Consider the following 72,089-nt stretch of genomic DNA (forward strand, 5'->3'; position numbering starts at 1 on the left):
CAATGTTCGACCTGAGAACGAACGCAAAGTTCGTTAAAAAATGAACGCAGAGTTCAACCTGAGAACGAACGCAAAGTTCGTTAAAATTGAACGCAGAGTTCATCCTTGAGTACGAACGCAATGTTCGACCTGAGAACGAACGCAAAGTTCGTTAAAAATGAACGCAGAGTTCAACCTGAGAACGAACGCAAAGTTCGTTAAAAAATGAACGCAGAGTTCAACCTGAGTACGAACGCAATGTTCGACCTGAGAACGAACGCAAAGTTCGTTAAAAATGAACGCAGAGTTCAACCTGAGTACGAACGCAATGTTCGACCTGAGAACGAACGCAAAGTTCGTTAAAAATGAACGCAGAGTTCAACCTGAGTACGAACGCAATGTTCGACCTGAGAACGAACGCAAAGTTCGTTAAAAAATGAACGCAGAGTTCAACCTGAGTACGAACGCAATGTTCGACCTGAGAACGAACGCAAAGTTCGTTAAAAAATGAACGCAGAGTTCAACCTGAGAACGAACGCAAAGTTCGTTAAAAATGAACGCAGAGTTCAACCTGAGAACGAACGCCAAGTTCGTTAAAAAATGAACGCAGAGTTCAACCTGAGTACGAACGCAAAGTTCGTTAAAAAATGAACGCAGAGTTCAACCTGAGAACGAACGCAAAGTTCGTTAAAAAATGAACGCAGAGTTCAACCTGAGAACGAACGCAAAGTTCGACCTGAGAACGAACGCAAAGTTCGTTAAAAAATGAACGCAGAGTTCAACCTGAGAACGAACGCAAAGTTCGTTAAAAATGAACGCAGAGTTCAACCTGAGTACGAACGCAATGTTCGACCTGAGAACGAACGCAAGGTTCGTTTAAAAAATGAACGCAGAGTTCAACCTGAGTACGAATGCAATGTTCGACCTGAGAACGAACGCAAAGTTCGTTAAAAAATGAACGCAGAGTTCAACCTGAGAACGAACGCAAAGTTCGTTAAAATTGAACGCAGAGTTCATCCTTGAGTGCGAACGCAAAGTTCGTTAAAAAATCGAACGCAAAGTTCGTTAAAAAATGAACGCAGAGTTCAACCTGAGAACGAACGCAAAGTTCGTTAAAAATGAACGCAGAGTTCAACCTGAGTACGAACGCAAAGTTCGACCTGAGAACGAACGCAAAGTTCGTTTGAGGTAACCACCTCCTCAATTTTCGCCATGAACCCTTAGGGTTTCAAACTGAAACCGCCGCCGTCAAACCCAAAAATCTTTGATTTTTATTTTCAAAACAGATCCAGAATTGGAAAAAATTGAAGAAAAAATCAAAGAAAAATCCAAAAAATTCCAAAAAATTACTGTTCACCGGCGATTTTTTCGGTTACTGTTCATCTGAAAAAAACTTTACTTTTCACCCGAAAAAAATTTTCGTTACTGTTCACCGAACATTACTGTTCATCCGAACCCAAAAATTGAATCTTTAACCAGAGATTTAAGATCAAAAACCCAATAAAACTTAAATCCCTAAGAATTAATCAAGGTGGTTCTGATACCACTTGTTAGATCTGAATCATAAAACTTGAGATCTAAAACCATATAGCCATGATTAATTCAAAGAGATTAACAAACATCTCAAAGAGCGGAAGCTTATACCTGAATCCATTGCTTGGTCTTGATTTTTTGGTTTTGGATCTTCTAACCTTAGGGTTTTTCTCTTTAACCGAATTTCTCTTTTAGATGGGGGTGAAGAGAATTAGAGAATGTAGTAACCCTAGATTAGGGACCATAACCCCTTATTTATAGATGTTGTACTTTTGTAATTTAGCCCCTCAATAAATTACAATTACAACCTGGTATCTGCACATATAACCCCATGACTTATTTAAATACCAAATTAACCCAAACTTAATTGATCACTTTAGTGGGTTATCCTGAAAGATAGCAATACACATTGATTAATCATATGTGCCCACAAATAGATTTATTAGATTAAATCCAACATGTGTTTGTTCCGCCGTGCACAACAGTTATGATGAGGATCGATGATTATATGTTTATATTAATTCTAACAAAATATAAAGATTTAAATTTTTTTTTTTCAAATTACCAACGAATTGCCAGACTACAGAGTAAATGTGTAAAACATCCACCCTTCGGACAGCCGAGCAAGCGTACGTTTCATGAGCCAACACAGCTCTGGAGTCGTCAGTACCACCACCAAAGCTACGTTGTCCCTCACCGCCCAATCCTCACTTTTCAAGCCTCAACACCCCCAAACTTTTCCCACCGAGTGGCTCATCCTCAGACCCAATGCACAGCCTGACGTGGCACGCTCGTTTGTCAAATCCCTCCAAAAGTTCATGCGCTCCAAAGTTGTGTCCTTTTTAACTTTAGGAAAGGAACTGAGAGACTCCTTCCTCCATGGGGATTTTTTATTTTTTTTATTTTGCCGTAAACAACCCTCAATGGAAAAAGTGCAAGGAGAAGATCTGGCTCACTGTCAATTTTACATCGGTACAAACGGCATACAAATAGTAAAAATAAGAAGCGTCGACAGTTGAATATTAGTGATAACAGATGGTTGAATCGGTTCAGACATACAAAAACCAGTCCAAGCAACAACTTTACAATCCATCCGTTCAACAACACTAAATTATCTCTTAAAACTCCAGCAACCCAAATACCATCTAACAGAATCTCACATTTCTATATGATTTCCCATTAAGGTGTCCTCTATATAAAAATTTGGAGAATTTTCGAAAAAGGGCCCTTTCTGAAAAGTAATTAGTAAAATCGACCGTTTTGTAAAATTTTAGCAAAATCGATGTTTTTTTTAAAGTCGACTTTGTAGAAATTCAGCTTTAAAATACATAGGACTAGTAGACCCGTGTATTTAGTTCTCATTAATTAAACCTTAAGCATTTCAACACAAAGTATACGAGTAAATCATTTCAAATTAATCATAATTAGCGATTATTAATTACACGTGACTACTGGTGCCATATATTTTAAAGTCAGTATTTTGCAAAATCAACCTCATTTTGACCACTTGACTGAAAAACGGTCGATTTTGCTAATATGTTCATAAGAGGATCGGTTTTGCTTATTGTTTTTTTAAGAATAATGTTTTTTTTTAAAAAAATTGTCCTAAACAAGCCAGCATGGAATCAAAGGAAAGCCATATTCACAGGTAGAACAAGATGTCCTCTCACTCACTCACTCACTTCAACAGCACTGCGCTCCCAAAAGCAATCCATCCAACCAATTGCAACCCAGCTATGAAACAACCCCATGCAAAAGCAAAGACCATAGAGACATCCTCAGCCAATTCAATTGCCTTTTCTATTTCTCTTTGCTAGCCTCACGTCCTTCACTTGCCTTGTTATGGGGTTTTCTCTCATGTCACTTGCGTGAGATCGTACAAATTTAAGAAAAGAGGAGGAAAAGCTTTGGGGAGGGAGTAGGAGCTCTTTTTTTTTGTTTCTTTCTTTTGAGTGGTGAGTGGCATGTGGCTAAGTTTTTGAGAGGGTGAGGCTACATTAGGATTCATTTCTTCTCCTTTAGCCTTTATAGGTAATGGAATATGCATCGTCAAATGATTTTGCTTAAAGTTTATTTATGATCTATAGGCGGAAGGGAAAATTATAACAAAGATAATTTTGGGACGATTATCTTGAAAATCACCAACTTCAGAACTATTATTTCGATAGTGGAAATTCTATATGACTTTACCATCTAATAGTAAAGATTTTCATGGTAACTTTTAGTCAAGAGTTAATTTAAAAAAAAAAAAAGAAAGAAACATTCCCTCTAGGGAATTATGCACAAGCAGCTTGGCAAAAATCAGCAAAAAGCTGATTTTTTTTTCTTCTTCTTCTTGTTTTTCTAGAAAGAAGCCTTCTGTATTTTATTGCGAAAGCAACGCTCACGAACAACCTCTAAAATAGATACATAGTCAAACTAGCTAAGAATATATAATCCCTATCTAGGCTTGAATGAGCATAACAAGGGTTGGTATCTGCCGCTTTCAATACATTTGTAGTGGGCCCCACTCGCATTGAAAAGCGGTACTAATCAAATACCTACGCGTAAGTGATAGGCCCATGGATTAAAGAAGAAAATGACCGCTCCACCCTAGTCTCTTTCCTCAGACTCTATTAAAAAAGACCCGCGGAGGACCGTAAGCGGAGAAATACTACTAGCTAGCAATTTCAGCTTCACACACTCTTTTCTTGCTCCTTAGAGACAACATAACACATTAAACGCTAAATAAGATCATTTTTCTTTAGTATCAGTAACTTAATTAACTACATGTGCACATATCAGGAACTAAACCATATGCGCACCAATTTTAACTATAACAAAGGGCAAGTTGAGACATCAATATATTGCTGAAACTAACTATATTGTTGAAAAGCAATACAAGATGTGCATCTAAAAAGCTTAATACTCCTTAATAGTTGGTTAAAACCTGTTATTGCAAAATCATGTGATGTATGGGTTGAACATCTGCTTTCAGAGTTTTGCTATCACTGAAACTGTTAGTATTTATGGACGCTATACTATATAGTTTCAGTAAGAACTATTAAACACGTACATCGCTATATTCAACGGAACCAACAAAATAATAGTCTTAATTTGTATCCCCGGGGATGCACGTGATCAGCCGCTAGCGTTGTTGTATTATCCTCAACTTGTCCGAACTATAGCTGTTCACAATCCTCAGCAATTTTGTTGTACGTTTTGTGGCCAAAATTTTGATGGGGGGGTTATTTCGGCCGGAGCCGCACACTCGACTGCAAATTGTTTTAGCTTGTATCGTGCAGATGTCTGGATGATGACATGACGTAACGGAAAGGGCTCCTTTTCTCGTCATATTCGGTGCTTTGAGAATTTTACAATTGTTGTCTGCTCTACTTGTGCACTAGCCAAACACCCGTTTGCAGTTAATTGAGTTCGAGAGATTGAGTTGATGCTTTCTTTTAATGCTAGGATTTGACTCAAATGATAAAATAAAAGTGAGATACAGAAGATCTCCTATCATAATAGGAAAGAGGAACTAATAAGAAAAGCAGCAGGAACTCCCGAAGGAATAAAACTAACCCACAAGAACCATTACGTCCATAAAATGTGATCGTTGTCTTAACATCATTAAGTGGAGATTAAAAAAAAAATCATTTAATGCAATATAAAAAAAATATTATAGCTAATATATCATTAAAACAATAATACTATTAGCCAACAAAATATTATCGTTGTCTTATCATCATTATGTAGAGATTTAAAAAAAAAAATCATTTAGTGAAATATATTGTACAGTAACTAGTAACCATCCAAATATCCAACTTTATCTTATTTATCATTCTTTTTTCAAGTTAGCTTGCTGATACATTCTAACGCAGAAAATCATTTTATAGGATCTTATTTTGCCAAATTGGTACCCCATATCTTTCATATTTCGAAATTAGCACCCCCAATCTTCATATTTTAAAACTAGCCCCCCAAATCTTCATATTTTGAAACTATTCCTCGAGTTTTAAAATCATTTGTGTTAAATATTGTTAACATGCATGCTTGTACTCTTCTTTTTAGTCCCATTGTCTGCTAGGATACTACACCCCATGCTCTCACACTTGTGTATATAAACACCTTGATTTAATGAAGACCATCGTCCCTTTTTCTCTCAAAAAAACTCCATTCTTATCAATTTGAAGTTGGTGCCTCAAGCTAGAGAATTGACTACAAGATTTGGAGGACTAAAATCAAAATATATATTAATCAGATTTTAGGGACTAATTTCAAAATATGAAGATTTGAGGGATTAGTTTCAAAATATGACGATCTGGACGCTAATTTTAAAATATGAAAGAGTTGGGGGACTAATACAATAAATAAATAAATAAATAAAAACCTCTCTTTTATGAAACATTTCATGTATAACATCTGGTTGGGGTTTTCAAGTTTGAGAAAATGTATCCTTGACTCTCAAAAAAACCTTGATATTACAATTCATGCCTATGTCACTGCTCACAGGTGAAGAGAATTATCTATAGGTTTAACTGTGAATAGGCTCCCATTTAGTATCACCCAATGGCGAATAGACTTCTTGTAGTTCTATGTGCGCGAATACATGCCCTAATGAACTTTTCAACTCTTTTAAAAGTAAAAAGTAAAATAAAATAACATACACACGTACACACAACTGGGAGTTTATTCTCACGAATAGAACTATATAGTATATCCAACTCAAAACGTTTTTAACGATTTTAATAGGAAAAAAAAATCACTCAAGGGGTCTATTTGCACAGCCAGAACTACCAAGGTTCTATTCGCAATTAACCCTTATCAATACTCATCGATACCCCTGAAGGAAGAAAATTCCTTATCAATCTAAGTTAGTCTTTTAACAGGGCATCATGCACAGATCATAACAAGGGCCCACGAATAACTATTCCTATCTTTCCTGAAGACAAATGTACTTATTCCATATAGCTTGAGTCCATGTTCAAAATTAAATTTCTGTACAGTTCCATATAGCTACGACTGGTCACAGACACAGTGGATCGATATCATGTCAAGCTAATACAATTCAATGCATGATTTGACCTACATAATCGCCAGCCACAGAACAAAGTTTCCGATAACTACTGTTTCATCTATTAATTGCCCTGAGAATTAAATATACCTACTAAGCATACAAGTAGTAGTACTTAGTCTGAATGCCCCCTCTAAAATTCAAAAAAAAAGTAATAGTATTTACTAATATCAAATAATACAAAGCCTGGTTAATGAACTCTAATCTAGTGAAAACAAGGTTTAGGAGAATCCCAGCTTAAATTTACCTACTTACAAGTTAAAAATAATTAATAACTCTTAACAAACATGATCTTGACACCTTATCAGTAAAAAGATAATTATAAGTGAAAATAAGTATGTTGCCAAAAATGCTCTAAGTAATGCATAAAAAACATGAAATATTTGCTAAAGAAAAAAGATTATAAGCTTTTATATCACAGTAGGAAAGAGACTTATTATTAACAAAAACAGCATCATATTCCTGAAGAAATAAAACTAACTCACAGGTTAAGAGAATTATTAATAGGTTTAATTGCTAATGGCCCCTCTATATATACAATCCCTCAATTCTCAATAGACCCCATATAGTTTTATTTGTGTGAATACGCCTCATTAATGAACTTTTTCAACTCTTTTAGAAGTGGGGGAAAAAATGTAACTGGAATCTATCCTCACAAATAAAAAACTATAGGTGTCTATCCACCTCCTCAACCTTTTTAACTATTTTAAGCATAAGAACGAATTCACCCACCCAAGGGTCTATTCACACAAGTGGAACGCATAAGGTCTATTCGCAATTATCCTTGTCAATACTCATCAATACTCCTAAATGAAGAAAATAACTTATCAATCTATGTTGGTCTTTTAACAGGGCATCGTGCACATATATTATAACAAATGTCTACAAAATTACTATTCCTATATTTCCTGGAGACAAATGTACTTGTCCCATGTAGCTTGAGTCCATGTTCAGAATTAAATTTCTGTACAGTTCCATAAGCTACGAGTGACCACAGACAACTAATACAATTCAATGCGTGGTTCGACCGACATTATCGCCAGCCAAAGATCAAAGTTTCCGATAACCACTGTTTCATCTATTAATTACCCTAAAAACAAAATATACCTACTCAATACTGATAGGAAAAACCCTACTCAATATACAAGTACTAGTATTTAGTGATATCAAATCATTAATAACACTAATCCTGGTTAATGTACCCTCATCTAGTGAAACAAGGTTTAGATTCTAGAATAAAATGACAGTGACAACAATAGAGTACAAAATGTAGCAAGTGCACGTCAACTTTAATAAGGAACTAGATCTAAAGAGGGAGAAGGGGAAGTGGGCCTAACCAATATCACTTGGGAGCCCACAAAGAGGAAGCAGCATCTACAGATCACCATCCAATCCCAAAAAGCAGCAAACAGGGGCCGGAGCTTTTCCACGCCCTCTCTGGACTCACTCTCATAAAGTCATAATACACTGTGGGCCCAACCAAACACAATCCTATATAGGCCCATTGCTTTCAGGCCCATTGAGGACCCAACTTCCACCTCAGATGCAAAGTCCAAGGAGGAAAACGCCGAGGCCAACAGAGACAGAAGCATTGGGGGGACCAAAGATTCTGCAGCAGAGTGAAACTCAGGAGTTACAATCGTTGATGATGAAAGTTAAAAAGTAGAAGCCCAAAAGGAAACAAAGCGGAGATCAAATTATCTATGAGTACTCCCAAAAACATCAATTGTTATCGAAGTTAAATGTCGGGACGGTCCCATCTACTGATATTGCAGCCTGCACATTTTATCTTTTCCTTCATAGTTATTTATTTACATCTTATTCCCCTCTCCACGGCGGATATTATGGGTGGTGCCCACAATTTTGCAACCAACAGCAGAAAACAGTTGAGAGAACTTTAATAAAATGTATGAATAAATAAACAGATAACAGGGGTGAATACAGATAAATCGATCGTGATTATGCAATGTTACGGCATGCTATTTCTACTCCAATCCAGTAAACTCTGAATCTCTGATATATTAAAGGGTTTCTAGTGCTGCTTCTTTGATCATGCTTATGTTATGTCTCTGATACACAACCTAAGCTTAAAACACCACAAGCATTCAGAAATAGTAGACAATGTTAGAAGGACGCAGAAAAGAGGAGGGAACTGAAACAACAGACAAAGTAAAGAAACTTGCACACTTGGTAGATGCAGTGCTTTTGATGAAAAACTCAAGCAGGTCTGGAACATATATATTAAAATAAAAGTAAAGAGCTAAGCTCATTATTAAGAAAGAAAGCAGGGGCATTTAGATTCAAAGAAGACAAAGATTGATGTACAACCAATTTATTGGCCTCTACACCTGATGCTTATCCACTAACGTGAGCAAGTAAATGGGCTCGTACCACATAAATGCGGGGATTTCTACAAAAGCTGAAGGCAACTTAGCTTTGAGCTAGTTAGACAACAGTTCAGGAAAGATCTCGAGTCAAATTAGATTGGTTATACAAGTTGTTTGTTCTGAATTAAGATTTTTCACGGCATTCCACCAAAACAGAGAAGTCAGCAGCATACTGCCTAGCATTTATAATACCATAGGCCTGTTAATAAAATATCATTGGGAATACACTCATGTTCCCTTCTGAGCCCAAAAGATTTCAATACACCAGCAGATGAACATGCATCTGTATCATCCTCTATACATTTCTCTACCAACTGGTTGTTGGCTCTTTTTTAGTACTGACAAGTGTTTTCACAAGTAGCAGGTCACTGTCGAGTTTAGATGCCTTCCGTGTGCCCCGTTTGGATTTATGCTCTGTCTATGAGTTTGGTTTGGTGATTGTAAATCCAACAGGTTTGAATACTACGATTTTTCTACAAAGATAAATCGTCAATTGTGACGTGAAATTCTAGATTCATAAGAAACTAAATAATATTCATCACCTAACTAGATCCCATCCATAAAATTCGATTAATAACTGATTGGTAAAATCACAAAGTCAATGGAATGTAAGCCAAGGCTCCGCTATGACCTATGGGTGCATATTTTACTCTCAAGTACTTGTGAGCGCAACAAAGCAAAAGTTTGAACTGATTCTCTCAAAACTGAATGCATTTTTCATGGAAGCCCCTGTGCTTAATTGTGCATTCATCTCCAGAACCATTTTCTCTATTTGTATCCCCACAAGCAGGTTGATTATGATAGCTATCATCCTATCCCAAGATCAGACACTTCTATAAGAGAGGGCCCTATGCCCATCAGCCAGCCATGTGGCCAATGGCCCACTAAAGGAGGCTTGTAGGATCATCACAATAACAACCAAAGAATCGTACCACAAAGTTATTACTGACATGTTCCGCAGTCTTGTCCGCATGCAGATGAGCAGTGTGAATTAAGTAATCAAAAGCATATGCATGTCATCGTGTGCTGAAAACTGCTATTAACATTTCAAGCATTGTGGTTGTTAAAGAGTACAGGAGGCAATACCAGATTAATGGGGGAAGAGTAGGAACGAGTCCAGCTTCAGAAGAAGGTGACATATACCTAACTTAATGCAGATCACGCACGTTACTGTCGCATGTGTTTAAATATCATACATGCAGCAATTGACGCGAAACTTAAACTAGTATTTCCGAAATAGCATTAATGAGTTGATAATGAATTGTGCAAAAACATTCAAGTGCATGAAAAGAGGATATGGTTGAATTATTTACCTGCACAAACTATAGAAGAGGCAATTTTGGGGACAAGAAGACCTCTTCTATAGGAACAAGTTGTAGTGCGTACTATAGTCCAATGGATTAAGATGTGAAAGTGACTAATGCAAGGCTTCTCCATACTCTTTGAGTATCATGATAATTCACTAATTGCTCTGAGCTTCTCAAGGATCATATCTTCTTGCTTGGCATCTGTGGCAAGATAAGGATTCTAACAGTAGGCATTGATAAATAGTTCAAACAAGATGCACCGCTTGGTCCCCCTATCGTCCAGAGTTAATAACCATTTAAAACATATCTACTATTAAATATTTATTAAAAAACTACTCGATGTTAATATAATTAAAGATAAACTATGGAAAAGAGTAGGATACATTCATGGTCTGGATTATCTGTGAAGTTGGAGTGTAATGCATTCCCGATGCTGTCAACAATGGCAGATGTTGTCATTGATGATTCAATGCATAAGATGGCAGCAATTGCATCAAGTCTAGTGACCTCGTTTCTGAACATGAGTCTTGCATGTGCTGAAATGAGAGAATATATTTCAAAATCCCATGTGAAATGGTGTCGAAAACACTCAGAAAAAGATTAAATATCTAGTTACCTTGGGCCAAACGTATCAAGCTTTCAAGCATGCGAACTGTAGTCCGAGCTGCACAGGAAAAAAATGTGACATGTAAGATATGGTATAGATTTTCCTTCTACTTGAGGTGTCCTCACTAATTACTTACCTGCATTTTGTGTTGCTGATCTTCGTTGAAGTTGATAATAATTTGAAATTATTCTTTCTGACTCATTGGTTAAAACTGGTCTGAACTGCTTTTTGACATAGTGGATATACCTGTAGTATTCTCCATTTTCAAATATAAATGAACCACTGATGCATTAAAAATAATTCCATGAACTAGTATTGAACAACAAGATCATCAGGTTACAGTAAAGAGTTTAAAGTAGGGATTCATATGGTTATGAGTAAGGCTGGGCATGGGCTGGGTCGGGTCTAACCCGGGCCCACGCGGGTCAGAGTAGGCCAGTTCATCCGGGCCCACACGGGTCAGAGTGGGCCGGAACCAGCCCACGACCCATGGATTCCTTTCTTCAAAAAAATTTCAATGTTTTCCTATTTAAAATATATTAAACTTGTATTTATATATCTAACATTATATTTAATTTGTTTTTTTTCCTATTTCAAACTCATTATTTGATATTATATGTGTGTGCGTGTTGATAAACATCACACAGAAAAACATTGCCAATTTACAGATATACATACGTGGTTGAGACTACAAAGAAAAATCTATACCCACAAGAAATTAATAACTTTCATTTAGTTTAAATTTAAATTACAAATATACAAGAAAAAATATGTTAACTGATAATGTTTACAAAATTTTAAACATTCATAGTTAACCTGAGTAGGGTCGGGCTAGGCTAGGCCTGGTCACTGGTGGGTCGGGCCTGCCTCTCTAGTCCTAGGTCTGCCTCAAAACCCAGCTAGACCCATGACCCATGTACAGTGTGGGCCAGGTTGGCCTGCCCTGGTGTGGGTCGGATCGCGTTTCGACTGAAACCGGACTGGGCCGCTATGTCCCACGGTTCGAACCGGCCCATGCCCAACCCATTGTTGCATTTGAATGACAAAAAGACGAGTTGTATGTATAGCCTTATACGCCGAGCAAGGTTTAGAAAACACCAGCATCTTAGGGGGCAAACTGGAGAAACTATACATACAACTCGTAGGTATATTAGATGACCCAGGACTGAGGTCAAGTAAAGGGGACCAAAGTCTCAAGCTCATTGCTGCATTTGAATGACAAAAAGACACTCTTAAAGCCTATTGGTAGGATTTCCAACTTTCGTTGGAGTTCAGCCACTCATTCCAAGTAAAAAATTGCAAAAAATAAAAAAGAAAACATATTCAAATACCCATATGTTGTGAGAATCACTAATACCTGCATGAATGAACAGAAGCTTAAAGTAGTCTACAAATAGAAAGGAAGCTGCCCCTTTCTCAAACCTGTTAACCAGTGTTATCCTGTTTTCACTGAATTTTACCATGACCGATACAAGAACAGAAGATGACTCTTTCTTTTTTCAGAATAAACACAACATGAAACCTGAATACGTATATCCTGTGACTCAAGCACGACTCATGTAAAGAAAAGGACATAGTTATATTAGAAAGAAAAAGAAAGGTCGGGAATATAATGTATACCATAAATGTTCACGAACGTTCTATTCCTGTTCTTCCATTGTCATCCATACCCATATGCATTCCTCCAGGACAATGCATTATGATATTTTACCCAATGTTTGAGAAAGCTTTTTTGAAACTCGCTTCACAACTTATTGAATGGTGAACGCTTTGAAACTCAAGAGTGAAGCTATTTACCCCTTGAAGCTTACGCCTCATCACTTAAAGCATAATTGAAGTGTGCACTTCGCGCTTCATAAAGTGCTTTTATTTTGAAGCACACGCTTAAGACTAGATAGTAGGACATAAAAGGATCTTTATGAATTTAACATGTTATGCATGTAGCATATTTTAATATGATTCATTTCTATACCTCACATGTTTATTTCTTATTTACTAATCAGTTCATGAATGTATATATTTGTAGTTGTTACGCCACTATGTATTATATGTTCATAATCTTTATAAAGTTAAAATTAAACATTTAAATTCATAAAGCTTACGCTTCACGCTTTGAAGCTTACGCCTCGCTTCATCAAGTGGTCTAGCGCTTTGCCTTGCACTTTCGCTTTTTTAAACATTGATTTTACCTTCTCATTCGGGCTTTCTTTCCATAGAAAGGGAATATAAAATCATTAAAATGTCCAAAGTGCAAAGCATGAAAAGAAGCTTTGCAAATTTCATGTTAGATTTTCCATGCATACAATTTTTCATACAACAGGGAAAGGGGTAAAATCAATAACTTCAATTAAAAAAATATTTTTCTTTTCTTAAGGCAATAATATAGTTTCTCATAAGCAGCAAAGGGCATCCGCAAATCTACCGCTCAATATTATTATTTGGACCTGGGAGAACAATTTCTGAGAATATACCAGATGCACTAGAATTACAACAGAATCAATGGGCTTCGTGAGTATTAATAAGAGCATGAACTTGATATACAAAGAGCATACGAATATACGATATAATGTACTGGGAGTATCTTGATTCTGAGTGAATAAGCTTGGGTTTTGTTATCAAAAGCGGTGATGGTCTAGTGAATGCCTCCGGTGGACAACCTATTTGATTCTCCTTGGTGGTTCTCCTATGACAAAGTTATAATATTCCTTTGGGTTATGTCAAGAGTGCTCATTCTTCCCTGCATCTTCATCTTGTGCTAAAAGATAATGTCAAATTTGCTTAATGGGAAACTGTTGGTAGCTCGTTACATGGCTGTCGCCCAGCAACAACTGCATAACTGAAAGTCATCTATATTTTCCAATGTTTGCCACCCTTTTACAAGAGCTAGCGTTCATGAGAGCGTGTGCGCGAACTTGCGACATAGACGCAACGAGAAAAAGCACGTGACACGAAAAATGCTATTTTCTTTACCACTAAAATTGAAGCAAAAAAGAATAAACAACTCTAATTACGATAGAAAGGGACGGATACATTTCAGATTAAGCTCCACAATGATGATTGAACTTGAATAGATTGGAGTAGAAATTTAAATAATTATTGTGGTACTCATTTAATTTGGCTAGTTTATGGGTCCTCATCTTACTTCAGTTATATTATCCAAAATAATTGGCACTTACTACAGGTTTGTTCATCTAGAATGCTACTACCTCTATTAATACTCCAGACTTGAGATAAACCTTATAAGCTTCAACTAAATATACATGTAAATAGGAAACTGCGCAATTTTAAAAGAAACAGTAGAATTACAAGAGCACATGAGAATACCTCCTCAATGTGGGTAGTGACCAGACATTTTCCATGCCATTGCCATCTTTGCCACCTTTTGGTTCTCCTGTCTAAATAGGGTTAGAATATACCAAATGTCAATGATTCCGAACCATAATGATTTGATAGATGATCTTTGACTTTAAAACAATTATGTGATACTGTTGACAGATTCAAGGAAAAAGATGGGGAACATATCACGCAACAAAAGAAAAGGATAGGAATTCACCTGAGCTAGAATATGAGATGAGACAATGGCATCCCACTCAGGATTCTTTGTATCAAGGAGTACAAGAACTATATCAAATCTGCTCAGCAACGGGCCAGATAGTGTCGTGTTGACGGATAAAGCTGGTTAAGAAGAAAACAGTAAATAACTTTATTTTCTAGATCAAGATTTGGCCAACAACATATCTAACATAAGCACCAGAATGTATGGTTAGTAACACGGTGGATGGGCCTATGTTCTACCAAGTACCAGTATGTACGACCACAATAATCTTATCTCACAAGTCATACACACATTTAGGGCTGAACTGATAAAATAGATAAATTAATTTTGGTGAATACATGAAGACTAACATAAGGACCTCTACTATAGTATCAAAGTTTGAAAACAATGATTGACATTGTAATACATACTATTTTAAATTACTTCTGCAGAAAACACACCTTTCATGGTCCAACAGATGATGTTTTCATTTGTTTTTCGAGGTTAATAGAGCTTCGGCATGTATGATATTGACAAGATGCATGTCAAACAAGTCTCAATGTACGGCACATTTGGATATGTATTGAGTGCCTGCATCAGCAGCCGCTTATGTCACCAATGGATATGGAACTAATTAACTAAATTTGAAGCGTTCGTACATACCTCTTTAGAACAACCACCTTAAAAAGTATTAAGTAAAATGAATGCTCTAAAGTCTAAATATGGGTAGGGCATTCATGTTCAGGACTGGTTTTTAAACGAACACACTTCCGTATCCTGAAATAGATAAGACTTCCACCACTAAAGAGAGGTCATATTTATATTATTAGGACATTGCCGCCACACTTACGTGATACTTGTTACTCCAATGGGAATCTCATGTAAATGCCGATTTTTGCTTTCTGAGAAACTTAATCTTTTAGGAAAATCCTAAGGTAGGAGTGTTTTCAAGAACTATTCATATAAAAGAAAATTACTGTAAATAATACACTAGTACGATTTGAGGAACTACACTGATTTCTGATAGGAAATCCTTCCATCTCTCTCTCTCTCTCTCTCTCTCTCTCTCTCTCTCTCTCTCTCATATATACACACACAGTAGGTTTTATGCACGTGGTTAAATACCATGTTCTAGTATATTTGGTTTATTTCCTTACTAAAATTTGTTTCTCGATTCCACTTTGATGGTTTTTGCTCGCTTTTGTCTCTAAACTTTAGCATTGTGATTATTTATTTTCTTTGATGTTCGTTTAAATAAGTTACACCCAATTTAAACTTTCATGTTGATAATTGAATTGATAGGAAACAAATGTAATCTGAATCCAATTTGAATTATCATGTTATTTAGACCAACATGAAACCAAGCTTGACCTGAGTAAGTATAGTGTTGTAAAAGTGAAAAACACTTCAAAAAATAGCGTTATAAAAGAAAGATGAATAATTAAAGCTAATAAGATAAAATGATTGGTTAAAAATGGGCTAAAACAACACAAAAGAGAATATGTAGTTTGTTCCTAATCCTTGATAGACTTTAAAAAAATTATAAACTAAATATTAATGCTAATGCTAGCACACTTTTATATGATGAAAGCATCCGCATAAACATATAAAAATACTAAAAAAAAGTTCATGAAAATCCTTCTAAAGATTCCTAATATACTCAAAAAACAAACTATTCTATAAAATATTCAAAAAACAGTCTTTTATTTCTTCTGTTTTATTTTTTATTAAGCCGACATCAATCCTTCTCCGTCTTTATCTTTTTTGATAAAATTAGACTACTTTTAGATGCTAACAAAGAATAGTAAACCTTAAACTGGAAGTTAAATTTATACATCTTAATGAAAGAATATCAAACTACTTTTTTCTTTGCTAAGATTTGAAATTTTGAGAGTGTGTTTTGCAAATTTTAAAACTTTGAGAGTATTTTTAGAAAATTTTAAAATTTAAGTTGGGTGCTTGTAATTTCTATATTTCATGTGTTGGTGATAAGTTTTCGAATGTCAAGATATTTCTTACAACTCTGAAATTTTAAGGTTGTACTTTTGTAATTATTGAAACTTTAGATTGTTTGTTGTAAAATGTAAATTTTTAGCGGTCTGCTGATAATTTCCAAATTTAATATGTATTGGTTATAAGTTTTGAAATTTCATAATTTTTTGTGATTTTTAACATTTGAAGGAGTTTTTTTGTAATTTTTATAACTTTAAGGTTATTTTTTTTACAAATTTTAAATTTTCAGGTGCATAATGGTAAGCCATTGAATTCATATTTATTGTTTGTAAGTACTAAAGTTCTAGAAATTGACAGTGCTTTTTTATTATTTAAACTTTGGAAGTGTTTTTATAATTTTTAAAACGTTAAGGGTGTTAATTGTAAATTTTAAATTATTTAGAGACTGCTGTTAATTTTTAGATTTCTTGTTTATTGTTTTAAGTTTTAAAATGTCAGGACGTTTCGTGTAATTTTAAACTTTTGACGGTATTTTGTGCAAGTTTTAAAACTTTTTGTGATTTTTTATAATACTTCATACATTATAGCATGTTAGTTCTTTACCTTAACAAACTAATATAGTGGAGTTATTTCATGTATTTTATTAATCTTTTTTTTTTAATTTTTGAGCTATATGTAGTTCACAAGAGATTAGGATAGAATATAATTATGATTAGGATAAATTAAGATTTAAATGAAATATTCATAATACTGAAGGGTATTATTGACAATGGAAAGCTTTTCCTTAACTCATACTTTTAAAGGGAGCATGAATATAATATATATATATATATATATATATATATATATATATATATATATAAATATATAATATATAGAATATATATATATATATATATATTATATTATTATGTGTGTGTGGTGTGTGTGAGAAATAATGAGCATGAGGTGACGGCTCATTTTGCTAAATATACTACCAAAAGACCCAATGGTAGGTCACACTTAAAGTCACATAAAAAGGTGTGCACCTAGCTCATTTTGCTAAGCCGCCACCTCATAGCCATCATATATATATATATATATATATATATAATATATATATATTATATATATAATTGAGTTATTTAGATAGATTAAGTTAATTAGTTAATGTTGTAAGACCTATTTGTAAGAGTGCATTAATATAAAGGGTCCTCTCTATGAGAGTAAATACCCAAATTTTCACCCCAAAATACTTCATGGATCAGAGACATGTGGCGGATCTCTTGAAGCTATCGGACGAAATCTCCACCGATTCCTCCGACGCCGCCCCGATTCCTCTTCTTTTCCTTGATCACCTTTCGCCGCGATTCCCTTCCTTCCGCCGCCGGATTCCTCTGAACGAGCTCCTGAGAACTCATCCCCTGACGACGCCACCGATTCTCTTCCTTTCCTTGATCACCCCCTTCCGCCGCCGCCAGCTGAGCGCCGCGCAACGAAATCGATGAAATATCCACCATCAACCGTGGCGTCGACAGCCTCGCCTAGGGATCTGTAGCCATCGGATTTGATCGAGGACTGGTGGATGAAGAGATCCTCGGAAGCTGAGCAAGAAGAAGAGACTTTGGGTGAAAGGAGAAGGGGAATTCATGGTAACTAAGTAACACCGAGGTTGAAAGGGATATGTGTATGTTGGGTGTCTTTGCAGTCATCGACAGGATGAAGGAGGCAGTAGAGGCCATTTGTGTTATGGAGATTTGGTGAGGAGGTATTGCTTGTTATGGAGATTCTTAAGCGTGAGAAGAACCGCAGAAGGAGGCTTTGACATTTTTTTTGGTTGGGACGTTTCACTGTTTCTCCGATCACAGTTGACATTTTTTAGGGCTTTCGAGGGTTTTTCCCCCTTTAAATTACTTCTGTGGGTATTGTTGCTGAAAGAGAGGGCAATCAACTGTGAAGATGGGAACACATGTGACAAGTCAGGAATTGAAGGAGATCCTGGAAGAGGTGGCCAGGGTATTTCAGACCAAACTAGAGGAGAATCCTAGTAGGTCAGTCGTGGCCACACCGGAGTCGGCGTAGGTAATGCAGAGGGTAAAATTGCTGCCTAATGATATCAAGCTTGAGGGGACAAGAAACTATCTGAGTTGGTCTTGGAGCGCATTGTTGAACCTTCGAATCAAAGGACTTGAAAAATATGTGAAGGGGAGTGCACTGAGCCGAAGAATAAGGCGAGTGCTGAGTGGAACACGTGGAGTAACACTAATTCTTTGGTGGTTTCTTGGTTGTTGACTTCTGTGTCTCCAACCATAGCTGTGATGGTAGAGTCTATCTCAAGTGCAACTGATGTCTGGAAGACATTGGAGGGGATGTATTCTGGAGCTGGGAGTATAATGATGATGATGGAAGTAGAAGAGAAGATTGATGCTACCACACAAGGAGAGAAAACAATCCACCAGTATGCAGCAAAGCTACGTCACTTATGGGCGGATTTGGATCACTATGATATGTTATCACTACAAAACCTAACAGATGTTCTTTTGGGGAGGCAGTATCTTGAGCGCAGGCGTGTAGCTCACTTTTTCAAGGGCCTGAACCCAAAGTTTGAGGGAAGGAGGGCAGCAATGTGTCACATGTCATCTCTCCCCTCCTTGGATGAGGCTATTGTATCGATGGAACAAGAGGAGATCAGACAGAAGGTGATGACAGGCGAGGCCTCACCTGTTGTCCGCTCAGTATTGGTGGTTCCAGATGCTCACATCAGAGATGATAGAGAGTGCTACAATTGTGGAAAGAAAGGGCATCTCAGCTATAATTGCCCTCAACCCCGCAATATTGGTGGTAGCAGAGGGGGCAGAGGACAGAGAGATGACCGTGCAGGTCGAGGAGGCAAGGAACGTGGAGGTCGAGGAGTTGCTCACCTAGCTGTGGCAGAGGAGTCCCAGACTACTACTGGGATGACTGGAGCTGAAATAACAGAGCTGGAGGAACTACGTCAGTTCAAGCTTTAGGCTGAGAATTCGAAGGGCAAGGGACAAGTCACTCAGGATTTGAATAACACTACCTGTTTTGGTAACTTTGTTGGTTATGCTCATGCGAACAAAGGTACACGGGTTCATGCACTTGCATCCACTAAAACTCATGTTGATTGGATCATTGACTCAGGTGTATCTAGGCATGTCATAGGAGCATCTAGTGAGTTTGCATTATATTATCTGAGTAAGCATATGCATCCTGAGATAGTTCAGACTGCTGATGGAACATCTCAACCCATCAAGGGCACTGGCTCGGTCCATTGCATTCCATTTGTTATCTTGTCATCTGTATTGCATGTTCCTTCGTTTCCAGTTAACTTACTCTCTGTTAGTTCTCTCATTGATCAATTAAATTGCATTGTGTTATTTGATCGGGATATGTGTCTTCCAGGAGAAGGAAACGGGGAGGAGGATTGGGACTGGCATCAGGCGTGATGGCGTTTGGTATTTGTACATAGAGACTACAATGATTGCTGCTGCTGTTAGTGAAGGACCAGAGGCAGAAGCAATGCTTCAACATTACCGATTAGGACATTTATCTTTTGATAGTTTGAATAGGTTAGAACCTGAGATAATGAAAAAAGTGGATAGAAAAGAGTTATTTTGTAATGCTTGTGAACTTGGAAAACATACTCGCTCTACTTATAAAATGATTGGTCTTCGAAGTTTTGAACCATTTGCACTTATCCATTCTGATATTTGGGGGTCATGTCCTACTACCTCTATTAGTGGTTTTAGATGATTTGTTACTTTCATTGATTGTTATTCACGTATGGTCTGGATATACATGATGAAGCAGAAATCTGAGGTTTACAAATGTTTTCAAGATTTCTCGGCTTATGTAAAGACACAGTTTGGAGTGCAGGTGAAGATTCTTCGAACAGATAATGGGACTGAGTATGTCAACAAGGAGTTTGTGGCATTCATCTCTAGTCACGGAATTCTTCATCAAACCACTTGTCCAGACACCCCTGTTCAGAATGGTGTGGCTGAACGCAAGAACATGCATCTACTAAAAGTGACACGCTCATTGATGTTGATAATGAATGTGCCTAAGTTTTTATGAAGTGAGATTGTTATGACAGCAGCTTATTTGATCAACAGGATGCCATCAAAAGTATTAGGGATGAAGACACTATGTGAGATGCTCTTGGGCTCGAATGTTTTCGTTGTTCCACCAAGAGTGTTTGGATGCACATGTTATGTGAGAGATCGCAGATTAACGGTGAGTAAACTGGATCCGCAAGTAGTTAAATGTATCTTTATTGGCTACTCATCAAGTCAAAAAGGATACAAATGTTAGTGTCCCACTGAAAGAAGGTTGTTTGTTAGTATGGATGTGACTTTTCGGGAGTTCGAACTTTTCTATGGGGAGAAGACGGAGTTGAGTTCCTTGTTTGGAGATGGCTCTACTGATGCTAGTAGAGAGTGGGAGAATGAGAATGAGAATGGCATCGTGGTTGGAATGATTCCATGTCCTCTTGAGTCACCGAGTAGTGATGGTACATCGCCGAGTAGTGGTGGCGACTCAGGAGTTGGCAGTCAAGGTCAGGGGGAGCTGAGAGTATACACGAGGAGACAGAAACAACAGCATGAGCCACCTCCTGTGCTTGTGCCAGTACCCATAAATGTTGATATCCCAAGTCCCTCCTCTCTAGTGCCTTCCTCATCTTCTCCACCTGAGTCGATAGGTAACAATTCCTTCCCTGATACTTCTAATACTCCTGTCTTGCCTCGCGGAACCTCTAGAGTCAATATTGGAAAACCTCCAGCTAACATTACGAATTACATTTCATATGCATCCATTCCACCTGCATATAAGTCATTCATTGCATCATTGTATTCAGTACCTGTACATTGGCAGATAGCTAAGCAAGATTCTAGGTGGTTGAGTGCTATGCACGAGGAACTTCAGGCCTTGAAGAAGAATGACACATGAGAGCTGATACCTTTGCTAGCTGAGAAGCGTGCTGTTGGATGTAAGTGGGTGTATACGGTTAAGCAAACTCCAGAGGACAAGATCGACAAATACAAGACCAGATTGATTGCTAAAAGCTACAGCCAAACGCATGACATTGACTATGACGAGACATTTGCTCCAGTAGCAAAGATGAGCACTGTTACAGTGTTGGTGTCATGTGCTGTCAACTTCAATTGGCCACTACATCATCTAGATGTCAAGAATGTCTTTTTGCATGGAGATCTCCAGGAGGAGGTGTATATGGAGATTCCACCAGGCTTCGCTACTTCTCAAGTAGCTAGGAAGGTGTGCAAGTTGAAGAAGTCTTTGTATGGGTTAAAATAGTCTCCGAGGACATGGTTTGACAGATTCAGGTTGGCAGTCTGTGATATGAGGTACAAGCAGTGCAATAGGATCATATTGTGTTTTACAGGCACTCCAAAACTCGTATTATTATCTTGGCGGTCTATGTTGATGATATTGTAATCACTGGAGATGATCCTGAGGAAATCCTACGGTTGAAGAAGGAATTGGAAGAGGAATTTGAAGTTAAAGATCTGGGACGGTTGAAGTACTTCCTCGGAATTAAAATTACAAGGTCAAGAAAGGGTATAGTCTTTCTCAACGGAAGTATGCTCTGGATCTTCTCTTAGAGACAAGGATGTTAGGGTGTAGAGTTGCATCTATTACTATCGAGCAGAATCATAAGATGTGTGCCGAGGGTGGTGACCCGGTGAGTAAAGACTAAAGAGCAATATGAAAGATTAGTTGGACGACTTATATATTTATGCCATACGAGACCTGATATTACTCATGTAGTGAGGGTGGTGAGTAGATATATGCATGATCGTAGAGAGCAGCATATGGAGGCAGTTCGCAGAATTCTTAGGTATATTAAAGGAAGCCCAGAAAAGGGGTTATGGTTCAGGAGTTCTGAACATTTGAGAATTGAAGGCTATTGTGATGCTGATTGGGCAGGTTGTATGGATGATCGTAGGTCCACTACAGGCTATTGTGTATTTGTTGGAAGCAATCTCGTATCTTGACGTAGCTCGTATCTTGGCGTAGTAAGAAGCAAGATGTGGTGGCTAGATCTACAGCTGAGGCCGAGTACAAGGCTATAGCAGTTAGTCTATGCGAGTTGATGTGGGTCAAAAACATATTATCTGAGCTGCGCTTGTTTAGAAGAGACTTCTTACAACTTTGGTGTGACAACAAATCGACGATTAATATTGCAAACAATCCTGTTCAGCATTATCGGACCAAACATGTAGAGATTGATCGGTTCTTTATTAAGGAGCAACTGAATAGAGGAGTTCTAACTTTGAGCTATGTGAAATCAGAAGAGCAATTAGCTGATTGTTTAACAAAATGATTAGGTTCTAGAGAGTATGATATCTTTTGTAACAAGATGGGGATGATTGACATCTATCGCCCATCTTGAGGGGGAGTGTTGGGTTATTTAGATAGATTAAGTTAATTAGTTAATGTTGTAAGGACCTATTTGTAAGAGTGCATTAATATAAAAGGGTACCTCTATGAGAGTAAATACCCTAATTTTCACCCCAAAACACTTCACACACACACACACACACACACACATATATATATATATAGAGAGAGAGAGAGATTTCTTACATTTTTAATTTAAAAAGTTTCTAAATCAACAGAAATCATTTGTTGTATTTTAACTTTACCACATATAAAACTGAAGATATCATCAACGCATAAAGTTACTTAACACTCTTACAGAAGGGTGGAGTGTCGCCTCGCAGGGTGGGTGCTGATAATAAACCTAAGATCAACGGATTGTAAGGAGATTGAGTAGGGAATGGGGCAACCAGTGTAGAAAATAGCGCGTTTTGTAGCGCAAAATAGCGCTTAACGTAACGTAGCGTTAACCTAACGCTACATAGCGTTTTCAAATAGCGCACGGACAAAATAACGTGCGCTATTTTAGCCATAGCGTAAGCTACGTAACGTAGCGTCTTGGCGTTTTGTAACGTAGGTTATTTTGTTTAATAGCTTGGATTGCTTTTAAAATAATTCAACGGCTGTGATTGACTCTCCCACTTCTCATAAGTTATTAAATTCTAACAAAACCCTAACTCTTGCTGTCATCGTCGTCTCCCGCCGCCCCTTTCGACATCGTCGTCCTCTCCCGCCATTCAACTTCTGAAATTAGCAAGGTAAATACATAATACAATCTTGAATACTGATAATCAGACTATGTTTCACACTTAAAGCCATAAAAATTAATATGTGTGGAAGGGTGAGCTTGACTTGTTCCCAGAAGTTGCCATTGTTTTACTCTTTAACATGATTAGCGTGAGAAATTTGATCCATTTGGCTGGAACACACGATGTTAGGTTTCGGTTAGTTATTGATCTATCGTCGAATTTCACCTTCGGATTGATCGTTAAGGCAAACACGGTTGATTTTGTTGTGAAATTGTGATCATATATTGATTTGTGAAATTAAGAATTGCGATGATTATTCATATTTTTTATTTTGAATGTTATATATCTATAAATTATTTAAATAATAATAAATTATTTAACCTACGTTACGCTATGCGTTATCGCTATTATAACCTAACCGGAGGTAAGCGTTACGCTATGCGTTATCGCTATTTTCAACATTGGGGGCAACATATAAGTCAATTTTAAATCGCACTGTTCTGTACAAAATGACCAAGCTATTGCATACCTCAAGTAACACAGATGTATAAGCAAGTAAGAGTGTGCAAATATTGGATTTTTTTGAGGGATGTGCAAATATTGGATTACTTAAATGTAAGAGCGAACTAGGTCAATTAAGTGTTAGGGCCCCCTACTAGTTTACATGTGTGATAGCTATAAGTAAACAATAGACTGCACTAGATATTAAATAGTTTTTTAAGAATAACTGGAATCATGTATCAGGTACGGTTGCAATCCTATTGTAGCTTCATCCCATTGTCGTTTTGTAAATAGGCAGACAATACATTAAGTTTTAAAACTTCTATGGAAGATCACGTAAACCATCTAGAGGTTATAAACAAATATAGATGTTTGTTAATCTTGATTCTAGTACTCATAAAAACCTGATAATTTTTTACTTTGATTGATAAGCTTAAGAGAGCTCTCACCTTTTAGCAAGAAGAAATACTGTAAATACAAAATAGGAATGTGCTGAAGTGAATTTTGATGCATAATGTATACCACAATTCATAATTGCACATGAAATAATAGTTAGAGAGATCATTCAAAATGGTAACATACATTGACTAGGATCATATTGTCCCTTCGGGTTAGTTGCACCAAACACAATTGTCCGAGTACTCAAAGTAGTGACAAGGCCAGCCTGAAAATGATCAAAATTAACAATCTGTAGTCAACACAATCTTCAGACTATATGAATAAATTCTTAAAATATAAACAACGAAAGTTTTGGGCAGCATTAGCACTATGAATTTTAAATGCATTGAATATTTTAAGAGCATGTAGAAGTTTACAATTTAATAATTATAATATAGGTGTAGGAAGATATACATATTCAATGCCCTATAAGAAGGATTACATTATTTCATGTATACTTTGCTATAGTTGCAGTGTACGAATTCATCATCATGACTGTCTAAACATTTTCCCACGTAAGATCGGCTTAACAGAAGAACCATAAACCGGGAAAGATATATGGTATAGAAAAGATCAGCTAATTATGACCAGATACAGAAGAGACATCAACCTCCTCCAAAGAATCCCACAGGAACAAATAGTGAGCATAAATTGGGACTCTCTAATTGAGATTGATGTCCAATTGGGATAAAGAAACCTTATGAGGAAAAAGAACAAGCCTCCAAAATTCTCCTAGAAGACGAAAGAGTTGAGGGGAAGAGAGAAAGCAATCAGCTTGGATACAACAAATTGTAGCAAATTTTGACGCAAATGCATGCCTAGAAGCTAAATTGAAACGGTCAGTTGCATACTTTCAAGAGTATCAGATGCGCTGGTTATTTGGAATTTGAAGCAATTTAGTCTGTAGAGACATTTTATTCAAGTAGCGACTGTTTATTCTGAAGAGATATTGAACTTGAAGAGAATTTGTTGTTGTCTAGTTCGTAGCAGACAGTAATGATGCTCACCTTATATAGCATTCTAAATTACATTACTAAAAATTTGCTTTACAGTCCGTTCACTTAACATATAAGAAACCAACAGCTCTCCGGANCTTGGATAATCCTAAATGCATGAATGAGAAGTTTAAAGATATTCAACGCTGCCCATGCTAAATAAAGACTGACCAAACAAGGGGTTAGCTCTCCACCAAAGTTAACTAGCCTCTAAGTCTACTCAGTTACTTGGTACTTCCAAAAAAATTTAAGACTTGAGAAGATCCCATGATTCCTAAATGGGGGGAAAAAGATGCTTAATAGGTTACTTTCAGTTACAGACAAACAATTCCAAGATAAAACAGTACATAACAAAATACTGTTAAATATTTCACTACTGTAAAAAATATCTGTAGAATAGTAAATGTATAGTAACTTCTGCAATCAAGAAAAGCCAGAAGTTGCGACGTACCTTAGCAACACTTATGGTTTGCTGCTCCATCGCTTCGTGTATGGTTGCCCTGTCATGCTCTCTCATACTATACACATGGCAGACAATATAACGTTGTCTTAGATCTCACAATAAAGTAGGTTCCGAGAGAGAGAGAGAGAGAGAGAGAGAGAGAGAGAGAGAGAGAGAGAGAGAGAGGGGGAGAGAGAGAGAGAGAGAGAGAGAGAGAGAGAGAGAGAGAGAGAGAGAGAGAGGAACAAAGGAGATGCTTGATAAATTTCCTTGAAACTATAATAATTCATATAAAAAAAGCTGTAAAATACAGAATTACTTCTTGCAAAATCTGCTGCGCTCCATCAACACTTGGCGGGTACTTGAAAAGTTGAAATAGTGCCATAAGAATACTTTTAAGAAGGTTAGAGTTGACACATATAGCACATGTATGCTAAAGGCAGGCAAGAAGTTGTAAAATACAGAATTACTACTTGCAAAACACTTGACTGGTTACTTGAAAGTTGAAAATTTGAAATGATGCCATAATAATATACTTTTAAGAAGATTAAACATGTTGCGCATGTATGCTAACGACTGCAGGAATGGAGGGAACAAGAAATGAAATAGAAGACTGAAAATATATTACAAGAAAAAAAGGTTTAACAAAGATGATTTGTAACAACCAGAGTGAAGGAGGAAGAAATAGAACAACATAAACAAGAGGTCATAGACAGCAATAAATGACGATCTTCATTTTGGAAAACTGTAAACAATTTTAAGACATTGGGATTCTTGGAGGGAAACCTGTCAAATTCATCTATGCAACAAAGTCCTCCATCAGCCAAAACTAGAGCTCCGGCCTCAAGCATCCACTCCCCTATCGTTGAAGAAATTGTTAATGTTAGATATTTTGTTAAGAAAAGACAATTTTGCCTTCATGAATAGTAATAAATTTTTTATAATTTAAACCATGTCTTAATTAGCAATTATTTATATGTGTAACGGATATATAATTATGGGGAACGTTACAAAATTTATGACGAACGTTACAGAATTAATTATGGGTTTTGTAACGTCTTTTCCAACCCTATATATATATATCCATATGTTGAGCTCAAAAGATATAAGAAAAATATACAACAAGTTTCTCTTGTTTTTCTTCTCTCCCCTACATATTATTTTCATCTACATCTTAGTTTTATTTTATGGGCAACTTCCTTCATCTGAGCTGAAGCTCTGCACTCTCGCCCGAGTGTAGAGGCCGGCCGTTTCCGGGGGTTTTTACCGCTAGGGGGAGGGAACCATCTGCGCCAGGGCGATAGGCGGGTTCTCAATCTTCTAGGGCAGTGTTTACATGACTGCTCCCGTCAGGCCTGTTTCTCTAATTTATATTATCTATCTTTGATGTATTATTTATTTAATTTCCGGGTTTAAATTCATGCTATAATCTTTATTTATTTGATAAATTTCCAACAATCTAGAAGATTGAGTAGTTTATAGCTTTGATTTAAATCTGAAATTATTTTAAAGTTACTGTTCATTCGAGATGGTTACTGTTCATCCGAATTTAAAAAAAAAATTGCTACTAAATTGCTTATCTATTAATTAACTTTTTGTTAAAATAAAAAAAAACAGAGGAATTTTATAGTTGTTGTTAACACAAAGAAAATGTAATTGCTTTAATTATATATTTGGAATTTTATAGTTGTTGTTAACACAAAGAAAATGTAATTGCTTTAATTATATATTTGTTTATCTATTAGTATTATTGATTTGATGTTATAAAATTTGAAAAAAAATGTAACTGTTACTGATCATTCCAAAAATAAAGATTTTACTGTTCATTAAAAAACAGTTTTTAATTTTATTTAAAAACATTACTGTTCATTTAAAACAGTTTTTGAATTTTTTTTAAAAACTTTACTGTTCATTTATTTTAATGAACGTTACTGTTCATCTTTAAAAAATGGTATTACTATTCATTCATTTTAATGAACGTTACTGTTCATTTTTTAAAGGATGTTACTGTTCATTATTTATTAAAAAAACGTTATTGTTAATTTAAAAATAGTTTTAATGTTCATTTTATTTAAAAAAAATCTGCTTAATGCTTACATATAGCACTGTTCATCAGAGAATTATTTTTTTTTTAATTCATAAAAATATAATTACTGTTCTATGAAAATTTGGTTTCTAAAACCTACCATTATCCCCTTGTGCTAGTGAATATGCACGCATTTGACACATGCTATAAATTTACAGCAATGCACATTTTTATTCTTGAAAATTTCATAGCATGGTTTTGACAAGAATAAAGAGAACAAACTCTGGATGCATAAATGTTTTGAAATATCTGGATTTTTTCATGGTTTAATGCTTTTATTTCTTTAACCTATCAATATGGTACCTTCTATTATTAATAATTCCATACTTTAGTGTATTTATGCATCTAATAAGCTTAGTACAGAAGGTGGTAAAAGTGAATGCAGATTTGTTCAGCAACTTAAGTGGCAGTTGTCTGCAGCAGATGAGTTTTTACTCTCAAGACATGAAAATCATGAGGTTTGAACATCAATAGGTAAACCCCTCCTCGGCCTTATCCATCATATGTTTGCAGTATAGTTACTAGGCAAATTAAATGCTTGCAGGAAATAATTTAAAGTTTCTATATACTGTTAAGGAACAAAAACTCATTGAGTGAACCGATTCAAGTTTTTTTGGATTAGTTGGTGTCTAAGGCAAGGTTTAAGGGTTGCGTAACGCGCTCTGCAAGGAACGAGGTACTTAATTGATCTTTGATCAACCTCTATTACTATCCTTACCTGGCTAACTACCCGGGTAAAACTTTAATCTTTTCACTTTAGGAGTTTTTGGTTTGGAATAAGAGGACCGGAATTATGAGAACAATTCATATGCATTTATTTAATTACGCTTCTTGCATCATATATTGCCTAATGATAAATGATCAATATATGCTTCTTGCATCATATATTGCCTAATGATAAATGATCAATATATGAGCGAACCAAATCAAAGTGGTGCATCTTTTAAAATTCTATTTTATATGGTGGATTATATTTCAAATCTTCAAATGTAAAGTTCATCACTTTTATTGCATTTTGATGAATATTGCAATAAATGTTCATATGTCTTTTTAGATAACTTGCATTTGTTACATGATTAATTACAAGGTTTTATGCAAGAATGCACTTGTAAAATTTAAAGCACGTATGTACAAATATTATTATTATTATTATTTGTATAAGAGGTGGTACTAGAAAATGGCAACATAAATCTGGAAGGTCTCCTTTGTAGACAACCAATTTAAATTTGGAAGGTCTCATTTGTAGGCAACCGATTTAAATTTGGACGGTCTCCTTTGTAGGCAACCAATTTGTAGCCTCTTATAATAGAATAATTTAAAATTTTACGCATTTGAATTATGAAGTATGAAATATATTTTAAGATACGAAATCCTATTATGCTCTGCATGTATCTATTATTAATTTCATTCATGTATGTGCATATGCATAACTGCAGAATTTTTAGTTCCACATTAGTTTGAAATGTTCAGATATTAAGGTCAATCTCTTCAGACATAGACTATGATCTTTTATGATCATAGATCATGACCTAATGTCAATTTCAAACAATATGATGGACTAATTACAAAATAAGAACTTGATAAATAAATACAACGCCTGCTAGGCAAAGTTATGATTCTAGACTTTGTAAAGTCTGTGAAAAGAATCTTGATGACCCTTTGACTAAGGGATTATCCAGGAGTGTGGTTCTGGATTCATCGAGGGAGATGGGGTTAAGCCCATAGATGAGGTCACTGACAGCGGCAACCCAACCCTTATTTGGAGACGTAGTCCCAATGTCGGTTCAATGTGGTAGAAACAAGCTGGACTAGTGACACTCGTGTGGAGCATCGACCTAGATATATTTATATATCATTATGTAGCATTTGCTACTACCCCTTCTCTATGATGACGATGCTCTTATGATACAGCTGGCTAGGCTGAGTTTTACTCTTAATAAGTCCAACGCGTGTATTGTGGGGGGTATTAAATAAACAGCTGTAGTACCCTTTGAGGACTTACCTACGTGAGAGGAACCGTGATGGCCGCGGTTAGGGGGGGCTGGGCTAACCCCTAGAAACTCTCATGAGTCGGTTTATTGTGAGCATGGCCTTTAACGCTCAACCCGCTTTGCTCAATAGATGAAGCGTATTGTGTGTGTTTTCATCAATACCTGATTAAAGGGGCCTAATTCAAGGCCTAGTCCATTATGTCCCTCAGGTGGCGATGAACTCACTAAGGAAAGGTTCAAAGCCGAAAGCTACCTTTCCCGAATTCACGATACGTAAGGTTGCCCAACCTATATTTATTTTATGATTTCTTGATTTATTTATTGATTATTGATTACTGAGTTTTCAGTTAATATTGCCTTTTGGGGGGGACTGTTGGATATTTTTAAAGAAAAGGCAATTTTGCCTTAATGAATTCTAATAAATTTTTGTAATTAAAATATGCAATTAAAATATGTTTTAATGTGTTTTAATTTGTAATTAAAATGGGCATAATGACTCTGAGCTGAAGCTCTGCACTCTCGCCCGGAGTGTAGAGGCCGGCCGTTTCCGGGGGTTTTTACCGCTAGGGGGAGGGAACCATCTGCGCCAGGGCGATAGGCGGGTTCTCAATCTTCTAGGGCAGTGTTTACATGACTGCTCCCGTCAGGCCTGTTTCTCTAATTTATATTATCTATCTTTGATGTATTATTTATTTAATTTCCGGGTTTAAATTCATGCTATAATCTTTATTTATTTGATAAATTTCCAACAGTTAAGATGGTATAATATATAGTCACAAAGATGTGGAATATACACTTCTGAAACCAACTAAAAGATGAAGCCCAGAAGCTTCAATAAGCCGAGTGTTCCATTTAACATTAAAAAGCCCAGAATAACAAACTAAATTGGTGAATGTGTTATCTAGAAACTGGAATTCAATATCAACAGCATTGTATTCACTTGTTGCAGTCAATAGGTCATCACATATCATGGCCTTCTTGCAATATATTTTGGGATGCCAATCTATGGCTTGCTGGTCCCAACTCTATACTAACATCAGAGCTGCAATTAAGATCCTAAATATAACGTATTTTAGATGTTTCATGGATAACTTTTTGTTAGTGAACATGGGGTTATGGTGTTCTTGAACCATCTTAAAGAGCTCTCATGTGCTGTATTGAAACGAGTCAGTACCCACACTTTCGTCGTCTCATCCTCTCAAGCACGTATTAACAGTATACTCCGAGTTTCTTTATAATTCTTGAAATGGAAGATTTTTGTTCAGATTTTTTAGTCTTTTTGACTTAAAGGGTGTTTCCTTCATTTCATGGCTATGAAATGGAATAAATCATAAAATAGACAAACGATCAGCTCCATGTAATGATAGATTTGCAATTGCATTGAGTATTTGGCACAGCTCGAAGATGTTGGATATCATGTCCCCATGATATAATTTTGATGATAACAATTAATTCATAATGTGAATCACTATGTGTATGTACTAACATTTCAATGTAGTTATCAACATGAACAAAGTACAAGATGAGTTCAAGGCATCAAGAAGTAAAGAAGATGAAAAGCTTATATATCAATGTAATTTTTTACATTTTCTTTACTTAGAAATTTTGTGCAAGCCTTGATCATTCACACATACACACACAGAGAGATTAGAACACACTAACACAAGCTTAGTGTGTTGGTTAACAATAGAAATCCCCTATGACCATTAGAGTATTTAGTTAATCATTGAGTCTAAAAATATTTCATACATGACATTTTCACCCCTTAGTAGTCGACTAATTAGATTAGTAGTCGACTACTGAAGTCTTAGATTAAAATATAAGTTTTTGTAAAAATACAGAATAGTCGACTACTAAGGATTATAGTCGACTACTCAGCTTCGAATGTTGAATTCCAGATTCTTTGTTTTACAGAGTAGTCGACTAATGACAATAATAGTCGACTACTAAGGAAAATTCTGAGTTTTCTGAAGTTTGTTGAACTCAAAGTAGTCGACTACAACAATAATTAGTCGACTACTAAGACGGTTTTCTAACATTTCAGAATTCAAATTAATGACAGTTTATAGCCGTTTTGTGTACGTTTTTAGGGTTTGAAAACCTATCTTTTCAAGGCTATAAATATGATACATGTTCAGAATTTTGGGTCAGGAATTCCTACACATAAAATTCAAGTTTTGTGCATCTTTCAAAAGAAATTTTTTTAGATTTTCACTAAGTGTTGAGAAAAATTATTTTCTGATTTTGCCTTTGATCCTCATTCAATATACAATCAAGTTAGGCAATTTTCAGAGATTCAAAACGTTCCTAGCCACTGCTACACATCATAATACTATCAAGGCTTATAGGAATCAAGTTGTATCAAGACAAGTGTTCTCTCGGGTGTGAGTGGTGTAATCTCTTGGTGAAGAGATTGGGTGTAATTTGCAGGAACTTGCAAATTGGTCAGATTTGATGTTTTGATTTTGTAAGTTTTTCAAAATCATAGTGAAACTCTCAAGCGGGATTTGCTTGGGGACTGGATGTACACCTGAGAGGTGGAGCCAGTATAAAATTCTGTGTTTGTGATTGTTATTTTCTGTGATTGTGCTATTTCTTTGCAAATTATAATCTTCTTTGCATTAATTTTTAAAAGAACACTATTCACCCCCACCCCCTCTAGTGTTTTATTGTGATTGGATCAGATCTAGTGTTTTATTGTGATTGGATCAGATCCTACAGAAGAATCTTTTGAAAATACAAATACAAGATGAAGATTTTTTGATTTTATAGATGTGTGTCTTCACATGAGGAGCTTGCATGGGTAGGACCAACAATGTGGGTTCTTTAGCCAAGTGGTTAACCATCTTCTTGGTAGAGCAACATACAGAGGGAGTCAGCTGTAAATTATTCTATTTGGCACATGTATACCCATTATTCATTTGATGAAATATGTTAATTACTTCGTCAACAAGGAGGGTTCATGTGATCATGCTCTTTATGCTTCAATCCATGTTTGCCTTAAAATCTCTTACATCAAGTCAAGTTAAAGGTTAAAACCCACAAGCACTAGGTGTATGCCAATGTAATAATCCTTGATATGGATTTAAAATGCAAACTGGTTAACTATGCTTGTTTTGAAACTTCATCGCAACTTTCACACAGTGCCCAGATATGCTATTCTGTTTTCACTTCAAATGTGAGTGGATTTTGAACAAGGATAATATGAACCTGGAAACACCAATAATAACTAAATTTCGGAACACATAACATAGAATTAAGAAACAAAACATAGCAGTAAGAAACAACCTCCATCCTTGACAGCAGTTACAGTTAAGCCAGCACTGGTGCTCCCCAACCCAGTAGTAATCACTGACCGGTTGCTTAATTTAGCAGCAAACTTCAAAAACTGGGACTTGCCAGTGCCTGGGAATCAATGGAGACTAAATGAGAGTTCCCCTTCCTAATAAGAGGACAATATTTCTTGTAAAGACCATAGCATTTATTCCGAATGCAAAATTTACCAAATCAGCAACGAGTACAGCTGCACAAATAACTAATATAAGAGTGTATATGGTATGAGAACAAACTGCCAATTCAGGTCTTCATTAATGAAGAATATAACAGATGATGGTATTCTACAACACTATGCACTCACCTTTAAACATGACAACTACTGAACTAATTTTTTCCAGATGTTTGAAGGAATCATTCTTCATAATAATACATATTAAGGCCTCCCTACTAGTGTGCCCTTTTCAGGATTTCATAAAGTACTTTTATGAGTTTCTACGAACTTCTTTAAAATTTCATGTCAACTAAGTCTTTTCCATCTCATCTTTGACCCTCTAATCCCATTCACAGAAACCATAGTTACACGGTACGCGGTACGTAGTGGGTCACGGTACAAGTTCAGGTACGCAATTCGACACTTAGAAAATTTGGATTCATTAGGGGTAGCTTGCTTCGGTACGCAATACATTATAATTTTTTTTAGGGTGTGCTTAAAGTTTTCCAAAGTATGTAGTAGAAAACTAGAAAGCTAATTACGAATTTTAATATTTTTTTATATAAAATACTTAAATACTTCTTTTTGATGAATTTCGTTTCTTTGTTCTGTTTTTTTTTTCACAAAGCTGAGAGCTCGTTTTAGGATCATGGTTCTATTTTACATTTAATTAACATGCATTTTAAGTTACAGTAAAATCATCAACTCATACACTCTATTATGTGTCTCCCTTCACTTAATCGCATGCATTGCATTGCGTCTTGCGCATGTGCACTTAAAGAGACTTTGCATCTAGCATACTTGTAAGTGGTACGCTAATTTTGGGGAACCGGTTCGTGTATCAAAGGGAATCGATTCGCAAATGTATCAGGAATCGGTTCGCAAGAACTGTACGATGGTTCGCGGGGGATCTGGGGAATCACACAACGATGACAGAAACCATTCTAGCACTTGTCATCCTCAACCCCACCATGAAAACAGCTTTGTCATGACTTGAATTGGTCAAATCTTAAACTCATTTAGATGCACACATCTTCATCTATCCGTAGCTGAATCATACACTAACATACACCTTTGTGAACTTCACTGCTGGTTATACAAGACCTTGTACCACATAATTAATACTATATACACATATGTACAGGTGAGTGCACCATGCATTCCAGAAAATTCTGCACCATGAAATCAACCCCATACATCTTTTATGCTATTTTCTCCTCGTATTCTGTTTGTTTGGTTACATTAGTTCATGGTCCTTGTCAGAGAGGCTCTTTGACTGGTCCAAATCATAATTTTGGCCTACATAATACTTCAGAGTTCAGACAGAACATTTTATTTTAAGGGGAAAGGTGTTAAATTCCAGGTAGAAACAAAAGAAGAAATTATTTCATTAAGTAAAGAACTTAAGTTTCTTTAGATGATATTCACAGTAAACTGGTGATTGTGCAGGGAAGAAGCAAGATAGAAGATAATGGAACAACTTGCTTTGCAACATTGCTTGGAAATATCATAAAGGAACACTAGTGAAGGCATTTGCAGCGGAAGAGCTAGTGGTTCTATGTACAATGATCTAGAAAGAACAAAGGTCCAATTATGTGAAACTGAAATAGCAATGTTCAAAAGAATAACAAAGGGACATCTAGATATGAATACCAGAAAAGTTTTTTTCCCTTTAGGTGGTTAACACAATGTTGGGAGGTAATTCTTCTAATATGCTGGTGAAAGGAATGCCTCAAACTTGCGACCATCATGCCACATTTTACCAAAGTCTGCTCATTTTTTTACCAAACGAAAGTTATATTCATTCAAGTACCATGTGCAAGAACTCTGGGCAAGGGCCCAACCATATACAAAGAAGCATAAGGTCGTGGCCCATGGTCGACGACAAGAGAAAAAAAGGAAGTCAAATGGCTACTGAAAGATACTGGATGCAAGAGTCTAACAAGCAGAAGACAACGAATGCAGATTGAAAGAGTATATGCTTCAACCAACAGAGATACCTGGATCACCAACAAGAAGAAGATGAGATTCTCCACGAACCTTTGTCCCAGAAGCATCAATATGTTGGACACCTCCAATTAGCGTCAATGCAACTAAAATTTTTAGATGTGGTCAGAATCATTGAATATATATCTTAATCAATTTAAGGCAAGCATAGAAGGATGTAGGTTCTCTTTTCCTTCTTTTTACCTTGAAAGCGTGTGCGGAGGGGAGTATTTTTTTTCTGTGCATGTGCATGTGCATGTGCATGTGTGTGTGTGTGTGTGTGTGTGTGTTTTTTTTTTTTTTGGGGGGGGGGGGGGTTTTTTTTTTTTTTTTTTTTTTGGGGGGGGATTTCAATAACAAAAGACTGAAATATCAAAATTCAGTTACCTGCAAGCTTCACTGTGAAGAGACCAAAAAGTTGAGGGCAGATTCCTTGCAGAATACAGTTCCTACCTGACATGATCATCAGACTAAATCAATTAAACTTAGTGGGAAAAAAAGGAATTGATCGGAGAGACATTCCTCATAGATAAAAGGAAAGAAGAACGGAAATTTTTCATCAGAGAGACAGGAAGGAAACAAAATAAACTGTTCATTTAAACATAAAATGCCACTACATCAGTCGCTATGTAAACAAGAACATATTCCATATGGCCCACAAAAAGATTTAAGAAGATAAAAGAAAGTAGAACAGAATGAAAATTTTTGCTGTTAGTTAATTTTACTGGTAGTTCATCTTTTTCAAGGTGATACCAAAACATAAAAGTACTAAGGATGCTAATTAATACCTTTTAGTGGAGTGTCCTTGAAATCTGACCAAAACTGCTCAAATTTCTTGATAACATCATGAGGGATATCAATTTCTGACTTTATTTCATTGGTTCTCCTGATAACCAAAATACTGTAAATTCTAAGAACTATAGGTGCAGGCATGTATAACATTCATACTAAGGCCACAAAATAACAACAAACTCATGTTCGCACAATACAGACTAGCATTTGACTACAAGAAAGTGTAGAAGTTATAAATATTGAAATGAATGCTAAAAACAAGTAAAATAATAGGAAACCTATGTCAGACAGCTACGACCATTTCTATGGCTCGTGTGCTAGAATCTAGTCAGAAATAAGAACGATAACTGAGACACATAGAAGGCCAAATGAGATTGCTGAACCATTGACTCAACACTTTTTCCACACACGTCATCTACCCATATGCCAGGAATTCTTCAAAGGAAAAATAAAGGAACCGATCATGAATTTTATTGCACTAAGCAAACAAACAAAAGGACATCGAGAAATGATCACGGTATCGCACATCCTTGAATTGATAAATGAAAAAAAAAATGTTTGAAAAATATCAGATCATCCTAGAATGAGTCATCTATCTAACCATGTATGGAAGCCATTTTAAGAAGCTGACTACAAGTAGCAATATCACTCATAATTAACACAGACACGTACTGGACAGCTGAAACATGGCCAGGTAACATAACCAAGTCAAACAATGTTCAAAAGAAAGGAACTTCAAAAACCGATTGTATGTTCATGAGGTCAAGGATTCCACAAAACAAAAGCAGTTGGCCAACAAAGCAGACAACTGTTTATCCTCCTCCTGGATGAGGGAAAAAAGAAAAACCGAGAAAAAGAAGGGGGAAAAAGAAGGGAACAACATCCCCCTCCCAAATAGACACGCAAAAGACTCCCTTTCTCAGTTTTATCACTCAAGAGGCCTCAGAAAGGACCATCCAGAAAGGAGGTTCTCGAAGTGATAAACACAAACCTAATTGCTGCTTGTATAAAAACATATCTTCTTCTTTTCCATTTCCTTCAGACACCTATTAAGAGGATCCTTCAGACACCTACTAAGAGGACATAAAAAGTTCTTCCGACAAAAAGAAAGCACCTAAGACACCATGCTAGTCGCAATCGTAAGAAGTTTTATTTGTTATAAACCCTGCCCCACAAAAAAAAAATTACCACCATTCATTCTCTCTCCTTTGCAGCTGGTCAAGTTTCTCCATTACTCCTTTCTTCAAACTTCTGTGTACAATTCATCAGGAATATCTATAGGCACCTCCTCTGTTCGTGTATTTATGTGTGTTGCTTCATGCTTTTGTCTATGGCTCTATGCATATGAAAAGGAAAGGAGAAATACCTGAAATGAGAAATACCTGAAACACCACCAAAAGAGCCTCATTTATCCTTTCATCAACCTGAAACTTGCATAGTGGTCAGGTTAAGAAATTGTCACTGAAGTTTTAGCCTAAGGCACTCTTGCTACAACCAAAGGAATCCAGTAACGACTGATTTTATAAAAGAAGCCCTTCTCTGCATCTTTCTTTCTTTTTTACTTTTTTTAAATGAAAGGTAGTGCTAGTGGACTTCATCTGAAACCTTAGGTGCCTGTAAAAGGGCCTTACTTTGGTTTCTCTGCATCTTTCTTTCTTTCTTTTTTTAATGAAAGGTAGCGCTAGTGGACTTTATCTGAAGGTGCCTGTAAAAGGGGCCTTACTTTGGTTGCATATATCCCTTCAAAGCTTCTCTTCAAGGTTGCAAGAGAGGAGCCATCTCTTTCAGAGGAAAAACACTTCCAATATGCCTCCTTATATTTTAAACATTCTCATTACGAGACCTCACATTAAACATAAAAAGAACCCAAAAGTTTGCTTCCCATAGTTTTGCATAGAGTTATTTTGAAAGACATTTTCAAATCTGTTCCCACCTACCAAACTACATGGTGGTCACAAATGATTCACTCTGTTGTATGATCCAAATTATGAAATGCATGTGGTATAAAATAAATCGTCCGCAAAAGGCTTCTACGCTATCAAATCGTCACTTTCGTGCTATATTAAATGGTCATTCAAATTCAAGCTATTAGATCAATAATAAAAATAATGAAAAGTGCATCCGTCCAGCCACAAGTTGCGTACAAGTATAAACATCAAATCTCTGAAGGATATGGATTATTAAAAGGTCAAAATATGTAGCAATAAATAAACAGGATTTGAACTTTGACACATCAGTACATCAGGTAGAATTAAATTATTGTGTTTCATATGGAAATGAGCTTACTATTTGGCCAATAGAGCATATATATGGTTAAATTGTCTCAATATATAAGATACTAGAACAATATATTTACCTTACATGATTAGCAATTAACATAGGATCAAGGTCACAGCGCACATCCTTTAAATCTGATGACCATTTCGCTGACAAAACTCCCGTAACTATTACGTCGTCTAAAACAGAAAAACTGATCGCTCGTCAGGAGAAATGAGTATGAAACCTTGTGGATACAGTTCTCAACAATAAGATCCAACAACTAAATTGAGTTTTGAAAAAAAAAACATAAACTCATCATGATAATTGTTATGACTTTTTTTATAATTAGATAATCATAAATAGAAGAGATAGATATAATTTATAATTCACCATCTCCAGATCAATAATTCAAGCAAACATGAACATGGGACTAAGTTCAGATTTAGTGCTTTCTGCAGTAAAGGTGGTGAAGGCACCTCCTCTCAATTTTTATGGGACGAAATCCCTCCTTGATTGGGACTTCTCTACCTTTAAACCACTGGCCAGCCATAGTGATTGACCTTCGCATCTATCTTAAGATTTTGAAATCATATTATGAATTCCAGTCCTCAAATATGATTACAATATTTGCAAAATAAATACCAATTTAAACCTGAGATTTTGAATCACAAAAATAAGTGCATTAAGCAAGAACTTTGGGGTGACCTTAAGATAATGGATCATGAGGTAACAATCTACATCAAGTTAAACTTAAAACTCCCTCACATGGAAAATACCCCACCGTAACATAACTTGCCTGAAAACTAGAACAATGGGGGAAAGGATGTATTTAGTTGCAGATTATAATATGTCAATCCTCGTATCTCTTCGATCTCAGTGCTGACACCGTCAATTAAAAACCTTTTGTGTCTTGACCAATAGTTTTAACTTTTAACTTTTGGATAAGATGATAGCAATCATAGCTTAGTGTGCCATTGAGCTAAAGATGGACCAATCCTTGTTTGTGGATGCATAATCTGTTAAAATGTTTTTGTAGAGAAAGTTAATCGAGAATGTGTGCTTGCTATCCACTTCGGACCATATGTGTGTGCATTTGGGAGGAAGTTAATCGAGAAGACGTATTTGTGTATGAAGATGTATTTGTGTATGCAGTCTTCAGCATGCATACAAGCTCTGCAAATGTAGATGACAGATGGATGTCTCTGTGTGTGTGCATGTGTGCATGTATGTGTGTGAATGTGTTTTGAGTGACAAATTGATAAAAAAAGGTGTTTGTGAGAGATAGAACAGCGGTTAATTGTATAAGATGGATGATTCAAGACCAATACCTCCAGCTTTAACAATGTCAACAAGATCATCCATTAAAATAACAGGAATTGAGCGAGGAATTGATCCCACTCCCAAAACCTGTGTACTCTCTTGGATTTTGATCTCTTGATAATCGTGGCATACTATGCTGTCTGGTACAGATTGGAATTTCATTCCCTCACAAAATTTAGACCCCTGACAAACAAAAGGTTTCAGTATAAGTCAGAATATGTACATACAACCACCAAGATGCTGAATACCAATTACCAATTAAATGGTAAAAAGACTTGAGAAAGAGGCTAATTTTCCTATTTTGATACTCACAATGTGAAGAAACATGGTAAGAATAGACTGGCACTGGATATGATTACCACTATGTACAAAGAACATCAAATGACTAGCAAAAAGTATACCAGAAAAGGGAAGTGCAGATTGTGCAATATAGAGGAAGGTAAGACAGGACCATTACCTGAGAAGGGCAGGTGTTTGGAAGTCTTATAGAATTTCCAGTTTCTAGCTCTGGATGAACTTTAAATCTAAACACAAAATCACGGAAAATAAGAACCAAGTCAGAGCTCAAATCAAATAATGTAAATAAAAAAAATTACATAAAGTAAAGCAGATGTCAAATTCGCATCCTTGACCAGTTGAGTGCCCAATTAAGCATTGATGTGATCATTTGTGTCCTCAGAGCATATATCATTAATATAAAAGGGCATTAAGTTCATTTTACAATAGATTATGAGGAAACCATAGCAAAAATATTCGTTCAGAATAGCAATCACAGTCCATTCTCAATCAGTTACTTTCACTGTGAACCATTGGATAAGTGGTGATACGACAAGGATAGTTCAGAAATTAGAAAGTCATACATTCTCTTTTAACTCCAGGAAACAAGAAAGGTATGAGATTATGTAGATTCTAAATTCAAGTAGGTTCATCTAATTACCCACGTAATCCATGTAATGTAAAAATAAAGAAGGAAAATATTATTACCTATATTTACACCTGCTGCACTGATACTCTCGTTCCCCTTCAATCATCTTAACAGTTCCCGATCTAATGACTGTGCCCTTAAGAGTAAGAAGAACCCCCCTATGCCTCACCCTCACCTTCCCAATGCTAGGAAACGTCTCTGCCACCATTATAACAAGTTTTCCAATCAGAAATAATTCAGTCAAGAACTAGATTTCAGAAACCAGATATTCTTTATCACTAGAGTTCCCAGAACAAGTTGCAGAAGAAATAAAAATAATAAATATTTTTCGTAGAGAAATTTGCTACAGATGATTTAGATAGTCAAACATGTACACAGCAATAATAAACGTTTGAACTTTACATGTTCGTATACTTTACGAAAAACTAGAAATTTAAACACAAAAACATGTGCTAATTAGCTCAAAAATGGTACACAATCATAGAGTTTAGCAAACTACGAAACTAAATCAACATTAGTAACTGAGAGAAGCACTAATAATTACAACCTACGAACTTTGGCAACCCCTAGAAAATAATCTCAGCTTTATCCCCCTCAAAATTTCACAATTTCACCCAAAACTAACCCAAAAAGAAAATGAGGGTTTCTCACTGAGATTTACAAATAAGTAGTAAATCAAAGAATGAGAACATGTATTAATTAGCTTAAAATGGTCAAACAATCCTAGAATAGAGAAATCTAAGAAAATGAAATCAATGCTAGTAGCTCAGAGAAGCACAGATAATTATACCCTGCAAAGTGCAAACCTAGGATAATGCTCGACGAGAATCTCAAATTTACCCCTTCAAAATTTCACAATTTCACTTAAAATTAACACGGTGAAAGAATATTACGGTTTATCACCAGGTTTTATGAGAAGTAGTAAATTGAAGGTTAAAACGTGTATTAAACTAGCTCAAAATGATGAAATAATCGCAGAACTGAGAAAACTAATATACTTAGATCAATACCAGAGAAACACTGATGATTACACCCTTGTGAACTTAGGCAAACCCTAGAATCAGCTTTACCCCCTTCTAAATTTCACAATTTCATCAGAAATTAACCAAATTAAGAAAACTAGGGTTTCTCACCAGGACATTCCAAAGGGGACCCACTGACATTGATCCTCACATGGACAAACTCCTTCACGACCGCGCTCTTCTCCAAATCCTTCGATCCATCAAGAACCACGCCCTAGAATTTTGAGTAACAAATTAAAAAGGACCTGTGAGTAAATTCGACCAATATTAGCGTTTCGAAATGAAATTATTTCGTTACCTGAGAGATTCGAGCGGCTTGGTCGAACTTCGGGAGGAGATGGGAGGGGCGAGAGAAGAGATCGTGGGCGAGGGGAGGATCGGATTCTAATAATTCAGCAAAACTGCAAAAAAATGGAGAAAATGGGGTTAAAGTGTAAAATAGGAAAAAGTGAGGGGCTGAAGTGAGAAAAAATTGTACTCGACGATGAGAGAGTAGTGGAGGACGGGATCGGGGGAGAGGAGGATCGACCGGAGGTCGCTGACGTGGCGGCGGAGGAGGAAGCGTGCGGAGGAGTCCACGGCGTCATCTTCACGCGGAGGCATCTTTTAGGCGGGAAAATTGAGGGAAGAAGAACGAGGAGTTCGAAGACAGAAAAAGGAAGCGGATGGCTAATGTGGGAGGCACTTAATATGGGCCGATATTGAATCCATTTACTTTTTTACCCCAATACCCAATTAAAAACTTGATATGGGCCGATTTTGTAAGGACAATTTTTATAGGCAAAAATGCTTCGAGCCCCAAAAGCCAAGAAAACGTGCTTCTCACTCTCAAGACTTTGTCAACAGATGTTTTGCTCCCAAAATTAAAGAGTTTGTTCTCTGAGCCCCCTAAACACAAAACCCAAGAGATTAAAATATTTGAAGACCATAATACCCTTCTCTCTCTCTTTATTATAATGTACTAAGATGATAGTTGAAATGACTGACGGAGATTATTTTATTATTTTTATTTTTTATTATTTTTCGTTGTTGATGAGGGGGAACTAATTGTTTGTATTGAGAGATTGTTAAAGTTAGGTGTTAATTGTTAAGGTTACAATTTAATTGTTAAGGTTACAGGTCAATTGTTAAGGTTATAGATCCATTCTCTCTCTCTCTCTCTCTCTCTCTCTCTCTCTCATGATGCTAATGTGATGATCTTAAAATGATTGAAGGGGATTGTTCTTTTATTATTTTCGTTTTTTATTATTTTCATTATTTATGAGGAAACTAATTATTTTTGTTTGTATTGGAATATTATTAAGTTTACGGGTTTAATTGTTAATGTTATGAGTCAATTGTTAAGGTTACGGGTTTAATTGTTAAGGTTACGAATTTAATTGTTAAGGTTACAGATCAATTATTAAGGTTACGGGTCAATTGTTAAGGTTATGGGTTTAATTGTTAAGGTTACGGGTCAATTATTAAGGTTACGGATTTAATTGTTGAGGTTAAGGGTCAATTGTTAAGATTACGGGTTTAATTGTTAAGGTTATGTGTTTAATTGTTAAGGTTATGTGTTTAATTGTTAAGGTTACGAGTCAATTGTTAAGGTTACGGGTTTAATTTGTTAAGGTTACGAGTTTAATTGTTAAGGTTACGGGTTTAATTGTTAAGGTTACGGGTCAATTGTTAAGGTTACGGGTGTAATTGTTAAGGTTACGGGTTTAATTGTTAAGGTTACGGATTAATTGTTAATGTTATGGGTTAATTGTTAATATTACGGGTTTAATTGTTAAGATTACGGGTTTAATTGTTAAGGTTATGGGTCAATTGTTAAGGTTACGGGTTTAATTGTTAAGGTTCGAGAGAGAGAGAGAGAGAGAGAGAGAGAAGGGATCCATAACCTTAACAATTGACCCGTAACCTTAACAATTAAACCTGTAACCTTAACAATTGACCCGTAACCTTAATAATTGACCCGTAACCTTAACAATTAAACTCGTAACCTTAACAATAAACCCGTAACCTTAACAATTGACCCGTAACCTTAATAATTAAACCCGTAACCTTAACAATTAAACTCATAACCTTAACAATTAAACCTATAACATTAACAATTGACCTGTAACCTTAACAATTAAACTCGTAACCTTAACAATTGACCTGTAACTTTAATAATTAAACCCGTAACCTTAACAATTAAACCCGTAACCTTAACAATTGACTCATAACCTTAACAATTAAACCTGTAACCTTAATAATTAAATCGTAACCTTAACAATTGACCCGTAACCTTAACAATTAAACCCGTAATATTAACAATTAAACCCGTAACCTTAACAATTGACCCGTAACCTTAACAATTAAACCCGTAACCTTAACAATTAAACTCGTAACCTTAACAATTGACCCGTAACCTTAACAATTGACCCGTAACCTTAACAATTAAACCCGTAACCTTAACAATCTCCCAATACAAACAAAAACAATTAATTTCCTCATCAACAAAGAAAATAATAAAAATCAAAAATAATAAAATAACAATCCCCTTTAATCATTTCAAGATCATCACAGTAACATCATGATAAAGAGAGAGAGTGTGTGTGTGAGAGAGAAAGGATCCATAACCTTAACAATTGACCCGTAACCTTAACAATTAACCCCTAACTTTAACAATCTTCCAATACAAACAGTTAGTTCCCCCTCATCAATAACGAAAATAATAAAAAATAAAAATAATAAAATAATCCCCATCAGTCATTTCAAATATCATCTCAGTACATCATGATAGAGAGAGAGAGAGAAGGGTATTATAGTCTTCACATATTTTAATCTCTTGGGTTTTGTATTTTAGGGGCTCAGAGAACAAACTCTTTATTTTTGGGGGTAAAATACCCGTTGACAAAATCTTGAGGGTGGGAAGCACATTTTCTTGGCTTTTGGGGGCTGGAAGCATTTTTCCCAATTTTAAATTATGTACATTTGGGTATCTAAATTCCTATTCAAAGCACGATCATAGCTTGCCTCTAAAAAAAATAGGACAAATTTTCAAAACTAACACATTTAGAAGCTTTAAAATTTGACTTATTTTCAAATTATTTGTCAAAATTAATCTAGTTTCAGTCAGTTGGCTGAAACTGAATCGATTTTGATAAAAAAACATTAAAAAACTTTACAGGACTTCAAGTCCCGTGAAGTTTAAGCCCCCGCTAACAAACTTGATTAGGTGGGCTATAAGTTCACGGGACTTGAAGTCTCATGATTTTTTTCTGCCGCCAACTTCATGGGACTTTAAGTCTCGTAAAGTTCATAATCATAATCCTTTCACTTGACAAGCCAAGATTAAGAATCTCCCAAGCAGTCTTGGGTCAGTCCCTCTCCCTGGCTTTCATCCACAACACCCTCTGTAAGGACCATGAATTTTTAATACCAGTTAAAATAATTTTCTAGTATTTTAAAATATTTAATTATGATTTTTAAAAGAGTATTTATATTTTCTCTATTTTCTAGAATTTTCTATGATTTAAAGTCCAAGTTTTATATTTATTTAAATGGTTTTAATATTTATAAATTAATTTAGTACAGTGAAAATTTTTGGAAATTATCCGTTGTGTTATGGATGCTATTACGTATTATTTAAAATAATACGTTGTATTAACATCGATGTTACATATTATTTCGTATAATATGTTGTATTGTTAATTAGGTATTATTTGTATAAATTATTATATTAATTTTATTGTTGAATATTATCTGTCGTAATAGCATAACTAGTACGTTTTGATTTGTAGGTATTTATCCCATAATTATTTGATTTTAAATGTAAGTAAATATACTTTTATTAATAATTATTATTGTTTAATTATACAATATGGGTATATTTCGACTATTTCGTATCAACTGTTGTATTAGCACAACATGTACGTTTTTGTTTGTAGATAATTATTCTGTAATTATCTTAATTTTTAAACATCAACAATTATTTAATTTTAATTAATTTTCGTTTTTCAAAACCCTAATATATATATATATTATATATAATATAGTATATTATATAGTATATATATATATAATATATATATTTATATATATATAATATATATATTATATATATATATAGTATATATTATTTATTTTCTTCTTTTTCGTTTCTTCCCCAAACTTCCGCCGCCCTCAACCTTACTTTTTCCTCCTTTCCCAACACGACAACTGCCGGCCCCTTCTCGTTTTCACCCGACCCCCGACCCCGCTCGACGCGGGCGAACTCCAACGCCGCCCCCACATTCCCGTCGCCCTGAGAAGCCCCTCGCGCTGCGCCGTCGAACACCAGCGCCTTTCGAACGCTCGCCGCCATCCCCCTCCTTCCCAGATCCCCACCGCCCCGCCGCTTGAGCGCCGTTCGCGTGCCTTCCTTCGACCCAAGAGCCGCCGCCTGACCACCTCGCCCCCGCAACCCCTGAACCTCGCCTTGCCGTCAGTCACCGGCCGCTCCAGCAGCAGCCGACCATGAGTCCGCCAGCGCACCGTTCACAGGGAACCCTCTTGACGCGCCTTCGGCCTCCTACAGCCGCCAGCACCTTGGCTGCCATCGCTGACGAACCCTCAGCTCCGGCCCGCTGCCCGACGCCCCTCGCTAGCCCAAGACCATCGCGAACAGTCCCGTCGCCGTGAGCTTTCCCGCTCAACCCCCGACGTTCAACATTTCCCATGCGTCATCGCTGATATCGCCGTCCAGATCCACCGTCAATCAACTCTAGATTCGCCGCTCCGCCCCATCATCGTCGCCTCGTCGTCAGACCCCACGGTCTCGCAGGCAAGATCCTGAACCTTGATTATTTTATTTTAATTATTAGTTTATCGTAAATTATTATGTGTCTCGTTATTCAATTTTTAGATCTGTTATGAGTTAATTGATTAGATTAGTCTGTGATATATTATTACCTGCGTGGGATTGCTTGACATGAATAGATGTGTGAAAGCTTGTTGTTATCACCTAGTTGTTATCCAATAGGAGAGACTGTACATGAAGACGATTTCTGTTAAAAGTATGATTTATAAGCGTGCTTCAAAGCATGGCTATACTCGCTCGACATCGATATCCCGGTGTGAGGAGTCCCGAGTTCCCTCGATATCGATATCCTGGTATGAGGTTTCCTTGATTATTATTATTATTATAGCATTGACTACACGATGCACTCTTGATCGGACGTGTTACGAGTCACGGTTATGTTCATAGTTTTACAGAAATCGTTCCACGGTAACTCCGTGGCTAGTGCATAATATTTCATGTACAGTTGCGTAATTAATATGACAAACATGGGGTTATAAAGGGGAATTGGACGGAGAATATAACATGTATATAAACGGGCACAGCGCTTTCTTGTTATCGTGATATCGTGAGTGTTATGTACATGGGCCAGAGGGCCAATACTTGACTTGAAGGCGGCCCCCGGACGACTTTACGGGGACCCGATTATATACATCAAAATATTCTTCCCCAATTCAAATAACATGTAAAACATGAATAATATGCTTGCGTGTCTTATGGTGGACTTTGTTGGTGTTATGAGATGTAGACTAGTTGTATTTCTTTTCATACATAGATCGAGATTAATATTTAATTATTTATAATTCAAGACATATGGTATATACATGAGGGTTTCCTTGTTTGGATTATTTTAATATTTAATTATTTATAATTCAAGACATATGGTATATACATGAGGGTTTCCTTGTTTGGATTATTTCGCTCGACGTACTACGTCTCTTGTTGTAGATTTTTAAGTATTAATTCCATCTAGTGTATGCCCTTGTGACTTGGATGATTATTTCGATCGCTAGCTGCATGATTTCATTACCCGATTGATTTACGGATTCTTATGATTATCATGTTTTGGTCGTAGATTGCATGTTGATTTTGTTGGATTACCAGTTGCACGTTCTTTTGTTGTTTCGGTTATCATATTGTTTTCCGCTTGGGTTTTCGTTCGTGTTATTTTCTTTTGTGGGGTCTTGCTGTGCGCCATGCACCTGACGTACACCTGTTTTCTCTGGTGTACGTCAGACTTAGGAGAAGAACATGTTCAGCTAGGAGATCGCCAGGAGCCGGAAGATCCTCAGCAGGAGTGCCTTGTAGACGGAGCCTTTTGTAGTTCTTTCTATTTCTGTGGTTCGATGTATCTTTGCACCTCTTCAGTATTCATTTGTTCAGATATGTATAAGGGCATGTTTGACCCGAATATTATGTCTTGGATGATATTCATTTGTGATATGTATTATTTTATTCTGAGTTTGTCTATTATATTCTTGCTGATTGTGATCGGGGACCTGTAACTTCGCATTTTACTTATTTCCAGACGCTTAGCGTATTAGGTTGAGGAGAAATAAATGTTTTTATTTACTCTCCTTGATTTAATACGTCGCGGGATTGTTCACGTTCCGATTCCCGGGTATTTTGGGAAGTGGGGCGTGACACCCTCCCCCAAGCTACCCACCCCTCCCAATCCACCCTCTAATCCCACACGCACCCTAACTCCAACATCAAGCGTCAACCCCTCCTCAGCCTCAGCCTCAGCCTCAGCCTCCCCCCCCTCCCTCCCTCAAACCTACCCATCCCCAAACAAACATGAGCCAGCCCCCGTACATATGGGTTTTTTTCAATACACACCCTCAAGAATTCCTCCTCCCTCTCCAATCCCTCACCTCCTCCTCCTCCCTCTCTCCCTCCTCTATGACAAACAACCTCCCAGTACAAATCTCTCGTTGTCTTCTAATCCCCAACATCAAGAACCTTGGTGCAATTGTTGAACACCGGTGATATCGCCATCTCGATACCCTCGTCTCTGTCACTCTCACGAGTAACATCGTCGTCACCGCCGCCTCTGCTCCTGGCATGCATCTCCTCCTCCCTCAATATAATCATGTACAACGCTCCCATCCTTGATATCGAGTTCAGCCACAGCCTAGGCTTCCCGTCCCCGGGCCAGATCGCGGACAGCGGGTTGTCACCTGATGAATCATGACAAGAAGACTTCACGGGACTTCAAGTCATGTGAAGTTGGGTGTAACAAAAAATTTCACAGGACTTCAAAATCCCGTGAACTTATACCTCCCCCTAATCAAGTTTGTTAACGGGGGCTTAAACTTCACGGGACTTGAAGTCTCGTGAAGTTTTCTAATGTTTCTCGCCAAACTCGATCCAGTTTTAGCCAATTGGCTGAAATTAGATCGATTTTGGCAAATAATTTAGATATAGGTCGAAATTTGCAATTAAGTTTATAAATGAGTTGGTTTTGAAAAGTTGTCCAAAAAAATAATATTAAAAATAATTACTATTAGTCGCTTAAAAATAAATAAATCTTAATATAATTAATAAACGACGAAAAAATATCAAATTAAGAAAATTTCTTGAATTTTAGCTTTAATTTTATGGTTGTGAAATAATATAGGGAAGTTTTTTCCTTTAGTTTTATTACAATTCGATAAAAATAATAATAAATAAAGTTTTGTGATTAATTAAATTATTTGAATTAAATAATTTTTAGGTCAAGATGTTAAATAAAAATCGTAGGGTGTTAACCAAGTTCTAACTTGTTTGAGTTGGCTATCACTAAGTGAGTTTAGAGAAAGTTTAGTTCTTCGCAGATCTTAATTGGCTTAAAGGTCCAAATGTCCAATGATAGTGACGGAGTCAGGATTTTTGATAAGCGGGTTTAAAAATAAATAATTAAATATGCTCACATATAACTTTTTTATCGTGATTATTAGTATCTAAACTTTGTTATATGAAAAGACTTTCAAAATCAAAGTATCTTTTTGCCTTCAATTTTAAAAACCATTTTATTAATTTAGATAGGATATTTGATTGGAGTGGGATATCTAGATTTTTTAGAATAGGCTATTTTGGATTTGAATCGTGGTAGGATTAGATCACGATTTGGTTTTTTAAGTTCTTTTTAATTGCTAATTTCTACTATAGATTTTAAGGACAAATTTCAAAATAATTCAAGACTTAGGGGACTAATAATAGCAATTTCAATCATTTGAGACGCTTCAAAGTAACTCAAGGAATTAGGGGCCTAATAACATTGATTTGAGGAACTAATCTATCTATTACCCTTTAAAAGAGCGAGTTACTGGAAAAATTTTCCCTCCCCAAATTAACCTTCAACCGAAAGCAAGACTGATAACGCATATATAATGTTTGGACGCTTACATCACAGTGAAAGCAACTGCCTAAATACAGGGGAAAAATGCATTGTTGGTAGATGACGGCTGTTCGCCTTCTTAACTTGTAATTCTTTTACATTCTTATAAGTTTCTCTCGAACGTCCAAATGTGTTCCATTTAATTTATATCTAATCGGTATTGTGTTCTGCAACGATACTTAACTTATGATAATTTAATGTGAGCCCTTAACCATTTTAAAATTTTGCATTGGCCAACCAATCAATAAATAAATATATTTTAATTGTTCAAATGATGAATACTTATATTATGTCTATATGTTTTATCCATTACTTACATTCCATAATTTTATAACAAAACATTAAAAAATAAAATTAAAAATTTTAAACAAAAAATGAAAACTTTACCACGTGCATTGCACGTGCAATCCAACTAGTTTTTAAAAATATGAAAGATTAAAGGAACTAATTAAAATAACCAAAAATAAAAAACATCGAACTTTAAAAAGGCCCATGACTTGTCGGTGTTCTTTTCCATTGACAAAACACCAAACACCATTGCACAAAAATATTAAACATCATTGCACTCAAAACATCAAATAACTGGATCTATTTGTCATTAATTTGAGAAACTTGCTCTATTTGTCATAATAAAAACTAATCAAGCAATTAAAAACATACACGGACATATTTGGTAGCTAATTTCAATTTAAGGCCAAGCCAAAGATTTCTTTTCTTACAAATAAAACGTCTCCTCCTCCCTCAACTTAGCAAATTTGACAGCCTGCTCCATTTATCATCAAAATCAGAAGAATCTCTTCCAATTATAAAACGTATCCAACAATCAAGAAAATTTCCGAATTATGAAAATAATATCTCGTCGCCGTCCTGTCCATGATGCTATACCCCCGAGTAAACGTAGGACTAGGAATCCAATTTATTCCCATGATAACTTTGCCCTCTGTTTCTCTATAAATATTACACCCCATGAAAATTAAAATATAGCAAAATATTCATCTAAGAGAGAGGGGGAAAAGAATGACTTGGGGTTGGTCGAGTCGCAAGAAGAAGGATGAAGGCGAGGATTGCGAGAAGCACCCCGCGAAAAAGATGGCTTCAGGGCTCTGCATCTATTGCCTCGACGAGAAGCTCATTGAAGCTAAAGAGAGACAGAGGAGGGAGCAAATGGCTCGCGATGAACAGAGAACCGAAGGAAATTAAGTTCTTCCGGCTGAGGGAGATGCGTCGAAATTGAAAGGAACAACCCAAAATTATGTTGTGGTCCTCTACGTTTCGTTTTGTTTTGAACGAGCCCTTCCAATGTTTCTATTAAAATTAATGTTTTTTTTTCTCCTTCCTCTGTTCATCGTCGTCAGGTTCATCTACGTTGTGTGTCGTATGCTTTGTTTTGTTTGAAGGTCCTATTCCTTTTTATTGTAGAATTATTATTGATAAAAGATGCCTTTATACAAGGATTAAATTTACAAATGAGGGTGCTAGTAAAAAAGTAAATGTATTGTTACGTTGTGAGGAAAATTCAACAAACTGAGCGAACTATGAACAATGATAACATATGACGTTGTCGACCGCTTTGTTTGAAAAGGGCCATTTATTTCTATTTTTTCAGAGTATCAAGAATGGGACCAATTGCAGAATCTCACTCTCTATTCTGATTTGAGGTTAATTCCTTACCCTTCGCGGCGGTCCACGTATTAACGCAATTTTCATCTCTAGGATTTAAAAAAATATGAAAATATTGATGCATTTAAAAACTTTGATAAATTACAGTTAAGAGGTCTGATTTATTGACTTCGTTTTGCCGCTAGAAATGTTTGGTAAATTTTCAATACTGTTCCATTTAGGCTTCATAAATTTCTTTCTACGGCGTACGTACGCCATATACACATAAGCAACATAAGAAAAAATTTGTAAAATAGACCTATTTTGCTAAATATTTAGCAAAACAAACCGTTTTGCTAAATATTTAGCAAAATAGACATCTTTTTAGCCAAAAAGATGTCGATTTTGCTAAACAGACCATTCGGTATGATTTAATGAGGATTAAATCATACGAGACTACTAACCCTGTATGTTTCGAATGATCTGTTTTGTAAAATCGACCTCAGTTCTATTTTGCTAAATATTTAGCAAAACGGTCTGTTTTGTTAAATATTTAACAAAATAGGTCTATTTGCAAATTTCTTCGCAACATAAAGTCCAAAGTTTAATATAGAAAAAAATATTGCAGAAAACCGTTTTCTTTTCAATGGGAAATATTAATGTTATGATTTATACTTGCATTCGGCTAATCCTAATTTGACTTGGGCTGAGGTTTGACTCCGGCTACAAATGTTCCTCGCTTTTGCGAGAGACAATAGAAAGAAAGAAAACAGATTGAGGGGATCGATGAAGAAGAACGAAGAGAGGTGCGAGAACCACCAAGAGCACGAGTTGGCTCTAGGAGTTTGCCCACGTTGCCTCGGGGAGAAACTCGCCCTCTTATATGCTTTGCAGACGGACGTTGAATATAAAGATGAAGAAGAAGAAGTCGAGGAGGTAACAAGCACAGGAAAGAAGCAGTTGTGTTGGAGCAATTTGTTTTGTTGCTTCGGGGGAAAGCAGCGGAGGAAACGAGGAACAAAAGCAGACATCGGAAGGGGGAGAAGAATAATCAAATCTTTTTTCTTTCTATGACTTGTTACATTTATTTTTCTTTAAATGGATTTTTTTTTTTTACTCTTTTTTCCTGAATAGAGAGATCAAGTTACTTTAAAAAAAAGAGCATTGATATAGCTTGATGATTAATATATATATTTAACAACAGAAAATCTCAAACAGGATGAATATATCAATCACAACCATCAGGACATAGAGAAAAATCCTGACATCCTACGTAGCCATCATGCCAATCTTCACTTTGCGAATATAAACTCAAAATATATCTGCAATGTACGTTTACATATCTATCAGTACCCAGGGTATCTACAGAAAATATGTTGCTCGAGTCTGTACATGTATCGAACAATATTATCTAGCTGCCTTCGGAAGAATATCATTATCCCGATCATCAAAATCCAACCCAACTGCAGGACTCCTTGTTGGCTTTTGTTTCAGTTTCTCAAAGATATCATCAAGTAGCTCAGAAGAGGAGGCAGTACGAGGCAAAGTTTCTTGATCTTTAGGCAGCGGAACAAACCTCTTCTGCTCGATTTTGATCTTGAACTTCTGGAAGCCATTCTTCATTGATACCCAAGCATCAGATACCCCTCGCATTGATGGACCTGCACCTGAGTTTCTGGACTGCATCTGTGCATTTACTTCATCGAGTAATAAGAGTGAATCATGAGATTTTGACTTCTCTTTAGATTCTAGTCTTGGTGGTTTATTTGTAACGGTTTCTTGTTCTTTTGGGGCCACTGGTTGACTCCCTTTGCGAACTTCCTTGGATGGAATATCAGCTGCAACTTTTTGCTTATCCTCTTCCTGAATGAATTGTATCACATAAGAGTTTGACCACCCATAAGAGTAAAATGCAAGTTCCACATGAGAAACAAAATTACTTCTTGGACTACATTGTGTCCTGAGTCCTGACGCAATTCTTTATAGCAAAACCTGAAGACTGAATATATTTTCTAGGATTACTCCTAGTTTTCATGAAGCTCCTTGGCTTGATTTCAAACTTGTGTAAGTTTATACCAGCTCACAAAGAGTTGAACCGTCCCTTCAAGATTTAGACTTTGTTCCACAGTCACCCATTTGATGTGTAAGGTACAAAAACAGGGTGGTGAACTTAATTTGGTTGGAATATGACCTCACCCAATTCATTTCGGCCCTCAATGTGTATGTTTTTCAATCTTTTTACTATCAAATAAATTGGCAAACTAATTATATTCCTTCCTTTTGTCAGAATGTTTTTCTAAGGATTCTGATCAATCTTTAAATGCAAATATTAAGGTAGTAAATCCCTACGGAAGCAAACAGTTGATTCAACTGTCCAAAAGATATAAACAAGCTAAATCGAAGATATCATTACATATTCAACATAATTATACTGAACTGAAATGGGAACTAACTCGATGAACACAAATTCTATATTTAAATGTACCAAGGTGATTAACATACCGGTAGTTCACTGGCAGACTCAACATCCTCATTCGTACTGTAGAAGATCCTTGCCAATGGTATGATTAGCTCACCAACTTTATGTCCCTGTTCAAGCCAAGACCTCTCTGGCGACAGAATAAAAACCTATTACCTCCTGAGTTCTTATCAGTCTATGTACCATGAAAATAGGTACCTTGCAACTCTCACTGAATGGGCACTTGCCTTTCTGCAGGATAATTACACCTGATGGATCATAACCGTCCATATCCTCCTCCTCATTTTGGAACTTGATCTTTATCCATCTACCGAAATAATCAATTACGTGGTCAAAGAAATTACATGCAACCAGTAAGGTGTAGATAACCATGATAAGTGGATAGATTTTGTTGAATCCTTTTCCAAAGAAAGGGACAGCATCGTCAATATTTCCCATTCTCTGCATAACAGTATCCAAAGGCGAGATGATTTGATTATGACAAGTAACAAGTTATTAAAAGCTAAGATATATCCTTTCTGGTATATATGTTAGTATTCCTTCGACTTACATGTCAGTCGGAATCTTGTAATGAAGGAAAGGTAATTTTGAAGGTCTAGCTTGTAGCATGACCAATACATGGGAAGAAGTTTATTCAGTATTGATTGGCTGTGCTATTCCGTTTATTGGACATGATAATTCTGAAAATCTAATTACTTCGAATAAAATGTGCATACGAAAGCAATTCAGATATATCACTTTACTTTAATTTCAATCTTTCCCTCAAAAAGTATGCCCAGTTGAGTAACCTCAATGCTAACCTTTTCAAGATGCAACTAGAGTCTCAATAATGATTGTACTGTCAGTAGGTTGATTTTTCCTGGTACAAGATTTTTTTTTTAGTTAGAAGATCAGGCATAATTCTTAGTAGGACTATGAGAATTGTCTCTTTATATGGGAAAAACTGTATGTTTACTGCTACAATCAATCACGAAGCATGACATTCTTGCAATCCTTCAAATCAATAGTCTGTTTACTTCATTAAGATGATGCACACACAGTTAGGAGCACCATATTAGTAGGGGTAAACTTCTAAACAGGTATTCATATTAAAATGAGTAGTTACCTTTTCAAAAACAGTTTTGGTGCCTCGAAGACGTATGAGGTTAAGAAAGTTATAAGAAATTGGAGGTGCATATCTCGCGACCATTCTGGAAAAGATATTTAATTTTTGCCATAATGGTGAGATTCTGTATAATTCATAAAGGATATAGTATGAAATAACTTCGGTGAAGAAACTTACGAACAAATCATAAGCAAGCGGACTGAGTTTGTCTGTCGTGGTGTTAATGAATAGAACATCAGCATCCCAATCTTGAACAAGGAATAGTATGTGCAGATGCACATGTACATCAGAGGAACAAATGCTGCTATCTGCAAAACATGCCACAATCATTGAGAGAGAAAAAAACGTAAGCAAGATTTCTAAACTTATTAGTTGATATGGGTAAAGCTGGAGCTCAGGCAGATATATGATGCATTTTCTAATAGTAGATACTGTAAATTTTTTGGAGTCGATGAAGTTGATAAAGTTGAGGAAGCATGAAATGTAATTTCAGAATGAACAACACTATCTGATCCTACAAGGATATGGCGGATGCTTACTTTTGTCAAATTAGATTTTGGTGAAAGCATAGACATCAACTTAAATCAGGCCAACAAATCTAGGATGACAACGAGACATTATGAGAAGACTGAAGCCTTTTCATTTGCAAAAGAATATACACACTTGATGAACTGTAAGCTTAAGTGTCACATCCATCCTTCCAATCCTTAAATCATTCTATGAAATAATAAAATGTAAATCAGTGTACATGTTGTCTAAGCTCAATAGTAGGATAGAACAGGATATTCTATGAAATAATAAAATGTAAATCAGTGTACATGTTGTCTAAGCTCAATAGTAGGATAGAACAGGATAAAACTTCCATAATGTGTCAAACAGATGCTGTACATGTTGTCTAAGCTCAATAGTAGGATAGAACAGGATAAAACTTCCATAATGTGTCAAACAGATGCTGAACAATATGTGCTACATATAACAAAAAGAATGTGTTAATACAATGTAAGTATCTAAAAGACACAACATTTATCGCCTCACAAATTGGAGTAGGCAGAACAAAGTTCCACTAACCTATAGGGAATGATAAAATACTTACCTGTCATAACTAAAATTTGGAACCTACAGAATAGAAGCCTAGAATGCCTGATAAGGTGGATTTTTGAGCAATTTACACACAGCAGGTACAGTCATAATCCGATGACACACTAACTAATAACAAGAGTTTATCCAAGATTGCAAGTAAGAAAAATAATCTGGCATACATGGGACTATCTGATGGAAAATTTTCATCCCTAACCACCATTAGTCATGATATAAACATGGAAAGTTTTATAACATATGCACAAAAAGAAATTATGCTTCCGAAAATTTACCTGTCCCACCATCTCCTGTTTACCCACTGCGTTTATAAGAATGGAGAAAAAAGATAGATCAACTCCACTTGGCAAAATTGTAGCCTCGGCCAAGAGAATAGCAGCTGACATGCAACCAAGCACTACAGCTAAGAGTTTCTCCAGTTGCTTCCTTAGTATGCAACGCCAAACCAGCTCTGAAAGATCCAACAGTCTCGATTTCAAAATCAGCAAAGTAGATTACATCTTTGGAAATCAGTGTATTTACCATCTACTTGAGACTAGAGATGGTATTTAAGGATACTCAAAACTAAAAGCTACTATTCTTTAAGTATGAATTGCATCCCACCTAAGGAAGTAGGAATTGCAGCCGAACGAAAGAGCGCAGTCTATAATTTTCTTCATTTAATGGTGAAATACAGATTGAACCAGTACATATTGTCTCAAGAAAATAACTGTTAAAGACAGAAGTAGCTAGTTTATGCATTACTCAGAAATGAAGCCTGTTCTATGAGTAACCATCATAGCAAACCTCGAGTGGTTTATATTTTCCTGTCTAAAGGTGAGATATAACTTGGACTGGGTACCTATTGTATCAAGAAAGGACCCAAACTTGCCAGCATGTCTTCCTCTTAAACTTGAAACGTATCTCCTGCAATGATAGCAACATTTAAACATAATGCCAGATAAATCATCATAACAGACATGCACACATTGCTCACAAACTTGTGATATCCAACAAGATGAAATTGTTTCTCTCATTGGGTGGGATAGAAGGTAACATTATAAGATTCATGCTGCTTCATTCTAATCAATATGACCTCTTCAGATATTCATTTAGGTTTCAAGAGTTGGGATGCCTGAACTATTGGTTCTAGCAGATAGTTTATTTGGAAATTGTGATTGACTCTGTGTATAGCCATGTCAAAGTTTCATCTCAGATCTGATCATAGCTAACTAAGAGAGGGACGTAACAAAGAGGACATACAGAAGAAAACATTAGTGCGACATGATTAGGGGGAAAAAGATAATTAGAGAAAAAAATTGTTCTTGTATCATAATATTATTATATCCTCTAACTCACTGTGTTAAGAAAGGTGCACAGGCATCATAACTAGAAGACATCATACCATTCAGTAGCGTTGCGAAGTTCATAATTCTTCACTGTATCTTCCAGCTCAAGGGCCTCCATGACAGAGGCAACGTATTCACTACAAGAGGTTGAGATAAACCAGTCAGGATCAATTTGAATGGATACAAAAAGCTTACGATATTGTTTTAAGCACATCAAGCACATGGAAGAGAAAATTCAGATTCTCTCTAGTCTCAAGTGTAGAAATATGCAGTAGTCCTTCCAAATCTGCACCTAGTATATACTTTAATGACCCACGCGTATTTGAAGTGCACCATAAAATTGTACCTCCTGTATCTGTAATACTCCTCTTGAGCTTTTCTAAGCCGCCGCCTAAGTGCAGCCATCGTTTTGTCATCGGTATCATAATCCATATCATTCTCTCCAAACATACCGCCAGATGGCTTAAAAGAAGGATCTTCCCGTATCTGAAGAATGTAAACATATCAATTAATATTTTTATGAGTTACAACTTAATAAAATTTGAAAATGACATTAAAATACCATTTGAAGCAGCATCCTGTCAATGACATCCATGTATTGTCTTAAAAAGTCACGCTTGGATATTTGCTTTGATGTTGCTTGTGCAATCTGACAATATGACTGTTGTCAAACACATGAGCATATCTAAATATCGCTGATAATTTTTTTATAAAGAGCTGGAAGAAATCACAAGTACTGTCTCCCACAGCCGCTGGGTGGACTAGGATAGCCCGCAAATATTTCAAATAAGTAGATAGATCATAGGGTTATACATTTACCATAACTAATTAGATATGACCGACTTCATATTGAATACGATAGAAACATAAAAAGAAAAGCAATACGAGAAACATTTAAATAATTAGATAGAGTTATACAATTACCACAATCACATTTGAAAATTCCTGATGAGCATCATCAAGGTTCACAGCCATTTTTGCAACCCTATGGGAGAGAACTTTTTGGCGGTTACTCCAATCTGCATTCCTCCAGATGCTCTTTGGTATTTCACTCAGACCAAAGCCAAGAAGAAATGCACCAGTTACAAGCCCAAAGGTATTTGAACAGGCCATGGCAAAGCCCACAATACCACCGCTCCTATCAATAAGACAGTTTTAAGAAATTAACATTGGATAACATGGTCTTAAATGTCATCCTTAGCAAATGTTTAGAAAACTATAATAAATTCTCAAAGTTAACAAAGAAATTTCTAATAAATTAAAATTTCTTTAAATGTTCTCTTAAAACACAGCAAACATTTAGTGAGATTTTATTTTATTTTTTAATTTTTTACTCTTGTAAATTATCTTAGCACTTTATAATCCACGTTGCAGTATCTGAAAAATCATGACTAATTATTGACTACTTCTATGATGGTCTAAATGCAAGTTTACTAGTTCAAATCAGAGGATGCCACAAAGTTCAGATCCTGTTAGTGTCTTTTGTCGCTGTCTAACCGTTAATATATTAAGAAATATAACAGAAGAAATGGGTAATAGTCCCATCTAAATGTTTCAAATGACAGAAATATGATAACAATAAAGTACAAGAAAACTGGGTAAAAGTTGCTCAAGTCACCAGGATTCACCATTGTCAACTATGGGAGCATTTATCTTAGAAAATTGATTGGAAAAGAAATTATAGCAGCACCTAATCAAGCATTCCTACAATTAAAAATAACATGTGTAAACTATAACACAGAAGATACTTGCTGAGGCTGGAAAAGGCATAGAGAATCACATCTATGTTCAAGGCAACAAAGCTAATTGCGCTGATGCTTTGAGTTAGAAGAATTATCACATGCCAGAGGATTCCAGCAGGGAATGTGTGTTATGTACATAAATTGTTTATTACGAATAAAGTAAACACTAGTAGGAAATACATATTGAGGAATGAAATTTGGGAATCAGAGACAAAAACATCAGCAAATATTTCGCCTTTTGCCAGAGAGGTACAAATATTGCAGGAATAAATAGATAAACTAGGTTGTCCATAAACTAAGTACAACAAAGTGCCCACACAAACCCACACCAATATATATACCTAATTATACTTATATAGTCACTTGTTGTATCCATGCCATACTCATATGCCATAGAATTCCAAATCTGTCATAACGCTGTGTTCAGACAGTGTCACACTTGCATCCCACGTAAGTAAATAGATTATAGATTAGTAAAACTTGCCTAAACCATGTGTTAGTAATGTCTTTTTCTCCTTTGCTTCCCATTTAGGTGTTATGCACAGGTGCGGATTTTGTAGATTGAAAGGACACTGTTGCATCCATGCCATACTCGTATGCCATAGAATTTCAAAACCTGCCGTAACGCTGTGTTCAGACAGTGTCACACTTGCATCCCACGTATGTAAATAGATTATAGATTAGTAAAACTTGCCTAAACCATGTGCTAGTAATGTATTTTTCTCCTTTGCTTCCCAATTAGGTGTTATGCACAAGTGTGGATTTGTAGATTGTTAAAAGACCCTACCACTACACCAAAACTCTGCAAGTTGTGGTGAGAGTTGAGGGTTATATTTTTGTATTCTAACGTGCCCACATAGGTTGTAGCCCCTTTTATAGGCAAAAATTTAGATCCACGCAGAGGTGTCGATTTTTAGAAAATCCGCTTTAACTTTGTGGCATATAGGGTTTGGACCTGGGTTGTTCTGATACCATGTTATGCTAAAGGACCGGCCACCACACAAAACTCCAAAGTTGTGGTGAAGGTTAAGGGTTATACTTTTATATTCTAACATAGAGTAAACAATAGCATGATGTAAAATGAGGAAGAGAACATGGGAACCAAATTAAAAGGGCAAGGACAAGTTTGACTCATAAAATCATTAGCACTGAAACTCATTTTCCTAATCTCATGTTTTGTCCATGCTCCAACTCCAGGCTCCAGCATTGAAAATTGTGGATCTTATTTAGAAAACTTGCAGTACACTTATAGTCACTATATGGGAAGCTTCTGCCCTAATTTCTGATTGTCCAAAAATGATATCCTAAGACTTCCATAAGACATGAATAACACTGTTGTAGGCCAATTTGCACTGATCCTTCCACCATCTTGATTGGCCTGGACATTGTAAAAGTAGCATTAGCAGACATTTGTAATGAAGGCATAAGGGCATTGTGTAAATTGCAATAAGGAAGATCAGATCATTAACTTGGAAAAAGTGAAGAGAGCAACTTGATTAGAAGGTTGAAACTTCCTTTCATATATTTTTTGGTGTACGCATTTGTTCCAAAGTGCATAAGCTTTCATGACAAGAGGAATGTTTTAGAACACAGTAAATTTGGTGTACGCATTTGTTCCAAAGTGCATAAGCTTTCATGACAAGAGGAATGTTTTAGAACACAGTAAATGCTAAGAGAAACATTATAAGTGAGTGCATAAGCTTTCATGACAAGAGGAATGTTTTAGAACACAGTAAATGCTAAGAGAAACATTATAAGTGATTGCAGGTTTTCAGGATATATTTGGTTTCGAAGAAACTTAGAGCAGGAAAACATGTTTCTTTGCGAGAAAATTCTAGGTACATTTCTTTACTAAATCATTGAAAACCCTCCCACAATGACAAATGCTGGATTCTTTTTTCCGTTCTTTTTCAGGCCCACATCTTTTCTCACCTTCTATGCTGCCAACCACAAATATCTTAGTAGTGAATGCAACGAAGAAAGACAAACATCTTTTCTCACCTTCTATGCTGCCAACCACAAATATCTTAGTAGTGAATGCAACGAAGAAAGACAATAAGGCACAACATCTAAATTCCTAACTCATGATACATTAGCAGTTTCGCGTGAATTAAAAGGAAAAGTAACAAAAAGGACGTTTTTGTGAAGAGATAAGAGACAGACCAGTTTCCATGCATAATGACAAGCAGAATAAGCCCAAGAAGGCCAATCGAACCCACACACGTGTAAAAGAATAAGTTATATCGCATGCTAGTTTTTAGTCTTTCAGTCATCGTGAAATCTCCAGCATCTTCATAACCCTGAATAGTGGGAACCACAGCCCTGAGTGATAAGCATAACTTCAATATGAGGATATATGCATTAATGAGTATCAAATAAAATATACATTTTTTTTGAGAAAAAGGATGGATTACCACAAAGGTAATCCAGCCAGCTAAATTAATCAAAAGTGGTTGTTACATAGAAATACACACCCCCAACCAATAGTGAGTATTATAGTCCATAACAGAAACTACATACAAAGAAAAAAACGCACCACCCCTCTGTACATACTCAACAGAGGGAAGATCAAAAAAAGATCTAACAAAGACCAAAAGAAGAGCAGTTCACATTGTAACAGAGTTTTTAAGTTTAGAAAACAAAAAACATCACAACTGCACCTTTTGTATCACATTCTAACTGAATCACCATACTCTCCACATCTCTGTCTTCACTTCTAACCGCTCCAGCAGCATGGAATCTATCAGCATTCCTCTTTCTCCGCCTCTCCTGTAGTCTAGCAGCTCGAGCAGAAGCTTTTTCAGAACCTAGCCAAAATGTTGCGAAGGTCATAATTTTGTTCAAAAGCTCAAGGGACTTCTTCCTTTTATTTGAAAAGATTCTATCATTACGTTCCTGCCATATGCACCAAACCAAAGAACAAATGATCACATCCCTTTTCAATTTACAGTTCTCAACATCACTAGTTTTCCAATTAAGCCTAATTTCTTTCAAAGAATCTAAACTAAAATTTTCCTCAGTCTCCAATTTGAATTGAATTGATCTCCATACTGAGTAAACAAACTCACATTTGATGAAAAGATGTGTATGATTCTCCTCCAATTTAGAACATAAACAGCAAGTTTTATCCAAAAAGACTCCTTTCTTTTCTAGAACATCTTTTGCATTTAAGCTTTGTCTAAGAGCCAACCAAACTAGAACTTTCACTTTTAAAGGGATGAGAAGCTGCCATAAATTTGCACAATCATATCTTACACCCCCATCAATTAAAACTTGATAGAAAGGTTTCACTGTGAAACTCCCTTTTGTCTCCCAAAGCTATTTCCTTTTATCCTCCTTTTGCTCTAAACAGATGGAGTTTATTAATCTCATCATAGAACAATATTGGGGAATAAGAACCCCAACTAACTGCTTCTTAAACTGAATATTCCATCTCCACATATTATTCTCTTTTTTTAACATGCTATTAATAGCAGCAAAAGGATACAAAGTTATAGCAAATAAGGATGGAAATAAAGATGACAGAGTAAATGAGTCTAACCATTTGTCCAGCCAAAATAAAGTATGATTTTCATTTCCAACTTCCACCTGAGAGCAACCATTTGTCCAGCCAAAATAAAGTATGATTTTCATTTCCAACTTCCACCTGAGAGCTGCAAACAAAACTTTCAATATTAGCACTAAAATTCCTCCAAAAGTATGATAGAAGAGTTCTCCCAGAATGAATGTATTCTGTCCAGCTTCTCTTTTCAAAATATTTGTAAAACCTAATTTGTTTCCAAATGCCAGGCTTTCCATCAAACCATTTCCAAAACCATTTTCCTAAAAGAGCTTTATTCATGATTCTCAAATTTATTATACCTAAACCATCACAATGTCTAGGTCTACATATCTCCTCCCATTTCACCAAATTAGTGCATTTTTTGTTGTCCAAGTACCCAATCCATAAAAATTTTCTCCTCATTTTATCAATTTTATCAATAATCCATGAAGAAAAAAGAAAAAAAGATAGCCAAAAAATTGGCATAGAAGATAGAACTGAGTTAACTAAAACTAGTCTACCCCCTCTAGATAGAGATCTGCCTTTCCACAAAGATAATCTCCTTTCAATCTTCTCAATCAAAGGGAACCAGTCATTTTTTTCAACTTACCAGGCCTTAAAGGCACTCCAAGATAGGTAATAGGAAAATTTTTACTTTTACAATTCAACATAATAGCCAAATTATGTTGTAAAGATTCATTATTCTCAAGAGTAATAAGAACACTCTTATTGAAATTAATCTTTAAACCAGATGCCAACTCAAAGCAATACAAAATCAGTTTCAACACTATTAATTGTTCTCTTTTATTTTTGCAAAAGATCAATGTATCATCTGCATACTGTAAACAAACAATTTTATGACTCATGTTAACAGGGCCTAAGCCTTCAATAAGATAAGAGTTAATTGCTAATGACAACATTCTGGTAAAAGAATCAGCCGCCAACACAAAAAGAAGTGATGACAAAGGGTCTCCTTGACGAACACATCTTTTAGACATAATCCAACTTCCAGGTTTACCATTGATATTAATGGCAGACATGCCTCCTTTTAAGCACATATTCACCCAATTAATCCATTTCTCACCAAAGTTTTTAGCCTTTAAGACCTCCAAAATAAAGTCCCAGTCTAACATATCATAGGCTTTTGAAAAGTCTAATTTTAAAAGAATTCCTCCTTTTTTATTGTTTTGAAAACAATCATGAATAATCTCTTGAGCTGCAGCTACACCATCAAGTAGAAATCTGTTCTTAATAAAACCAGATTGAACTGAATCAATAAGTCACTCAAGCTTAGGATTTAATCTGTTTGTCAAAACTTTGGTAATAATTTTGTAAATCACATTAAGAAGGCTGATAGGTCTGAAATCATTAACAGTAATAGCCTCATTTTTCTTTGGAATAAGAACAATATGTGCATAATTAATTTTGTTGATCTCCAATTTGCCTTCATAAAATTCCTCAAAAAGTCTCATAATATCCATTTTCACAGTCTCCCAAAAGACTTGGAAAAACAAAGCAGGAAAACCATCAGGATCAGGGGATTTATCACCATTCATATCAAAAATGGCTTTATGAATTTCTTCTTCAGGAAAAGGAATTTCAATATCACTAGGACCCCAATCAATAAAAGGGAATAAACCATTCCAATCTAGCTGACATCTATGAGGCACATTTTGACCAAATATCTGATTGTAATGTTCTGAAAAAATCTGAGCTATACCAAACTCAGAACTTACTTCAACATCATTATGTGTGATGGAAGAAATCAAATTATTCCTTTTCCTACCATTGGCAATTTTATGAAAAAATACAGTATTATTATCTCCTTTAAGCCAATGAGTTTTTGATCTTTGTTTCCACATTTGCTCCTCTTGAAGAAGGATCTCATTTAATTGAATGATAATATCATTTTTTTTAATTACTTCATCATCCTCTAAATCTCTATTCTCCTCTATAACTTCCCATTCTAACAAGCTGTCCAACAGATCTTTCTTTTTTTGTTTAACACTATAAAAATTTGAATGTACCCATTGCTTGATACATTTTCTCATAAATCTTAGTTTACCAACAATGTTTTTAGCAGCAGATTCACTCTTAGGAGCACAGTTCCACCATATAGGTACACTTTTCATAAAATCATCAGACTGTAACCAAAATTTTTTAAATCTAAAAATTTTAACTTGCTGTTGATTTTCCCCACAGTCAAAGCTAATAGGAGCATGGTCTGATAACTGGCTACTAAGACCTTGTTGTCTAGAGAAAGGAAAAAAATCTTCCCATTCAGAGTTAAAGAAAACTATGTCAAGTCTAGCCATAGAAGGAGATCTTCTTTTATTTGTCCAGGTAAACTTTCTTCTATGAAGAGGACTATCTATTAATTCCAACTCATTAATCACTTCTTTAAATTCTTCCATATCTTTTCTGTGATTAGTTTTCCCTTTTCTCTCTGCAGAATTAATAGTGACATTAAAATCACCCACCACAACCCAAGGTCCTGAAAAAGAATTCTTAACATCTCTGAGTTCTTGTCAAAAAAGAACTCTCTCCTTATTACAATGAGGACCATATACATAGGAAATTGTCCATATAAAGCCATTTTTCTTATTTTTTAACATAACAGACATAACATATTTACCAGCAAATTCTTGTATTTTCTTCCAAACATTGTTATTCCAACCAACCATAATTCCACCAGAAGCCCCAATAGAAGGTACAAAAGCCCAATCATACATGTTACCTCCCAGACTTTTAATAATATTGTCAGAATAACAACTCAATTTTGTCTCTTGCAAACATATTATTTCAAATTTATTCATTTGACAAAAATCTTTAACTCAAAATCTTTTTGAGCTCAAACCCAATCCTCTTACATTCCATGTAACTAACATAGACAACAAAAACAAACTCCTCAAAATCAAAAACTGGAGCCTACTCAAAAGTAGCTCTCTCCTGTTCCATCTGCCTCACTTTTTTAAGGGGATCAAAACTCCCTTGAGGCTAAAGAATGATAGCACATTTAGAAGCATAATTTTGTAACTGCTTATTAGAACAAGCATCAAATAGAATTGGAACAAAACATTTAGAAGCATAATTTTGTAACTGCTTATTAGAACAAGCATCAAATAGAATTGGAACAAAATTAGAGCCCAAAGAAGAGATAATTTTGTAACTGCTTATTAGAACAAGCATCAAATAGAATTGGAACAAAATTAGAGCCCAAAGAAGAGGAATTTTCACCTGATCCACTAGAAGAGGCACCTGGAGTGTTCTTTATGATATTTTTCATTGCAGCTCTGGAAGTAGCCCTATCCAATGCAGACATGGGTTCCATATCCACAAATCTTGAACATCTCCTAACAAAAGTGACATTAGGAACAGCTTCATATTTTGTGGGTGGCAAGGAGTTCAGAGGTTGAATAATAGGTATATCTTCTTCCTTCTCTGAAATTTTATCATTGTTGAAGTGCTTTGGAAGAATTAACCATTTATCAGACTCACTATTATCACTCTTAGCAATAATTTCTTCATTAATAGGAGTCTCTCCCCCTTTGTGGTCTGGCATATCCTCCCTGGTAAGAACCATATTAGATTCTTTTTCAATTTGAGAATTATTTTCAGCTTCTTCATCATTGCCCTCACCACAGTCCATTATTTGATCAGGAAGAACTAAAATATCATTCATCTTTATCTGTTCTGGCTGTTGTTCAACCCCCAAGTCAATAAGCTGTTCAAAATAATCTTCCACATCAGTTAACACATGTTCTAGTTGTTGCTCCACATCAATATCTTTTGATATATTCTCTTCCCAAGTTCCCCACTCAGATTTTTTATTCTGATAGAAAACTTTTGCATTAGACCATAACCTGACAGCAAGAGAGTTCCATGGATTATTCCTCAAATCTTGCTTAACATTCCATGAAGTGGTCTCAGACCCTTTCAAAGAAGAAGAACCAATTCCACTATCCTTCCTTCTTTTAAACCATTTATCCTGATAAGAGCTTTGGTTGGTATCATCCAATTGGTCCACCTTCTGTTTTTTCTTTTCCCCTTCATGTAATTCACCCATAATAGACATAATAGAAACCTCAATGTTATATTGATTCTTTCCAACAACAATCTTCAGAATTATAGGAATATCTATATATTCTAAGTAACAAACCAGCATCACAGCATCCACAAACTCAGTACAGACATTGGTTAATGAATCCAATTCAACAAGATCAGCAAAAGGCTTAACCATCAAATCAAAAGATTCTTTATTCCACAGATGAGGTGGAACATTTTTCATTTTAATCCACACATATGATTTTCTTTTTTCTACCACATTTCCTTCCTAAGCACTCCATCTTCTGAATTTAAATTTACACGATCTCAAGTTAATCACCCCCATTCTTATCAGATCATCCATTTGTTCTCATGGCTGTATTTTAACCAAAACTTCTCCATTAGTAAACAGTCTCACATCACAATGCTTATTCATAGGAAAATAAGCTCCCAGATCCAATTCTAATCTTTCAAGGAAAATATTACCTCTTTCAACAAAAGAAACTATAGCAAAGTTTCTAAACTTCTGAAAACTAGAATTAACTTCCCCTTCAAATTTTAAGATAGCAGTAGTAAAACAAGGACGATCAGCTGAGATCTTCAACTCAGCTTCCAAATCTCCATAATCTCTCGGTCCTTGATCTTGAAAATGCACAATATTCTCTTGAAGAATGTCCTCATCCACCGGATCCAGTGGTCTTTTGCCCTTATTTTGCTGAATAATCTCTGATGAGGAGTCTTGCTTTCTTATAGAAGAGAAGGCAGAGGAAGTTCTTTCTCTACGCCACTGCCAAGGGTTAGAATGATCAGATCTCCCCCCACGACCAAGGATCTGCCCAGCTCTTCCTCTATTGCCTCTACCCTCAATATTATAGCGTCCTCCAGTTCCTCGACCCCTAAAAGGACCACGCCCACTATCATAGGATCCTCTTCCACCAAAACCACGACCTCTGTTATCAGATCTATCACTGTTGCGGTCAAAAGCTCTGTAGTTTCTTGCTTCATGACCTGTTTCTTAGCAATTGAAACAGACAATTGGGTCTCTGCAATCTTTCGCCATATGCTTCAATCCTCTACAACGGAAACACAATTGATTCTTTCTGATGAATTCTGCAGAGAGAACACGAGGAGAAGCAAGAGATTTTTGGGGAGGCGGCGGTTTAGGTTTTCTTTTAACAACATTCACCCATTCCCCTTTATTAATATCTTCCTTCAACTCCTCTTGAGATCTCTGCGATGGATCGATCCCCACCGTAAACTTTAACCTAGTTCATCAGAATTTGCTCCCAGTTCCACAAACTTAACCCTAGTTTACTCACCCTGGGTTTGAAGAGATTGATTGGGCTCAGAAGAATTCGTATCAAAAGAAATTGAAGACTCTCCCCAAATATTGCGGGCCACGAACTCCTTTGGATTCGGCCCAAATCCACTCCCAAAAAAACCATCACAGAACAAAAACTAGAAAAAGAAAACAGAAAAAAAACCCTAAAATCAACGAGAAATTGAGAACGAAAGATTGAAGATTGAAATTAGCTGAAGAACGCCGACGTGATCGTTGGTCGTCGACGCCGGTTTGAGTTCGCCGTTCCGAGAAAATTATCTCGAAGCTCGTACGTCCTTGAAAGTGTTGGAATCAAAGCTACCAGCTCCCCAAATTACTTCGTAGTTCGTACAAGTGTAATCTTATTGAATAAAATATACATTTAACAAACAAGAATACTGGACATACTGTAATATTAAGCAATGACTAAAACAAAATGCATGGTTTCCGTTGTAATGCCACAAAAGCAGAATATAGTAAAGGAGAAAACTACAGACATAGTTCAAGAACCAAATTGCAGATAAGCATAGTAAAACAACAACAACAAGAAGGACTTTATCCCAAATGTTTGGGGTCATCTACAGGAATCATCATATTCTTCTATGTTGTTCTATTCCCCTAGGATTCATCTGCAAGAATCCTATTTTTCTCTTCTGTTCTATTCCCATAGTATTCTAGTTGTATATTATGTTTAGTTCACTAGTTCCATGGTACTAAAATGCTTCACCATGCTCAGATGAATTTTTACTTGTTACATGGTGGATAATTCTATTCCAATGAATGAATATTACAAGGTTTAGTTTCAACCCTTACCTAACAATTTCTTACATAAGAAATCAATTATAACTTGGTATGTAAATTTACACTCGTCAACACTAAAAAATTACACCCATACAGGTAATTGTATGGGTGTAAGGGCCCACAAAACTAAATAGCTAATACTAATATGCTTGAATCCATATTGGTTCATTTAATCCGCTAGTCAAATCGTGAATTCAAAAATATTTTACTATTTATCCAACTAATTATCTTCCAAATGAAGTATTAAATCCAATTTCATGTCTTTGCAATACCCTTTTTTTCATGTGCATTTGCACAGGCCATTATTCTAGTATTTTCTAAAAGAAGGGTGGTTCCAGCCAGCGATAGGCAGCACCTTACATAACATCTTTCTAAACATAGTTGAAGACCCCATGATGAATAGTCCCAAATTGGATATGTGCTATAAAGACATATAAGGGATCCAATAAAACTCAAAGGAGTAATCTATAGCTAACACTTTTGTGGAAGAAATAATGGTAAAACCTCCATAAGCAGGGCGATTTTGAGAGGAGAAAGACTAGGAATGCTGACTTCATAGGAAGTTCTCAACGGTGTTGCATGTGGGAAAGAGCCAAAACTGGAGAAAATATCTATAAAATAATAAACTAAATTTCTACAATATTTTGCAACTTTGTATCCTCATTTGGTGCAAAATCTTTGTGAAGATTCTTGCGAGAAGAAAGAAACCCATGCACATAACCGTTTTTTCAGATATACGTAAAACTTGAATGTTCCAAATAAAAGTTAAGTTATATAGCTACTATTAGCAAATGGTAGATTCTTTCTTAATCACTTCAAGTTTATAAGATGAAAACCAAGAAACCTTCATAAAGGAATTTACTGAAGTTTCACTATTTGCAGTAATCTTAATGAATTCTTTATTAAATTGGTTTCAAGTCCATGCCCAAAAATATTACAAGACAAAAAGGCCCACACCATAATTCTTATATTCATAAGTAAAACGTACCATGTTATGATAGAAAAATTAAGGAGTATAAATTTCAGAAAGGGTTTTTTCATAGAAACCATCTTTAAAATACGGTCATTCTATAGAATCCACCTTTGATCTTCAAATTATACATAAACCACCTTTAAAGTACTTTTTGTTGCTATCAAACACGTGGACTCACTTTTAAGTCAAGTTTTTTCGGTTTTTATGTTATAATTAGTTGCCAAATACCAAGTATATTAGAGAGATGATCTTTAATGGAGGTTAGGTGAGATCAATTACGTAAAAAAATTTTAATAAAAAGTGGGCCTAGGTGGTTGATTGCAACAAAAAATGCTTTAAAGGTGGCTATTTATAAATTAAAAATCGAATGTGGTTTCTATAGAATTGTTGGAAATTGGGTGTAGACCCAAACCTCGTCGGCTCCGGCGAGCACGAGGTCAGCGGCGACGACTTCAGGCGAAGTCGAGGTGGAGCAGACAAGCTTTCCATGAACTCCAGGCGAGATCGCGAGCTCGTGATCTTGCAGGCGAAATCGACCGCTACAGGCGAGGGAAATGAACTGCTGGCGAGTTTGGAGTTGGGGCGCAGGCGAACTCGAGCGGTGTCTTCGACAGGCGAAATCATCGAGCGAGGGCGAGTTTTGTTGGCGGCTCTCCCAGGCGAAATGAGGCAAGCTCGAAAATCCCCTTTCTCGCCTGAGTCGGTTGGATCTAGCCTGGATCCAGCAGTTATCTAGGGTTTTCCTATTTAAGGAAATCCATGAGCACGAGAAGCAGGTGCAGCCGTTTCTTTTTTTTTCCTTCTTCAAAGCGCTAAACTCCTGGTGGCGGCCATTTTATTGAGCTCGAGATTTTCAGAAGAAAATCTCGTTCATTTAATCTGAGTTCTTGTAGCAGCTGTTTATTGAAGAGAGAGGAGATTTTACTGTTATAAAATCTCGCGCCTTTTAGAACAACAGATAGTTTCTATTGGCTCTTCTTTTGAGAAATCTCAAGTTGAGATCCGCTCTTTTACAAGCTCTGTAATCTTCTTTAAATATAAAAGAAATTATTTGTGTGGCTCCCGAGGACGTAGGCAAGTTGCCGAACCTCGTTAAAGTTTGGTGTTCTTTGTTCTTGTTTTTTTTGTTTTGTTGTGATTTCTTTTTTCCATTGCTTAACACAAGATCCGGTAGGGCAAATTCCGCAGAACGGGTATCAGAGCGTATCTGATATTTTCCCAACAAGAATGACCATATTTTAAATGTGGTTTCTATGAAAAAACCCTTTCAAAAACAAATGGTCATTTTCCATACGAATTTTGCAGATTTTATAAGACAAGAAACTGATAGGGTAAAAAAGGTATTTTAATAACCAATGGTCATTGATTGATATAACTACAGACAAAGGCCACATAATAAGAGAAATTTGCATAGCTATCAGGATGATTAAATATACCAGGTCAATGCAAAAGTACTCCAATACGACCAGCTCCAAAAGAAAGCTATACCCCCCTTTTCATGGCCAACTAGTGTCTGCATGGAAATGGAGGTACAGCTAATGGTTAGTTTTAAGAATGAAACATGAGCACAATTTATCAAAAAAATAAATCAAACAAAAGCACGGAATGCAAATTCATATAGCTATTGCAGTGAGAAACAAAAAGGGTTAGGGAATTCCATACAAATATATGATGGCGGAAAAGCGCACAACCGTAAAGTTACCTATCCTTCTCATTTTCAGTGCAGTGAAGAAATCTCAACATTATAGAACAAATAACTTAATCAGGTTTGTCTTCTTCTTTTTTGTTTTTCTGTTTTTTGTTTTTTGTTTTTTGTTTTGGGGGGGGTGGGGAGGTGGGGGCAGGGGAGTCGTCCATGTTTTATAGCAAGCAAACTCTATTCAGTGAGCACAACCAATCAGACTGAAAAGAGTGCTATGATGAAGAAAATATTTCTTTTTCTCTCAGCCTTGGTGATGATAATTGAATGAAACACTATTCTTTGCTGTGTTAGGCGTTAAATTGTCTGATATATCTTGTTTGTCCACCACTCACAAGATACAGCCTTTGGCTAAAGCGATTATTTTCAGTGCATTGGATTTGTAGGAATTTAAACTTCAAATCTCGCCAATTAGAATTCA

At 36.0% G+C, this 72,089-nt stretch overlaps 2 protein-coding genes and 1 pseudogene across 6 annotated transcripts in view; all 3 read right to left on the reverse strand.

Moving 5' to 3' along the window:
- Positions 7,629-42,404, reverse strand: LOC109832834 (probable DNA helicase MCM9). Of its 5 annotated transcripts, none has more exons than XM_020400274.1 (21): positions 42,231-42,404; positions 42,051-42,153; positions 41,864-41,966; positions 40,790-40,928; positions 40,263-40,329; positions 39,814-39,988; positions 38,583-38,682; positions 36,223-36,320; positions 35,822-35,887; positions 35,449-35,541; positions 33,250-33,366; positions 26,671-26,743; positions 25,894-25,960; positions 24,592-24,673; positions 14,420-14,541; positions 14,191-14,261; positions 11,003-11,112; positions 10,876-10,923; positions 10,643-10,795; positions 10,266-10,460; positions 7,629-8,174 (listed from the first exon to the last, which is right to left on the reverse strand). In XM_020400274.1, exons 1-20 carry the CDS (start codon positions 42,353-42,355, stop codon positions 10,402-10,404), a joined length of 1,971 nt encoding a protein of 656 aa, XP_020255863.1. In that variant the 5' UTR covers positions 42,356-42,404; the 3' UTR covers positions 7,629-8,174; positions 10,266-10,401. The 5 variants fall into 5 exon arrangements, with proteins under 5 accessions (XP_020255863.1, XP_020255864.1, XP_020255867.1 ...); XM_020400275.1 differs by lacking the exon at positions 7,629-8,174 and adding an exon at positions 10,054-10,095; XM_020400278.1 differs by lacking the exons at positions 7,629-8,174; positions 10,266-10,460; positions 10,643-10,795; positions 10,876-10,923 and having other exon boundaries at positions 14,191-14,257.
- LOC109834567 lies at positions 46,735-51,819 on the reverse strand (annotated as a pseudogene).
- The window catches only part of LOC109834568 (LMBR1 domain-containing protein 2 homolog A-like), a 19,410-nt gene continuing 144 nt past the window's right edge, over positions 52,824-72,089 (reverse strand). Inside the window, exons 2-14 of the mRNA XM_020402604.1 lie at positions 71,406-71,482; positions 61,453-61,611; positions 58,472-58,685; positions 58,110-58,196; positions 57,894-58,033; positions 57,604-57,684; positions 57,061-57,125; positions 56,495-56,670; positions 55,302-55,432; positions 55,125-55,209; positions 54,247-54,460; positions 54,043-54,149; positions 52,824-53,403 (exon numbers count right to left, since the gene is read on the reverse strand). Coding sequence (XP_020258193.1) covers positions 52,948-53,403; positions 54,043-54,149; positions 54,247-54,460; positions 55,125-55,209; positions 55,302-55,432; positions 56,495-56,670; positions 57,061-57,125; positions 57,604-57,684; positions 57,894-58,033; positions 58,110-58,196; positions 58,472-58,685; positions 61,453-61,611; positions 71,406-71,482 — 1,992 coding nt within the window. The 3' untranslated portion in view covers positions 52,824-52,947. The remainder of the gene's footprint in view (positions 53,404-54,042; positions 54,150-54,246; positions 54,461-55,124; positions 55,210-55,301; positions 55,433-56,494; positions 56,671-57,060; positions 57,126-57,603; positions 57,685-57,893; positions 58,034-58,109; positions 58,197-58,471; positions 58,686-61,452; positions 61,612-71,405; positions 71,483-72,089) is intronic.

The sequence above is a fragment of the Asparagus officinalis genome, chromosome 3, assembly GCF_001876935.1.
Source record: "Asparagus officinalis chromosome 3, Aspof.V1, whole genome shotgun sequence".
Lineage (NCBI taxonomy): Eukaryota > Viridiplantae > Streptophyta > Magnoliopsida > Asparagales > Asparagaceae > Asparagus > Asparagus officinalis.

Bases quoted from the DNA above. Each gene is read 5' to 3' on its own strand.
- LOC109832834 (XM_020400274.1), bottom strand. From the start codon at position 42,355: ATGCCTCCGCGTGAAGATGACGCCGTGGACTCCTCCGCACGCTTCCTC. The intron at 40,929-41,863 runs GTGAGAAACCCT...TAATGGTGGCAG, and splicing joins GTCCCCTTTGGAATGTCCTG to AGACGTTTCCTAGCATTGGG. The intron at 40,330-40,789 runs GTAATAATATTT...TTTTGTGTTTAG, and splicing joins TGCAGCAGGTGTAAATATAG to ATTTAAAGTTCATCCAGAGC.